This window comes from Cornus florida, unplaced genomic scaffold, assembly GCF_030987335.1.
Source record: "Cornus florida cultivar Cherokee Brave unplaced genomic scaffold, ASM3098733v1 CherokeeBrave_3.0.0_Hap2_Chr06, whole genome shotgun sequence".
Classification (NCBI taxonomy): Eukaryota; Viridiplantae; Streptophyta; class Magnoliopsida; order Cornales; family Cornaceae; genus Cornus; species Cornus florida.
This window is the reverse complement of record NW_026775576.1, coordinates 65,373,338-65,445,426: the sequence shown is the minus strand read 5'-3', so window position 1 is coordinate 65,445,426 and position 72,089 is coordinate 65,373,338. Positions and strand designations below refer to the sequence as shown.

The 72,089-nt window shown below is 35.0% G+C and overlaps 3 protein-coding genes across 4 annotated transcripts in view; 1 reads left to right on the top strand and 2 right to left on the bottom strand.

The window, feature by feature from the left end:
- LOC132314215 (glutamate receptor 2.7-like) overlaps window positions 1-796 on the bottom strand; it is a 2,904-nt gene extending 2,108 nt beyond the window's left edge. Inside the window, exons 1-2 of the mRNA XM_059813107.1 lie at window positions 366-796; window positions 19-208 (exon numbers count right to left, since the gene is read on the bottom strand). Coding sequence (XP_059669090.1) covers window positions 19-208; window positions 366-796 — 621 coding nt within the window. The remainder of the gene's footprint in view (window positions 1-18; window positions 209-365) is intronic.
- A 12,336-nt stretch (window positions 797-13,132) lies between these two features.
- LOC132311775 (glutamate receptor 2.7-like) lies at window positions 13,133-17,055 on the bottom strand. Of its 2 annotated transcripts, none has more exons than XM_059809867.1 (4): window positions 16,747-17,055; window positions 15,173-16,431; window positions 14,552-14,858; window positions 13,133-14,108 (listed from the first exon to the last, which is right to left on the bottom strand). In XM_059809867.1, exons 1-4 carry the CDS (start codon window positions 17,042-17,044, stop codon window positions 13,600-13,602), a joined length of 2,373 nt encoding a protein of 790 aa, XP_059665850.1. In that variant the 5' UTR covers window positions 17,045-17,055; the 3' UTR covers window positions 13,133-13,599. The 2 variants fall into 2 exon arrangements, with proteins under 2 accessions (XP_059665850.1, XP_059665851.1); XM_059809868.1 differs by having other exon boundaries at window positions 13,133-14,036.
- Window positions 17,056-40,622: 23,567 nt separating this feature from the next.
- LOC132311774 (uncharacterized) lies at window positions 40,623-52,236 on the top strand. The gene is made up of 3 exons (XM_059809866.1): window positions 40,623-41,218; window positions 41,510-41,644; window positions 51,533-52,236. The coding sequence occupies exons 1-3, from the start codon at window positions 41,201-41,203 to the stop codon at window positions 51,683-51,685; spliced, it is 306 nt and encodes a 101-aa protein (XP_059665849.1). The 5' UTR covers window positions 40,623-41,200; the 3' UTR covers window positions 51,686-52,236.
- Window positions 52,237-72,089: the final 19,853 nt, after the last annotated feature.

The following is a 72,089-nucleotide window of genomic DNA, read 5'->3' as shown; positions in this document are numbered from 1 at the left end:
TTACCATCTCATCATTGCCTGTGTCAAAGTCATAATGCTATCATAAGCTCGTAGCGCATGAATTCCCGGCTCAGACTTATCTTCCTCAGGATAAGCTGATTGGAATTTTTGGCAAAACTGCTCACTGAAGTCTTTGAAAGAATCACTGTTTTCAGAGTAGTAGGGTTTGATTACAAGTGCACCTTCCATAGCAAAGACAACAGGAGGGCTGATAAAATTCAGAAGGTTTGCAGTGGTGTCTGCAATTATCCACACAGTCTTTTCGCATAAATCCCTTCTTCTTCGCTATTTTGAGCAAAATATTTGTCAGCGGTAGTGATGACTGAAGGAAAATAAACACCCTTGATTTTGTGCTGCTTTCTAACCTAGACAGCTCTTTATTAACAAAATTTTCCTGATCAGGTTCAGATAGATCAGAAAATGGTGGAAGGACAAGATGATAGTCTATATCCGTAGACCCAACCTTTTTAAGGGCCTTGGATAACATGGTTAACTTCCCGGAATCACCACCATGGATGTCTTCTTCATAGACAGCTACAACACTCTGCCATTTGAAGGATTGAACAATATCTGCAATGCAATTTATTTGTTCGTAGCCATTGGTAACCATTTGCACCAAGAAAGGCCATCGAAGCCGCACCAATTCGGATGTAATAGCAGCAGCTGCAAATGAAAGAACTGGGAATTGAGTTCGGGTTCCAATGTCTGCCACTAAAGCCGCTTCCTCCCATGTCTCCATGCCGATAATCACTTGGACTTTCTTCTCCTTAATCAGCTCTTCAGCTGCATCAAACATTCAGAAACCCCAAAAATATTAATATACTAGGAAACTGTATCTAGCTTGAAACCAAAAAATAAATCCCAGTACAACAAATAATAAGTAGATAGGTTCATGTCAATCCACATATTCATGCGGTTATTGTTAGACATGTGTATTTATAACACACGTGTGGCTTATATTGCCACACTACATTTATATTCTAATACACTGTGTCTGACACACGTTGCACGTTATAGGAAGTTACAATAGCGTGGTTGTGGGAAGTGGATGGTGGTTATCATCTGATTAGTTTAAAACAAGGGTTTGCATGATGGATTGCTCTCTCTCGTTTTATTTATACAGTATCCTTATAGAGGTTCCATGCCTAACAAAAGCAGTCTGTGTGTCTCCATCAAATACACGCATAAAGATTTGTATATGCGTGAACATCATTAGGATTTCTAAACTTATTTTGTAGGCATTAACCAATCTGATTTCATGGTCGGAAGTAACGCGATCTCTTTGGACTTGATAGTTTCTTTCATTTGGTATTAGAGCGATACCTTTTGGCTATGTTATCCTTCGGTTTGTATGTCTGTAATATTTGTTCAGCGAGCGACTGTGTTGCCGTTCTTTTTCTGACCTGTAATATTTGTTTAACGGCTATGTCACCGTTGTCTTTTTGGCTAGTAATATTTCCTTTGTGGTCTATTTGTTCTGTATTATTTTTGGTGGGTGTGTTTCTGTTGTAATATTTTTTTGGTACTGTTTTATCGTTTGGTTATGTTGGTTGGAATGAAGTCGTAGAATACTACACCCATAAGGATTGCGATGAATAAAGTGTTCAGACCCAAACGGCTTAACGACTGCTTAAAATATAGGAGAATGTCATCGTGAATTTATACAGTGGGAACAACGTTGGCCTTTTTGATGGTAAAAGTGATTCAGACCCGAGCAGTTTCATGACTGCTTTAAAAAAGGGTAAATCTTATCATAAAACCATAAAGATTTGTTTTATAATGAATTTTTATTTATACAGAATACTTTGGAGTTGTATAGTTTTGAAAATTTCTATACAAATGAAGAATACTCCACAGTTGTACAGTCTCTGCATATTAAAAAATTCATGTCCAATATATTCTCATACATGCAGTTTATTAAAGTATGAGTATTACTACTATTTTAATGTGTATTTTTAACCAGAGAGTAGCCATAACATCTTTGGTTGTTGGTTTTGTGATATAAAATAAAAAATAAAATAAAAAATAAAAAAGTTTTAATATATGATATTTATATCACATAAAGATTATGTATTAAAAGGTTATAGTTCATTCATAAAAAAGTGTTGTATTATGCCCTATAGGAAAATAATCATTGTTTATGAATGAATGTAGATAAAAAAAAAAGGGGATATTGAATTAAACTGACAATGAACACAAATGCCCATAGGACTGTATCATTATCAGTTTAATGCCAGTAAAGAATATTTTATCCTATTATGGTTATATTTTCAAAACTTTAGTGTATTAAAATCTCTGCCCACAGGAAAGTTATAATGACACATTGTTTTGATATGAAATTTTTTAACGTGGGTTAAGAATTTCAATAAAGTTTATCGTATAGTAGAGTAATGTTTGGTATGTATTCTTTTTGCAGTAATTTCATCTGGTTCTGTCAATATTGGTTCATCTCATATCCCATTTTTAACTGGTGATAATTATTCGGATTGGGGTGTGCGGACATTGATTTGGCACTTCGTGTGGATGAACCACCCATTCCCACGAAATCAAGTACGCCAAGTGAAAGGGCTTCTTATGAGAGGTGGGGGCGATCAAATCGCTTAAGTATATGTCTCATTAAAAGTCATGTTGGGAAAAACATAAGGAGTTTAATTCCTGAATGTACTAAAGCAAAATAATACATGATAGTAATTGAACAACAGTTTGTAAGTTCCGATAAAGTATTGGCTAGCACCCTAATGACCAAATTATCATTAATGAAGTATATGTGTGATAAAGGGGTCCGTGAACATATTATGGAAATGAGAGATACAACTGTCCAAATGAACTCATTGGAATTTACCTTTCAGAGACATTCCTTGTCCAATTTATACTCAACTTCCTGCCTGCTGAATATGGGCCATTCAAGATTTCTTATAACACACATAAGGAAAAATGGTCAGTTAATGAATTGCTTACCATGTGTGTTCAAGAGGAGGGGAGATTGAATCAGGAGAAGCTAGAAAGTGCTCATTTAGCGACTCATGGAAAGGGACATGAAAAAGGGTGTGTAATTTAAGAAGAAGGGGAATGCATCAACTAGCAAAGTTGACGATAAGGGTACCATCAAATGCTTCTTCTGCAAAAAGAAATGGCACATGAAAAATCAATATCCAAAGTATAAGGCTTGGTTGCTTAAAAAAGGTAATCTCTTTTCCTTTGTGTGTTATGAATCAAATGTAGTTAATATATTTAATGATGCATGGTGGATTGATTATGGTTCTACAATTCACATTGCCAATACCATGCAGGGTTCAATCAAACTAAGTAGACCGACGAAAAATGAATGTTTCATCTATTCGGGAAATAAGATGAGTTCACATGTGGATGCGGTTGGAACCTACGGACTCACATTACCATCTGGCTCTACATTAGAACTTGAAAGAACTATTTATATTCCAACTTTTTCAAAAAAATTGATTTCTATTTCAAAACTTGTTGGATTTGGTTTTAGTTTTAATTTCTTTAATACTTCTTTAAGTATTGTAAAAGATTCTGTTGTTATTGGTAATGGTATTTTGGTCGATGGTTTATATAAATTAGATTTAAACCCTAATATTAAGCATAACCACTTAGCTTTGTATGGAAATATTGGCATCAAGTGTAAGTCTAAAACAGAGAAATCTTTTTCATTATGGCACAGGAGATTAGGACATATCTCCTTACAAAGAATTAAAAGATTAGTAAATGATGGAGTACTTGATACTCTTGATTTTTTTTTGTTTTTGGTATTTGTATGGATTGCATAAAGGGTAAGCAGACTAACAAAACCAATAAGGGTGCCAGAAGGAGTTCTCAATTTTAGAGATCATACACATTAATATATGTGGACCTTTTCAAATTTCATGTTTCAATCGTCAAAAATATTTGGTCACCTTTATTGACGATTGCACATGTTTTATGTATCTTTACCTTTTAAATGATAAAAGTGAAGCACTTGATGCTTTTAAATCATATAAGGTGGAGGTAGAGAAACAAAGGGAAAAACAAATCAAGATAGTGCGATTGGATAGATGAGGAGAATATTATGGCAGATATACAGAATAAGGACAAAGACCAAATCCATTTGCAAAATTCCTTATGGAGGATGACATTATAGCATAATATTCGATGCCAGGCACACCAGAACAAAATGGTGTAGCAAAAAAGAAGAAATCGAACGCTAATGGACATGGTAAAAAGTATGATTAGTAATTCTTCTCTCCCTTTATCTCTATGGAATGAGGCCTTAAAAACTGCTGTGTATATCTTAAACAGGGTTCCAACCAAATCGGTTCCAAAAACACCCTTTGAGTTATGGAATAGTTGGAAACCAAGTTTAGGACACTTACACATATGGGGTTATCCAGTTAAGGTCAGGGTGTACAATCCTATAGAGAAAAAGGTAGACTTAAAGACAATAAGTGGGTTTTTTATTGGCTATGCAGAAAAGTCCAAGGGGTTTAAGTTTTATTGTCCTTCGCATAAACCTATTATTGTTGAGGCAAGAAATGCTAGGTTTCTTGAAGATGTTGACATTAGTGGGAATGAACACCTCGAAATTTAATTTTTAAGGAAACACGAGATTTGGTTGTTAGACCTGTGACTAAAGAACATTTACCTGTACTTCAAGACATTTCTCAAGATGTTATTATGGAAGAACAAGTAAATCAAGAAGTTCCTACCCACGAGAATCCTGTTATCAATGAACCTGTTCTAAATGAACAGATATAGTTAAAAAGGTCCTCAAGAGTAAGAAAACCTACAATCCCTTCTGATTATGTTGTATATCTACAAGAAATTGACCATGATATTGGAATTGATAAAGACCCAATTACGTTTTCACAAGCCATGAATGGAGAAAATTCAAGGTTATGGTATGATGTCATGTTAGAGGAACTAGACTCTATGGCTAAAAATCAAGTCTGGGATTTGGTTCAATTGCCAGAAGGGGTCAATGCAGTTGGCTGTAAATGGGTTTATAAGACTAAAAGAGACCCAAAAGGTAAGATTGAATGATATAAGGCCAGACTTGTAGCCAAAGGGTATACCCAAAGGGAAGGCATTGATTACTGTGATACATTTTCTCTCGTTTCTACAAAGGATTCTCTTCGTATTATCATGGCATTGGTAGCTCATTTTGATTTAGAGTTATATCAAATGAATGTGAAAACGACATTTCTTAATGGGGACTTGAATGAAGAGGTATACATGAAACAACCTGAAAGTTTTCATTCAGATAAAGAAAATAATATGGTTTGCAAACTCAAGAAATCCATATATGGGTTGAAACAAGCTTCACGTCAGTGGTATTACAAATTTCATGATGTTATCTCTTCTTTTGGGTTTAAAGAGAACATCGTTGATCAATATATATACCTTAAGGTTAGTGGGAATAAGTTCATTCTTTTGATCCTATATGTGGATGATATTTTGCTTGCCAGTAGCGACTTAGGGTTGCTACATGAAGTTAAAGAATTTCTCTCTAGAAATTTTGATATGAAAGAAATGGGTGAGGTAACCTATGTCATTGGCATAGAAATTTATCGGGATAGATCCTAAGGATTGATTGGATTATCCCAAAAGGCCTATATCAATAAAGTTTTAGAGAGATTTCGAATTTTGGGTTGTGCTTCAAGTGTTGCTCCTATTGTCAAGGGTGACAAATTCAGTCAAAATCAGTGCCCAAGAAATGATTTGGAAAGGGAAGAGATGAAAGTCATTCCTTATGCATCTGCAGTAGGATGTCTAATGTATGTGCAAGTATGCACTAGAACAAACATTGCATTTGCAGTAGGAATGTTAGGCAAATACCAAAGTAATCTAGGAATGGATCATTAGCGAGCTGCAAAGAAAGTGATGCGATATCTACAAGGGACAAAGGATTACATGCTGACATACAAAAGATCAGATCTTTTAGAAGTGGTTGGATATTCTAATTCTGATTTTGGAGGATGCATTGACTCTAAAAAGTCAACATCAGGATATGTATTCATCTTTGTAGGAGGAGCTATCTCATGGAAAAGCTTAAAACAGAAATCAATCACTTCCTCTACTATGAAGGCGGAGTACGTAGCATGTCATGAGGCTACAGGACATGCCTCATGGTTACGGAATTTTATCACAGGTCTTAAAATTGTAGATTCCATCTCTAAGCCATTAAGAATCTATTGTGATAATTCCGCTGCGGTTCGTTTTTGTAACAACAATTCAAGTGGGAATTCAAACAGGTGGATTGACATAAAGTTTCTTGTTGTTAAAGAAAAAGCTCAGAATCATCAAGTGTTAGTACATTACATAGGAACAAGGTCAATGGTTGCAGATCCTATGACAAAGGGTTAGCCACCCAAATTGTATAAGGAACATGTAGGACATACGGGGCTTATTGATATATCTTGTGTTTGATTTACAAGACACTTTAAAGTTTGCAATTGCTTTTATGTTCTGATGATTTTTAATATTTATTTGTCATTTTTAAGGAAGTATACATAAAGTTTATAAATGACAAATTATTCTTTTGGATAATAAAGTAAGACCTTTGAATAGGCTTATGGGAGCTTATTCATACAGATAGTCCATTTGGACAATAAAGTTGACTTCCTTGAATACTTTTTCTTGAAATAACTATTTATAAAGTACTACCACATAAAGATGTTTATTTAAAGAAAGACAGTGATATAATGATACATGGAAGGTAACACTCATATGTAGAGTGTGATTTCCGTCATGATTTTATACACTTTAATTCTTTAGATAAAGTTTTAGTTCTCAAACCTATAAGGAAAGTAAGTGTGTCAATATTGGCCAAGTGGGAGAATGTTAGACACATGTAATTATAACACGTGTGTGGCCTATATTGCCACAATACATTTATATTCTAATCCACTGCGTGTGACACAATGTTACACGTTGTAGGAAGTTACAGCAGCGTGGTTGTGGGAAGTTGATGGTGGTTATCATCTAATTAGTTTAAAACAAGGGTTTGCATGATGGATTGCTCTCTCTCTTATTTTATTCATACAGTATCCTTACAGAGGTCCCATGCCTAACAAAAGCAGTCTTTTTTGTCTCCATCAAGTATACGCATAAAAATTTGTATAGGTGTGAACATCATTAGGATTTCTAAACTTGTTTTGCAGGCATTAACCAATCTGATTTCATGGTTGAAGGTAACGCGATCTCTTTGGACTTGATAGTTTCTTTCAGTTATTTCCCTTTCGTGTTGTTAACTGTATACCTAGCTACTTATTTGACTTGAATAGATTTACTCTAATTTTGTTATAGTTGTCTTAAATTATAACTATCGATCAATATGAACAGGAAAAAGCATGCATATATTCAATCATGTCTCATGATCACATCATACATGCATTCATACGTTAATATATACTGTTACAAACATTTCCACACTTATATATGTATGACTTGATTACAAGAGAGAATTTCAAAAAAGGCAAAGAAGATAACTAACTAACCAGCAGAGGCTGATCGGATGGGGTCACTGCCAGAATTTCAGAGATGAAGAGATAACTTGTGAAACTTGGACTTCTTGTTGAAGTTCTGCAGAGCTATATTCATGGCTATTTTTTGTTCTTCGCCGATACGAGAATCAACATCAATGATGGCACCGATATGTAGAGTTACCTTGTCAGCTTCAGCAATGGACCCAAGAGAGAGAATGAGAAGGAAGGAGATGAATACATGGAATAACAAAAAAATGGGTTTAAAATTAGCAATATTAAAGTTGGAGATGAGTAGTTGGAAAGTCATCTTATGGCTTTAAAATACGTAGTGGCACAATCATATTCATATGGTTCTAAAGAAGGTTATTATATATACTTTCGATGGACGCAATTATTTTAAATTATATATTTATGTGTATACATGACCGTGACGGTCCAAGCATAGGACTAATTCTTCATATATAGGTTCAAAAGTCGCTCAACATGCAGAAAAGCCAAATAAAGATCTGTTCAAACTTCATTTGATTTTGGAAAGTGAATCATACGCCTTATATAGTAGTATCGGTCAAGTCCCTGTCTAATCAATCAAGACAAGAATTTCAGTAGAGTATTTTTAGAAGAGGTACTGATGTACATGTTCGTCATTTGTGACTGCAACAATATATATGTGATTTTTTTTTTTTCCAAAGTATATATATATGATTTAACATTCATCATATTTAAAACCATAATTCATGAAAAAAAGAAAAAGAAAGTATAACAAATCGGAAAATACTTGCTTATTATTTATCAATCATCTTGCCTTAAAAAAACAAAAATGTCTTCTAGAATGCGTTTCTCATGCATCCTTGGAACTCAGGGTTAATTCTTGTATATAATTGGACGCGGGTTTGAACACAAGCCGATGACGAGAGAGAGTGGCTTTCAGTGACTGACTACATGTCTTAGCCAAGGAATTATAGTATGATGAAAAATCAACAAAAAGAATCCAAAACTTTGATGTTGAAATCCAGAGAAGTGGTCAATTGGCGCCAAGTACCATCAATGTGATAGTGTGTGTAAAACCTAATTGTTACATGCATCCGCCTTATATAATACTCCGTATAAGTGGGGTGCACCCCATTTATTATAATTCATTGCATCATTTGGAATTGTAAGGGATTTTAGTATAGTTATATTTTTACACCTTTCAAAATAAAAAGTTCATGTTTCAAGTTTTTTTTAGAGACAATGTGAGTTTGTGAATGGTTTTTTTTAGAGAGAATGACATTTATGTTAAATCCAGAGAAGTGGTCAATTGGCGCCAAGTACCATCAATGTGATAGTGTGTAAAACCTAATTGTTACATGCATCCGCCTTATATAATACTCCGTATAAGTGGGGTGCACCCCATTTATTATAATTCATTGCATCATTTGGAATTGTAAGGGATTTTAGTATAGTTATATTTTTACACCTTTCAAAATAAAAAGTTCATGTTTCAAGTTTTTTTTAGAGACAATGTGAGTTTGTGAATGGTTTTTTTTTTTTAGAGACAATGTGAGTTTGTGAATGGTTTTTTTTAGAGAGAATGACATTTATGTTAAATTAATGCAACAATAGTGCTTAGTACGTTTATAACCCTGACATCCCTTTGGGAATTAGGGGTTGATATCGCTAGGTCACTCGCCCTATTGATAACTAAACATGCATGTTTAGTGTAGTGTAATAGGGTTTATATATATAAAAGTAATATCCACTCCATCCTCTACCTTTCAACGAAAAAGGTGAGAATTCGAGTCCCGTAGAGACAAATAGGTGTGTGAATTTCTTCCCAATAAAATAAAAAATAAAAAAACTTAGAAATGGGGTTGTGAATGCAGTTGAGTTTGCATAGGATTGTAGGCGCCGAAACATAGAGGCGGTCAGTTTCTCTCTAATTCTATACTTGTTTAATTAGTTTGTTCTCTCTCCCTCTCAACTCTCACATTCTATATTTCATCTCCATTTTATTACGAAAGTGCTGTGTGCTTTGAACATTTCATTCCATGCAACGACTTTGTGAATTTCAAGTCTTTCTTAACAACTACTCCAAGGGCTCATCAAACCGTTAGACATCCAAGTCCACATCCAAAAATGCAATGGATTTCTCCATGCATCACATGGAACTGCATATGCACTACTCACTCATCATAGTTTTTCTTTGGGTAAAAAAAATAAAAAATAAATAAAAAATCCTTCTAACTTATAGCATTTCTAGAAAACTCACTTCAACTTTCATTTTTCACAAAATTCCCCCTTATACTATTCCAAAAAATATACAGATATTCCTATGCCGGTTACAAACTATTGCAATAGCGACAATTAACATTTTTGGACCTGAAATTTCTATAACATCATTTTCATCAAAATGACCTAAGGATCATTTTTAGTCACATGAATAGACCGCATAATGTAAATAGATCATCCTAATTTTTTAATTTTAATTTTAATTTTTATTGGTTAGAAACATACGGCACATCACTCACACACCCACTTTTTATCTTTTTGGAAACTCAAATCTTTATCATCCACTTTAGGAGGTAGAGGAGATTCTAAGACTTTGAATTTATTTTTATTTTTTTAATTTTTTTTTTCTTACTAAGGGGTCTTTTACAACCAATGTTGTTTTTAATTTTCATTATTAAGGGGTAAAATAGTAATTGAATGTATGGTAGCTACACTTTAATAGTTGGGGATAGGTTACACACTTCCAAATAGTTGAGGAAATTAGTTGACCAAAACCTTGAAAGTTAAGGCTTTTTATTTTATTTTATTATTATTAACCCTTTTTCATTTATCAAATTAAAAAAAAAAAAAAATGATCACTATCAAAGTACAGTGATGTTTCAAGTTGATTGTAGAAGGTAGAGAATTAAGCTAATTAGGGGCATGATAGTAGAACAGCCGGTATGATTCAATAGGGTGCAAAATTAACCCTAGATACAAAATCACGACAACAAGGGTTAACCTTCGTGAAATTGTTATATTGTGACTATATGAATTCAAATTATGGAAACAACTATATTATATTGTGACCATATGAAATTGAAACAAGGAAAAAACTATACAAAAATATACATCTAACCCTCCCCAAATAGAACCTTGTGCATTGATTTTGCCCTTATATTGTACAAATTCAAAATACAATATTGTTCAAGACTCAAATTCAACCCAAATTTACCAGTTAGTCTTCCAAATCCTGCAAAGGGAGATCCTGTTTCAGTCATTATCTTCACAAACATTTTTAACTAAAATTCATAAAATAATAAAAAAGATCATAAAAAATTTTACTAACTAGGATTTAGTTTGCAAAACAAGAATTTCAGACCTTGATTAATTGATTTAGAAAAAAAAAAATTAAAACAAAACCCATACATACAAGTTAGCAGTTGCAGAGTCAAGAGAGAGAGAGAGAAACAATTATATAGGTTTTGAACTTCTGATTCTTGTAGATTTTGTAGTTTGCAATTTCACAGAGAGAGAGAGAGAGAGAGAGAGAGAGAGGGCAAGTTCAGAGTCGAGAACGAGAATAGAGATGGAGGCGATTGGGGAGGCTGAAATGATTTGCCCTAAAAATTTCACTAAATAGGATTTAGTTTGCAAAACAAGAATTACAAAACTTGATTAATTGATTTAGAAAAAAAAAATTTAAAACAAAACCCATACATACAGGTTAGTAGTTGTAGAGAGAGGGCTTGAGAGTTGAGAGACAGCGGGCCAGACACTGAAGCTTGCGAACAAAGAACCCGAACTGGAACAGCGGGTGATGGAAACTGAAGGATATATATGGGTTTTGATATTTTGAACAATCTGAAATGATATGCCGATATGGGTTCTGATTCTTGTAGATTTTGTAGTTTGCAGTTGCAGAGATAGAGAGAGAAAGGGCCAGTTCGGAGTCGAGAACGAGAATAGAGATGGAGGCGATTGGGGAGGCTGAAATGATTTGCCCTAAAAATTTCACTTAATAGGATTTGGTTTGCAAAACAAGAATTACAGAAATTGATTAATTGATTTAGAAAAAAATAATAATAATAAAACAAAACCAATACATACAAGTTAGCAGTTGCAGAGAGAGAGCTTGAGAGTTGAGAGACAGCGAGCCAGAGGCTGAGGCTTGCGAACGGCGAACCCGAACTGGAACAGCGGGCGATGGAAACTGAAGGATATGGGTTTTGATATTTTGAACAATCTAAAATGATATGCCGATATAGGTTCTGATTCTTGTAAATTTTGTAGTTTGCAGTTGTAGAGACAAAGAGAGGGCAAGTTCAGAGTTGAGAACGAGAATAGAGATGGAGATGATTTCGGAGGCTAAAATGATTTGCCCTATATATGTGTGGTCTGTACGTGGTCTGAAATGATTTGCCCTAAAATTTTAAAATAGTAGCAGGAATAGGACCCGCGTACAGCCCTTCACCAAATTCACTTTCTACCACGGTGTCTGAACCGTGGTAGAATAACTTACTATCATGGTTTTTCATTAACCGTGGTAGAAATAGCAGTAGAATTTTAAGAAAGTAGCGAGAATAAGACCCGCGTATAGCCCATCACCAAATTCACTTTCTACCATGGTGTCTGAACCGTGGTAGAATAACTTACTACCACGGTTTTTCATTAACCGTGGTAGAAATAGTAGTAGAATTAATGAAATAAATTCACTTTCTATCACAGTTCTTTTATAACCGTGGTAGAATTACTAACACGGTTTTCCCTTAACTGTGGTAGAAAGAATCTTCTACCACGGTTTTAAAATAATTGTGATAAAATATATATTTTTTACTACAATTATTTTAAAATACCACGATTATTTTAAAATCGTGATAAGAAGTATCTTTTACCAAGATTATTTTAAAATTGTGATAAAAAGGACGTTCTAAAAAACTATTTTTTTTAGTGGATACATCCGCCAAGTACATATTACCTGACAAATTTATATGACCATGGCACCCCACTTAACATTACACGGTGCCAAGACATAATTATCACTAGCAAGGAAATTGGACATAAGAACATTACCGGAATTATCAGAATGATGTAAGAAAATATGGAGGATAATCATTCTCAACATAATTGAGAAACTGCACATTGATACCATAAAAGTTGTGAACTCTCTCTTACGTTTTTTCATTTACAACATAATAATATATAAAACTAAATGTACAAATCAAATCCCTAAATTAAATGGATTCATATCTGAAATCAAATTCTATATGTAACAATCTAAAAACAAGTTTTTATTTTATTTATTTATTTTTATATCAAATTACCCTCAATTGGTCACCCATGAGCAATGACAATTAATTTTTAAGTTTGGTTACATTTTTGTTTTCTTGTGAGTTTAAGATCATTGTAAAGTAAAATTTTAAAATTTTAATTGGTCATCAAAATCTACTTTTCCTTAAAAGAAGTATTAAAAAAGAAACTTGTTGGACCAAGTCTCCAGGAATGCAGATTGAAACACATTAATTAAATAAGTCGGCAAGATTATTTAAATGGAAATAACATAAGACCAATAGTTCGTTCCATGGGTTAATAAATTTCAGCAATTAATTATAGAAAGTGATCATTTATAAATGAAATAAGAACCATTTATACAATTATACAAAAGAAATCGCTATACTAGTGTTTTTTTTTCCTTTCTATTTTCTACTTGACCAATATGAATTAGGTGTTTGAATCATTTAAATCTGATTAGCAGAAGTTGGAGCACTATCTAGAATTATCGTTCGCCCAAATTTCCTTTTCAATAAATATAGTAGAAAGCAAATGGTGGAAGTGGCTGCGTAGATTACATAGAGGCCCAAGAAGTCCTCAATGGTCATGCTATCATTTTCTTCGATAGTTTGGGACCTCAAACACTCCGAGGAGGGACTAAACAACTGTCTCTCTAATTCTTTTATCTTCCCATTTTCTGATAGTTTAAGAATGGCTTTAGAAACATTAGCAGCTAATGTGGAACCTTTTTGAAAGACCTGCACAGAAAGCATGAACAATAATTTAATTACAATCAGTAATCCCAAATGTATTATCGGAATTGTCACTCTCTCTCTCTCTCTCTCTCTCTCTCTCTCTATATATGCATAGCTAAAAAAAATTAAAAAAAATTGTCTGAAGTATTTTTTTTTTTTTTTTGTAGCAAAAAACTTGGAGATATTAGAGAATGAAATGAGTGGAAAGAGTTCCATTCACTACTACTCACGAAGCCTAATCCTCCAAATCTTCTGGTGAATGATCCATCGCCATACGCGTACTGCTTGCAGTGTTTTTTGACAAAAACTTTGGCATGAGGAACTTCAAGAACTGCTGCTTGAATCCTGCCATTCTTGAATGCAGTCTGGAACTCGCTTTCGCTGCCGATGTCGATGATGTTCCCTGGTTCAAAATGCTCAGCCTCCTCCAAGTACTTCCTAACAAATGCAGCACCATCGCACCCCACTGTTGCATTTGTTGTCTTTATCCACTCGATATCTCTCACAGGTGACTGGAGTCTTGAGAAGGTGAGCATTGAAGTGAGGCTGGCAGCGTAGCTTTCTATTAAGATCAACACCACAAAAAGCCACACCACGATCACAGTACGACTATAGTTGCTTTTAATCTTCTCCCCTTCAAAATCAAAAATAAAGGTTTATTCATATATACATAAAAGTAGAAAATTATTGGGATTTCATTTCTTTGCGTATATGCAATTATATTTGTAAGTATTTTACCTCCTAATTGGGCTAATCATGAAGTCTATTTTCTTTGAAATCTCTCCAAATCAGGGCATGCTATTGGATATTTATGTTCTTAGTTATTAAATAATAATAATACTTCTAACCACCTATGTGGCATATTATAGAGTGATCGACATGTGTTCATTTTAATTTAAAATATGTAAAAATATATATATAAAGGAAAGCATTAATTTAGTACAAATAGGTCCTCATAACCTTGCCTCCAAAAAGACTCCTAGTTAGCATTTAAGTGTGTGCGAGAGAATTTACCTAAATTGAAAAAAATTAAAAACTTAGCTTGCCTCCAAATCTAAGCATAAATAAAATACTTACTGTGAGCAAAGAACAGAGTAGAGAAGGTGAACCAAAGTACATTGCCAAGTTGTTCCTTCCATGGGCCGCTAAATTCTGGATTGGAACGTTGCTCCAAGAACCAAACTATGAACATTGTGTAGCAGAAGATTGCCCCCGTCGCCACCCACATTTTCATGGTGAAAGGCTTCAGAAACAACCATGCTTTGGAAGTCCGCTTAACTGGAACCACTATAAGCAAACCTGACTCGATAAAAGGTACTGTAAATTCAACTAGGTCCCAACGCTTAGTTGTTATCGTTATGTCACCAACAGCAGCATCATAAGTCTTCCATCAATTTTTATCGACAAGTAGAAAACCAACATATCAGCAACATATATATATAGTTGGAAGGGCAGGAAAAAATTTTGAATTAAAAAAAAAAAAAAAAAAAAAAAAAAGAGACCATTTCTTTGTTTTATTTTTTTTAATCTTTCATCCAGATACGTTGTAATACATTAATTCAAAATCAAATAACGATTTCTCATCACCCCAACAAAGTCACATTTGGATGGTCAGGTTAGAACAAATAAATGGCTAACTATTTAATTAAATTGACAGATGTTTGAAAATGATCAAGAGATCAGGTGATGTGTGATTACCTTGTTATGAACCGATTCAACCAAATCATTATAGCTTCCATTGAACGGGTGAAATTTAGTAGTAGACGGTAAATCACAAATATGATCGTCCTCCAAAATCCTTTTCACCTCCTCATAAACACTGATACAAAAACCAGTAAATCTCTTCTCATCTTGGCTGAGAAATTCCTTAAAAGGGACTATACCAGGAACTGCAATATTCATTGGTCTTGCATTCCCCCCTTCTCTCAGGATTCGCTTTGGGTCCCCAGGCCTTAACACCTCCGCGAAACCAGCCAAATTTTTCATGGTACTAGGGCTATCTAAGAACCCTAACTCTGATGACCAAAAGCCAAGGTTATTGTTTTCCTGATTGCCAATGTTCACTATACTAAATTTTTGGGAGCTTGAAAGTCTTCCCTCTTGAAATCGCAATTCTCCACTTAAACCTGCGAAGTTGCTTGATAAAATATTTTCCAACATTTTTGAGGAATTCATTTTACCAGCTGATTTCACTATCGCCTGTGTAATAGTCATAATGCTATCATAAGCTCGAAGCGCATGAATTCCAGGCTCAGTGTTATCTTCCTCAGGATAATCTAATTGGAAATTTTGCTGAAACTGCTCATGAAAGTGTTTGAAAGAACTGCTATTTTCAGAATAGTAGGGTTTGATTCCAAGAGTACCTTCCATGGCAGAGACAACAGGACGGCTGACAGAATTCAGAAGGCTTCTGGTGGTGTCTGCAATTATCCACACCGAGTCTTTTCGCATAAAGCTCATCTTCTTCGCTTCACTGAACAAAAGATCTGTCAGCGGTAATGATGAATGTAGAAAAATAAACACCCTAGATCTTGTGGTGTTTTCTAACTTAGACAGCTCCTTATTTATGGACTGCTGAGGATTTGATAGATCAGAAAATGGTGGAAGCACCAGATGATAGTCTATATCCGAGCCAACATTTTTAAGGGCCTTGGATAACAGGGTTAGCTTCCCGGGATCACCACCGTGGATGTCTTCTTCGTAGATGGCTACAACACTTTGCCGATTGAAGGATTGAACAACAGCTGCAACGCAATTCATTTGTTCGGAGCCATCTGTAACCATTTGCACCAAGAAAGGCCATCCAAGCCGCACCAATGCTGGTGTAAATGGAGCGGTTACAAATGAAAGAACCGGGACTTGAGCTTGGGATCCGATGTCTGCCACTAAAGCAGCTTCCTCCCATGTATCCATGCCCATAATCACTTGGACTTGTTTCTCCTTAATCAGCTCTTCAGCTGTAGCAAAAATTCACAAACCCCGTAAACATTAATTTATATAAATACACTCCCTTATTACATTCAATTATATACTAGGAAACTGCTTCTTGAAGCGAAAAAATAAATCTAACTAAGAAATAATATTAATTAGATATATACTTTCATGTGAGTCTACATATTCATGAATTAAGCTACTTACATATATATTATATATACCATTCCAGACACATGTACATAACTACATATATACAAATCTATGCATATGTTCATGTACGATGACTTGATTGGCAGAGAGAATTTCAGAAAAAGCAAAGAAAATAACTAATTACTAACCAGCAAGAGCTGATCGGATGGGGTCGTCACTGCCAGAATTTCTAAAATGAAGAGAGAGCTTGTGAAGTTTGGACTTCTTGTTGAAGTTGTGAAGTGCAATTTTCATGGCCATCTTTTGTTCTTTGCCGAAACGAGAATCAACATCAATGATGGCACCGATTTGTATGATTACTTTGTCAGCTTCAGCAGTGAATCCATGAGAAAGAAAAAGAAGGATGGAGATGAATACATGAAAAAACAAACAGGTGGGTCTAAAAGTAGCAATATTCAAGTTGGAGATGAGGAGTAGGAAAGTCATTATTGGCTTTAAACTCATAATCTGTACCGGATGGATACCGTTGTTCCTAATATATAATATAATTATATACATGTATAAAAGACTGTTAGAAAGAGATGTGAGGTGAAATATCGGCCTATGGTCCCAGCATAAGACTTATTCCACACGGCTTCAAAAGTCGCTCGACATGTGGAAATTAGCCGAATAAAGATTGGGTCTCGCTTCATTTAATTTGGAAAATTAAAATTACCATTATATGGTATATTCAGAAATGGTTTCAGAATATTTTGAAAAAAACAGGGGTATCCCACGAGTATATTCCCTGTCTAACCAATCAAAACAATCATTTCGTATTTTTATTAGAGAATTTTCTTTTCCTCTAAATATTAGAGAAATTAATGCTCATCATTTAATTGTGATCGTCATAAACCCGTTACCAACTCTATCTTTTTTTTTTATTATTATTATTATTATTTTGAACTAATTTTAGTAATATATTTTTGGTAAAATACCACACTCAAATATTTTTTAAAAATAACTATAACTTATGTTTATTTTTACTTTTCTGTCACGATCTCATAAAAAGCGGGACAAATATAACTTTACTCTTAATTTTTTAATTTCATTTATTCTAAAATATCAGATTACTTAAAGTACCATTATACCCCTAATTAATACTCCCATTCATGTCTTTTTCACTCTTACCAACTTTGCTGGAGAATACGGGTGATGGTGGTTTTGAGGAGTTGTGCCGGAGAGTATGGAGCAGGTGAGGAAGAGGAGGAGGGACTTGCTAGAGGACTGGAAGGAAGAAAGAGAAAGGTCACTGACCTTGCGAAAGATGTAGGATAGAAAGACTGTGTTAGAGTGTTTCTCAAGTTCATTATAGTGCTTTTGTTCGAGGTGGAAAAATCTTTAATTGAGGTGGAGTTATGAAGAGATCTTTGTTCGAGGTGGAGCTATGGAGAAGCACGTGAAGATTGAATTTGGAGCCAAGGTGGAGACTGTTGGGTTTGTGGCTCAAAATTCGTGTGCAGAAAATAAGTTTCATTTTTCGTTTTGGAAAGCTAAAATTTGTGTAGGAAATTGTATCCAATTATGTTTTTATTTTAGAGTTTTGATCATTATGGTAATTTCTTGTAGGAAAATTGAGGAATATTTGTCTAACAAGGAATTGATTTTAAAGACTCTATAAATAGAATTGGATATGAGAAGTTTAGAGAGAGAGAGAGAGAAGAGAGAAAAGATGTAAGGAGTTTAAGGGTGAGTGTTGTGAGGAGAATAGAGAGTATATGTAATTCCTGAGTGTATACATGTAACATCAAAAGAGATAATGAGAGGGTGAGTGAGGTTTTGACATGTGGTTATATATTTTCTTCCTTGATTCCTAGAGTTGGATGAACCATGTAAAATATTGTGTTGTGCGTGGATATGTATGATTGTTATCTCCATATATGCTTGTGTTGATGTGATGTGATGTGATGATGCTTCCGCTGTGTGTGATTAATGGGAAATTTAACTTTCAACAAAAACCGACCATTGAGTGGGTTGGAAGGAATTAATTATCCCCAACAAATTGTTGCTGATGGCAACCTGCAGAAGGCGGCGAGCAAGTTGCCGCCATTCTCACGCTGACCCAAAAGCAGCAACCAAACTTGGTTGCTTTTCTGAAACAGGAGCATAGGTCGTTGTTCATCAACCTTCAACAACAGGCAATGCTATCTATAGCGCGACCCTTGGTTGCTTTTACCCCCACTTTTCGCCACCGAGGAATGGATTGTTGTAGAGATTGATATTAGGTGTTGGTCACGATTGCAACCCAGTAGCTGTTATGATCGCTGGACCAATGGTTGAGCAACCGTCGACTAATTCCATCTACTATTGGTTGACAATTTGGTAGAGAGAGGGAGAAAGCTCCAACATGGATTCGATGATCTCAATCCTAATTCACTCCTAAAATTAAGGGCAAACCTATAATGTTGAACCATCTTCTCATCGTTTCAAACACAAGAGGTACTACTATTGCTAACACCAATCTCAACTCCAATGTCTCAATGCGTCCCTCACAAATCTCATTTTCACATAGCAATTGCGTTAATTTACTTATTCATTTTTGTAGGGTTTTCTCTCTCTTAGATATACTAATCTTGAATCAATTCAATTGCTATACTTGTAATTTGATGTGCTTTGATCGCATCAATCGGTACTCTACAATCGTCAATTATTCATTTTGGATAATCTTGAATCATTGATTTCAATAAAGATGTTGCAAAGTTTTTTTTTTTTTTTTGATTGATAATCTTGAATCACTAATTTCAATGATGAACGAACAAGTCGATGATGCCTTTGAAAGCCTTTGGGTCGAGTAAGAGCGCCATGATGTCTTCAAAAATAATCCCTGTTATTAGGCAATTAATAAGAAACACTATTAAGTGATTAATTTGAACCGGTTAATAATTAAACACAAACAAATAAGGTTCATTTGTGAGATTAAACGAATATATATATATATATACACATATTTGGCTTGGGAAAGTTAGGAACAACACGGATTTTAGATTTGATGCCATGGACAGGAGCGAATAAAAAGAGAAAATAAGGAAGCTTTATCTTATTCTCTCTCTCTCTATATAGATGAATTAATTTGGGAAAATGCATGAGTATTTTGGTCTTTTAAATAATTTTTTAGGGTTAAAAGGGGATTTTGCAAAATCAAAGGGGGTAACAATGTATTTTTATATGTAAAAAGTGGTATGACATATCTAAAAAATAACTTTTAAGATGTGAATGAAAAACGAACGGACCGATGTGCAATTGAGGGGGCCAATTTTTATTTTTTATTTTTTCAATATATACTCATAAAATATTATTAATGCCCCTTGAAATTATTACAAAATTTTAGTCTTACCCCCTTATCTAAAGTTTTGGGTCTGCCCCTGTTTGTAATGTGAGTTAGTGATATTATTAATTTTCGAAAGATATTTTAATGTAATATTTAATCAAACTTGAAGGAGTGTTAGTGAAATTTTAAAAATTGCATATATATTTTATGAAATTCGTCTCTCATTTCATAGTATATATCTGATTTTTTTTTTCTTAATTTCTTTTCAATATATATGTATCATTTATCATTGATTTAAAAAAAAAAAAATCTTGCATTATAGAAATATGACTTCTATTCAGGAAAAAAAAAAAAAAAAATATGACTTCTAGAATAGTATGAATAGAATACGTTTCCCATGAATCTCTGGAACTCATATTCTTCTATACCACGCGGGTTTGAACACAAGTCTACGAAGAGAGAGAGAGAGAGAGAGAGAGAGAGAGTGTGTGTGTGTTCATTCAGTGACTGACCTTCACCAATAAATTATAGTAGGATGAAAAATCAACAAAAAGAATCCATAACCTTTAATTAAGTTGAATTAGTGTGTGTACAATTTAGTCTTAAATAATTAATCCAGGAGAACTGGTCAATTGGCGCAAGTACCATCCATGTAATGTGATAGAGAATATAAAATTAATTCCGGGGGCTTTGTGATTTGAACTTTTCATCCAGACGACTTTGTGAATTTCAAGTTTTCTTAACAAGTACTCCACGACTCCCAGTGACAATAGTTTAGAAAATTGTTTCCGCGGGACTATGAACAATAGTGAGATAAAAAAGAAAAAATTAACTAAAAATAATATTTAACTTAATTATAGATTAATAATATTGTTGTTCAATAAATATATAATTGTTTTAAACTAGTTTATATGTCTTCTATCTTTCAAATTTAGAATTGGTAATTTTTATTTATTTATTTATTTTTTTTGAGTGAGGAACGAGATTGGTAAGGTGTTATCAATTATGTAGCATGTACATGGAATACAATACAAAATGACATGTCAAGATGGCAAATTTTAAAAAAATAGAATACGAATACGACTTGAACACCGTTATATATAAATATGAATTCTTACTTATAAATTATATACATATATTGAATAATATTATTATAAAACTGTAATTCATTTAGTATTTTTATACTAAGAGTTTGTATATTAAATAATCAGATATTATTTAATGCTTTGTTTCTGATGACATGTATATAATGTTAGTTTTTCTTATAAAAAAATTGAAGTTATTTGCATGTTAAAAAAAAGAAGAATTTTAAAAGTAGAAGTAGAAAAAGAAAAATGAGAGAACTTTAAAAAGAAAAAGTTAAAAAGTTTCAATTGAGGAAGAAAAAATAAAGAGATAATTTTAGTAACCACAAAATTTAGGGGAACATTGTATAATTTTTTTTTTATATATATGAAAAAAATTTAAAAAATTACCACATATATTATAGAGTGCAGGCTAACTCAAGCCACGTGTCACGCTACGGAAACAATTTCAGTCTGGTGGTCTTGGAAGGGGACGGAAGTACGAAGGCTAGAGATTTCACTCACTTAGAATCTTTCTTGATGATGAACAATCATGGAGGATACCCAATTTCAATAAGGAAGTAATGATGAGATTCGGTCAAGAACAATTCTTTATAATAATTTCTTCCCACTAAAAATTCTTATATTATGCTCCTTCATGTGTTTAGAATGTGTTCATAGCATGTTTAGGATTATCGGGTAAAGTAGTGTTAGAAATATGTGAAAGTATCGTTTTAAGTTTACAAGAAAAAGAAGTGTCTGAAAATATCGAAAAAGTATTCAAAATAATAAAAATTTATTTTTATTTTTGTATACGTATATAAAGTATCATCAAAGATGTGTTTGACAATTATCCGACTAATGTCTGTATCCGCTCATTCGTAAAAGTATCCTTCATAGCTTTCAAGAAAACAAGATAGCACTTTAAACAGCATTAAAACAGAATGAATCAGCCGCATGTCACACACACAACTCCACAAACGCGAACATTAACTCATATTTGTCTTTAGGAGTGTTCTTACTCTTTACTAACTGCTGTGTGGGTCCACAAAATATTTACCATTCGTCCATTCATGTATTGGAATAGTAGTTTTGGGATTGAGATTTATCTAGGTCTTATAAAACTTAACTCATCTACTGAAAAATATTCAGAAAAACAAAGTTGCTGGCATTTACTAAAAGTGCAAGAGAACCATAAATTACACCATTTTCATTCCTGTCCTTTTAAGAATCAATTTAAGCTTCAATTATTATATGGGCTTAAAGGGCTCCAATTCTCAGAAGTCGTCCATGTGTGTTTTTTTTTTTTAAAAAAAAAAAAAAAAATGTGTAAATCAATTTATTAGAAATAAGCTTTCAGACAATGAGTGATTGTAAACAAAATTTGATTCCGATTTCTAGTACTGAATATTGAATAATTGTGTCTTTAACTAATAGCTAATCTCGATTACAACGTTAAGCAGTTGCGTGTATATCACTGAAAAGATGGAACCACAAATTGAAACTCATTTTTTGACACTAGCATTAAATAAATTGGCCAGATTATTTAAATGGAAATTAATAACATTAAGTCCTTCATTTCATCGGTTAAATTTCAGGGTACATATAGAGAGTGATTTATACGAGTAAATGAAATAAGCACTGTTTATATATCGGCACTACAGAGTTATGGAAGATTGGAGAAAGGTAGAGAGAAATGTATAATGAGATCTAGGCAAAAACTAAAAAATAAAATAAAAATTAAAGAACGATAGCAATTGATGGTAAAGAAAATCGTACCCTAATATAATGAAAAATTATAAATTCTCTCTTGTGCGTTGTTTCATTTACAACATGATAATATATTAAAGTATATGTACAAATCATATAGCTAAATTAAGGGATTCATATCCAAAAATTCAAGGAATTCAAAGACCAATTGGCATACATACAGAACAAAAATTCACCTAAAAGTAGAAATAGAAGGGTCAACACTAATAATATTGAGCGGAACAACATAACTACGTCCCTGACATTGAATTGCGTGAGTAGAAGTTCTTTAAATTCAGAGAAAGAATATGAGAATTAAAAATTATATTCGATCATTCATTGATGAGTATTACATCCAATTTATAGAATATAATTAGCTAAAATAGGTAACTAATTACATACCAATTAGTCCTAAATCAAGGAGTAAATAATTCAATCCTATACTTGTACTATAAGAGATAAAATCTCAACACTCCCCCTTAAATTGGTGCATAGATGTCACACATGCCCAACTCGTCTAAAATTTTTGAAAATACTTGATTTAAGACTGCTTTGATGAGAATGTCGGCTAGTTGATTTTCAGATCGAATCTTAAACAACTCTATAATTTTCCCATCCAACTTCTCCTTAATGAAGAATCTATCTATTTCAACATGCTTCGTACGATCATATTGAACTAGATTATGGGTAATATCACATGCTGCTTTATTGTCATAATATATTCGAATAGGTTGCCCAGGTAGATAACCCAAATCCCGCAATAGAAATCTTAACCACAATGTTTCACAAAATGCAAGCACCATACCTTAAAATTCAACTTCTGCACTCGAGCGAGCAACAACATTTTGTTTCTTGCTTCTCCATGTAACAAGATTACCTCATACAAAAGTAAAGTAACCAAAAGTAGATCACCCATCATCTATAGCTCCAGCCCAGTCAGCATCAGTATATGCAGTTATGTTTTGATAATCAGCATTTTTAGTGAACAAAATTCCTTTTCCAGGAGTAGATTTCAATTATCTTAAAATGCGCATAACTGTATCCATATGTTGCTCTCCAGGATCATGCATAAACTGGCTAACAATGCTCAATGCATAAGCCAAATCCAGTCTCGTGTGTGCTAAGTACATCAATCTCCCTACAAGTCTTTGGTATCTTTCTTTATTAGCAGGTACTTGTTGCACTCAATACATAACTTCAGTCTTTCTTCTACTGGTGTCTCAGCTGGTTGACATGCTGTCATATCAGTCTCTTATAATAGATCTAAGACATATTTCTTTGAGATAGAAAGATTCCTTTATTAGATCGAGATACTTTGATTCCAAGAAAATATCTCAAAAGACCTAGATCTTTCATGTAATGACCTAGTCATTTACCTTCCTTTCCTTTTTCCGAAATTTTACAGATAAATTTTTTTCTCGTTTAATTTTCTTTTTAAGTTCAGTTTCTTATCTTATAGTGTCGCCTCGAGTGCTCGGAAATGGTTTCTAAGACTCATTTGTTCGGATTAACAACTTCCTTTGAGGACCGAGTCATTTTCACATTTTTCGTTTTTCGACATTATTCACTTTTCATTCTTTTCCCTATTTCGTCCCTGTCCCTATTTCGTCTTTTCTCCGTTTGTCACTTTTTAGCACAACCTCACTTCTCATGCTCGAAGTTAGTTTTTCACTTCACGTATCTTCATTCGAAGTGATTTCCATGAAATACATATCTTTACTTTTGTAGAAAAGTACTCTGATTGCTCCCGGCGTCCATAGGGGCATGAATGCATAGTTCTTCAGAATCTTTTTCTTTTCTTGGGATGTTTTTCATAAATATCTTTTGAAGATATTTTATTTCAGGGGTATCTAAGAAAATAAAAGATATTTTCATTCTGGGGCAGTTTTGCAGTTAACCCTTTTTGTAGAGGCCATTGTGCAATTAACGAAAGTTATTGCAAAATACTTGTTTTAAGCCTAGATCCTCGTACGGGATTCATTTCCACTTTTCGTCGAATCATGGACTCTTAGAATTTCTTTCTGGTCATTTTTCTCCAATTTCAGGGTTTTTGGACCCAGTTGCCGTCAAACTTGTTTGGGGTATATCTCTCTGCTTGGGACTCAGTTTTCAACGCAGTTTCTTCCGTTGTTCATGTTTTCTTATTTTGAATCTTTTTTATTCACGGAGTTTCACCGTTTGAGCGCGTTTGCTCAAATTTCACTTTTTCAGACCCGGCGGAGCCCTTTTGGGCCACTTTTAGGGTTTTTCTATAAATAGGGGACTTAAGAACAAAAAATTAGATTTCACTCTCTCTCTCCCCTCTCTTGGCCAGCCCTCCATGGCAGCCATGGCTGCCACCCTTCTTTCTTCTTTTTCGGCCACTTCCCTCGAGTGAAATACCATAGTACCTTAGTGTTTAATGCTCGCCTTGGCGACGCGCGTCTTTCCCCCTTATTAGAATCCATTTCTGACCATTTTTCAGTTCGGGTTTCAAGTTCAAGTTTGGATTTTCATGGTACCTCCTTGGTGTTTAATGTTCCTCTCGTTGTCCTCGACATAAGCTAGGAGTATCGTCTGATTCGGAGCATTTTTCTTTCAGTGGGGATTTGAGATTTCATCTCAAATGGAGGTAGGGGGTGTTATAGTTTATTATTCTTGATGTATCGCATGCTTTTGATGCTTATATAACTTGTTTACATGTCTTTGTATCAAATCTAGAAACTTTAATTAATTATTTCTTTGTGTAAGATTTAATTTTCCCAGTTACTCATAACTTGGTTTAAACATGTGACATGATATTAAATTACCCCTTGACATGATCATTGACATATATTAAATTTAGAGCATTTGGACAAGTAACGAAGATTTTATTTAATATTTATCTTGAATAAATATTTAATTCATGTGGCCTTATCTAGCTTGAAATTGACATGTGTTGTCATATTATATTAGGCCCTAGCATGCTCTTCAACATAGGTGAATTTGAGAGTAATCGGAGATGTTTTAAAGTCTAGAGAATATTTAATTAATTGATTAAGTAATTTATTCCAAGTGTACTATTCATTTCATTGGATTTCCGACTTGATATTATTGGTGTGCATGCCATATAGTTTCACATATATTAAATCGAGAATATTTGATTAGGTTTTGAAACCTTTCATTTAATATTTTTCTAGTATTAAAGTTTAATACTCATGGCCGTATCTTGCATGTAATTCACTTGTATCATGTTTTTAAATCAAGTCTTGATATGTTGTATAACATATATTAATTTGAGAACATTTGGATGAGTTTCAAAATCTAGAAATTTTAATTAAAGGAATTAATTAAAATCCATTCAATGATTTTATGCACTTGATTAAGTTTCTAACTTGTATTAATGATTTCCTTGACAAGTTCCTTCACGTGTATCACATTGAGAATAATTGGATAAGCTTTGAGTCTTACATTTAATTATTTTCCTTGTATGGAACTAAATTCACATGGTTGTGTCATGTATGAAATGAACTTGTCCTCCACATGATCATTGACATATCTTGTTCGTAGAACATTTGGACTTGCCTTGTAACCTTGATAATTTAATCCCTTAGGTAGATTAAATTCCCTTTTATGCCTCCCTCGAGATTGTCATGCCTTGATATCATGTATCTAGACTTCCTGTATCTAGGTTTCATTAATATACTTAATGAACATACACATTTGTCTTGGAATGGTTTAATTACACATGTGTTGTTTAGTAAGTAATTGAAGTATGTATCTTATACTCGTGGTATATTTACTTCAATAGATTTCTTGTGCTATATATCTTGGTTCTAGTCTATATACATGCACACTCTGAATTCTTAACATTTCACATGCCATCCTAATTAAGAATTTAGGGAATGACTTGTGTGTTCCAAAATCTTGGTTGTGCATTAAACATGGTTAATGTATTTCTTGTATTTTGATACAATCTTGACTTGCACAACTTACTGATTTTAGGACTTGGGATATCAATTAAGAATTGACAAGGCTAGGACTTGGTTCTAGTACAGGGGATTGTCCCTCTATAACTATAGTATGCACTAAGGGAAGGTACCCATGGGTTAGTAGCCCTAAAGTGATCCCAAGAGTACGATTTTAATCCGGGCGATATCCGAGTTTCAACATTGGTTGATTTCACTCTTTAAATTTCAAGTTGCTATTCCTTGAAGATTTAAAAGTTATCGTGTTATGTGAAATACACCAATCTTGTTTATTGCATAGATATTATGTCTTGTTCTTGATTACATGTATTACTCCTATCGTGTTAGTTAGAATGCTCCAATCATGTTAATTGCATTGATAATGTAATTCTTGTTAATTCATATTTAAGTATCTTTCTTGTCGTGTTAATTGGATTATTCCAATCTTGTTCGATTACATTGATAATATGATTCATGTTAAATTGTAAACTTGTGTTATTTGTATTATCCTAACTTTGTTCCATTTCATAGATATCGTTACTCATGTTGCTTCATGTTGATATGACTTAAGAATGATCCTATATAAGCATCTTGACTTAGATTCTAAGTGGCATGAACCGTTTCAGCACTTATTGCATTCTAGGTTAAAAGTTGATAACTTTGGATACCTATATCTTGTTGCATTACACTATGTGCTTCTATATTGTTTAAATTGCAAGAATGATGTGATTTATACTAGAAATGCTCTAAGGTAACTTAGGATGCTCCCTGAGTCTCATCTTGACATAGACGTTAGGTGGCATGACCCTTTTGAATTGTATCATGTTAATCTAAAAATCTGAAAGAAATCGAGTCGATACATGCTCATTCTCTACGAGTAAACTTGTTTACTCACCCCGAAGCTACTGGGGGTTTTGTTACAGGTGCGAAGGCTTGGTTCGTGGTGTTTATCATTCCACTACAAGAAATATGGGTTTTAGTAACAATCTGTAATGACCCGGTCATTTTCTTTCCTTTCCTTTTCTCAGATTTTCACGGATATTTTTTTTCCGTTGATATTTTCCATTCTGAGTTCGGTTTCTCGCCACTTAATGTCATCTTGAGTGCTCGGGGATGGTTTCCGAGACTCTTTTCCTTAGATTGACGACTTTCTTTGAGAACCGAGTCATTTTCACTTTTCGTCTTTTTCTCGGTTGTCACTTTGTTAGCATAACCTCACTTTTCGAGTTCAGATTTGATTCCGATTCTGCATGTATCCACGATATTTAAATTCCATGCTATGTATATTTTCACTTTTGTAGAAAAGCATGTTAAGTGTTTACTTTTCTTGTAAAGGGTATAGACGCATAACCCTTTTTGTAATTTTCCTAACTTTTGGGGTTTTTGTGTAATTATTGTAAAGTAATTATTTTTCGTCTTAGGAACCATTTTGCAATTTAATTTAGAAGATATTTTAGAAAATGACCTTTTTGCAATTTCCGGAAAGTGTGACAAGTGTCACACTCTCATTAGTCCACTTGTTGGCATTTGTGTGGAAACACTTTGATGCCTTGGATGGTGACATGTGGAGGGTGGAGATTCACCCACTTGTTGGCCTAGGATTGGTGCACTTGCTGGCTTGGATGGTTGACTGTAGGCTTGAAATTTAGCCTAGGATGGAGCGTTGGATTTATGACAAGTGTAGGCACCAAATTAAGTCTTGTAATTATTTTTGGACCACTTTGGGATTATGGTTATAAAGAAGAGTTTTTGTGTAATTGACCATAGATGTGTGTGTTGACATGGTGTAAGAGCACATAGTGAGTGGAGGATTTCTATTTCCTCCACTCACACATTTTCACATTATTTCATTCCTTCCTCACCAAAAACCCTAGCCTTCATGGATGGAGCTTGAAGCCTTAGATCTTGACCTTAATTTTTGAGAGCCTTCCATTGATTTTCAAGCTTGAACTTGGGAATACTTTTTGTTCCCCTCATCTTCCTCTTCATAACCCTTGAAGGGTTTACCATTTTGTGTTGATTTGCCTTGGATTCTAGAGAGACACTTCTCTAGTGAGGCAGGGGATGTTATAGGGTTATATTTTTGTTTCTTGCATACTATTGATGCTTATATAAGTTGTATGCATGTCTTTTATTAATTTGAGAAATTAGTGATTTATTATATCTTGCATATAACTCATTTTAGACTTGGTAAATGGCATGGCCATGAGTTAATCTTTGATATATATTAATTTGGGATGATTTAGATGAGTTTTCAAATCTAGAGATTAAATGGAATTAATTTAATTTAAATTCTAGTAAATTGTATTTTACTTGTGTTTCATTTTAGACTTGAGATATGGTATGACCATGATTTGGTGCTTGATATATATTAATTTGGGATCATTTGAATAACTTTTGAAATTTAGAGATTTAATTAATTTAAATTAATTAAATTCTATATGATGCTATCTTGCTCATTTGACACTTTTGATTTGATCTATGAAATGAGCATGCTATATTGTTTAACATATATTAATTTGAGATTATTCGAATTTGATTTGAAATCTAGAGAATTTGATTATCTTGTTTAATTAAATTCTATCTAATGGCTCCATGGATCTATTGGTATTTTAGAAGTTGTTTCTATATTCAAATCATGGACTTGAACTTGTTATGTATTCACTTTGTTGTGTTTTGAGCATTGGACAACTTTGTCGTTATATTTATATTCATGAGAACATGTTTTCTTTATGAAATATATTGATGCCATGTGTAATGAATTGCACACTTTGTAATTGACATTATATATACCATTTTAGAATTGAAACTCTTAGGCATGGATTGTGTGGTTTCAACCTACTTGTGCATGGAAGGTGGTTTTCGTGCATTATATAAATTACGTATAAGTTGTGAACTTATTTGATTATTTTGGAGTTTTGGGACATTGTTACAAGTGACATGGCTAGAGTTTAACTCTAGTGCGGGAGGTATGAGTTCTCCCCAATTGAGATAGTGTGCACTAGGGTGGTCTTCCCAGCGGGTTAATGCCCGGAATAACCATTTAGTTCTCGGCGGAAATCCGAGACGTGATGTCCAAGTCTTCCACTATTTGATTTCGCATTCAATTCCAAGTTGACAATCATGCTTAATTGTGACTTGTGGTTTTGGCTATTGGCGATTGATGTTGTTAAGTACATCCATACTAAATTGTTATATTTAGTTGTTTTCACATTTTTAGATTTCAAGTTGATAGCTAAGAGAATCTATGTCTTGATGTGTGGTATTAGAAATTCTAATTATACTAAATTGTTATATTTAGTAGTTATTACATTTTAGTTTGAAGATGGTAACCTTGAGAATCTATATCTTGATACTTGTGTAGTATGCCTCTATGTTGGTTAATTGCGTAGATATTGTGATTTGTGTCTTGTTGTTTAAATGTGACTTTGGAATGATCCTATATATTCATTTGGAAGATTGCCTTTAGGTGGCATGATCCACTATAGTTGTTTTAGCATTTTAGATTTCAATTTAGTGACCTTGAGAATATACATCTTGTTGCTTTGTATAGCATGCTCCCATGTTACTTGAATTGCACGAATGATATGATTTGTGTTAGAAATAATCTTAGGTAGCTTAGGATGCTCCCTAGGTCACACTTTGACATAGACGTTAGGTGGCATGAGCCCCTTTAACATGTTTCACCTTAAGGTGATAAAATTGTAAAAAGTTAGGTCGATGCATGCTCATCTCCTTCGAGTAGTTTTATGTTACTCACCCACGTTGTGGGGACATTTTTCAGGTACTTGAATTAAAGTTGAGACTCTCATTATGCTTGGATGGTTTGTGGACTTGGAGGTTTCCATCTATGTGAAGGTTGGCTTGGAATGCCATTTGTAACCTTATTTGTCAAATGTGTATATTTAATTCTAAACTTGTAGTGTGTGCCTAAGCACACTTTTTGATTCTCATTTTATGTATATGACATGAGGCCAAGGGCCAAACTTCTTTTGAAATCACATATATGTCATGGATGTTAAATTTTCCCTTTAATGAGAATATATGAAAATTTTACATTTTAGTATATTATTTTGTATCGGAGTGTGCATTGTGTATAAGATTCATTCATTAGTATTCATTAATCATGTATGAAGTGTGGCCAAGGGCCAAACGGTAATTTCTAATCATTTGTTAATTTTGGATTTCAAAATTTTCATTTCAAGTTCATTTTTGACTTTTTGGCCGTTTGGGGGTCGGATTTTGCATCGGCGGTATTTTTAAGCCATGGATTATTATAACGCATCCTAATAGGTAAGTTACGTCTGTGTACATGGTCATTTCCGGGAAAAACTCCTTCCTTGATGAAATGAGCCTCCTATGGGCTCATTTTGCATTTTCTTTTGCAAAATTAGTGCATAAAGGCATTTTGGAATTTTCGCATGAAAAATGAAATTTTCTTTTGGCATGGTTGGCTAGAAAACATGATTTTGAGGGGGGTTTCTTCTTTGTGTTTTTTTCAAAAAGGCCCAGAAAGTCCTCAAAATTGCATTTCAAGTTAGCATTTCAGGTGTAGCCTACAGCAACACGAGCGCTCCAAGGGGCGTACGAGCACTCCAATTTCAGACAGAACTCTCGGGGCTAATTACGAGCGCTCCAAGCCCTTGGACGAGCGCTTATGGTACTGTTCATGTGTGTGTGTGTTTGTGTCTTGGTTCAACACTGTACCTCTGACTTCAAATTATCATATCTTCTTCGTTTTAACTCTGAATTGGTCCGTTCTTGAGTCTAAATTGATCGTGTCAAAATAAGCTTTCCAATGGTACCAATTAGAACTTCAGATTCTCCTTGTAACTCTAGATAATCAAGTTTTAGTAAGGTAGTGTCTGTTTTTGGTTCGAACCGGGATAGGGTTTCCCTTCCTTCGACTTCAGACTTAATATCTTTGTTGTTCGGACTCCGAATCATGCGATTCTTGAGTCTATTCTAGTTAATTTTTTGTTTTCTTTCCAATGGTATGCATGGTGGCACCCATTTTAGTGTGAAATGACCATTTTGCCCTTGGTTCATTTCTTTTCGGGTTTGGCATTCTTGTTTCATTGTTTGGCTCATTTGAGTTCCATAGCTTCATATGGAGTCATTTTGGTGCCTTAGGGATGACGTACATCTCTACAGGTCACCTTTCTTCTTTTGCTTCCGCATTTTGGATCCGTTTCGAGTCACACATGACACACTGGGTTGAAAAATTCAGGGTCGTTACAGGTGGTATCAGAGTTCCTAGGTTTGAATACCTTGGATGACGGGTTTTGGGTGCATATCATGCTTATGTTGCCATGCTCTATGTGCTTATATGCTTCATGATAACATGTTTGTGTGCTTATGTGCTATATGTGGTATGCTAACTATATAGCTTGCTTGGATTCCATTGTAAAGAGCATGACATATGATGTATGTTAGATTAGATTTGTATATGCATAACTGTATTGCATATTCTGTATAACACGGGATTGGTCATTAAGGCACGAGTTGAGGTTGATGGTGATTGAAGTCACAGTCTCGTGGTAATATAGGTTGTTGTCGACCTGGCATTGGCTTTAAGGTAGGTGGTGAGACACCTTTTGTTTAGGCTCTCATGAGGTGAGTCATTTAGCGTTGCCATAGTGTTGGATTTGTTGGTTTTGGGCCATGATGAGGTTATGGACCTCTTAGGACCCTTGGTTGTTCGGGATAATTCCTCTGGGATTACAATTTTTATGGGCGGGTACATTTGTGGGTGGGTGCATGGCACTGTCATGCTACCGTACTGGCTAGCTACAAACGCAGTTCGGATGGAATCAGTGTCGATTTTGTTTCAATAAGCGTAGTCCTTTTGGTTGGCGATGGTGTGAGTTTTGTTTTGAGCGTTTGGTGTTGAGACGGTGATTGATGATCATTTTGAGGACGATTTTGGAGATTGATTCGGTTGTCTGATTGTATGGCTAAAGTAGCCATTTTGTTTGAGTTCTCTTTATGTGATGATGCTCTTGGGATCGAGTCGATTGATCGATGTTTTGGGTTGGTGAGAGCATTGCATTGTTAGTGTCATTTATAGTGTCACATCTAGATTCGGAGTTGGATTGTTAGAGTCTTACCATTGTGGTAAGGGCTCACGTTTGTTTTGGGACAGGTTATTGTCGCATTGGTTTTTGGAGTCAGTTTATGGATAGGACTGGTCTTTCCTTTTATCTAAACACTCTAGGACACGATGTTGATAGGGTTCATTGTTGCTTTATTTTGTTTTCTGTAGTTTCATTTACTACGATGTTAGTAGTATGATTTATGATGTTATGATGCATAAGTAGGTGGAAGTGTATCCACATTTGTTTCCTTGTTGTGTGGCATTAGCATAACTTCTTTATATGCTTTGAGATGCCATGTTGTTACTGTGCCTTAATGATATGATATTGTACTTACGTGGAGACGTGCTGCATGTATCCTTGATTTTTATCTATGTGAGTAGATTTATTTATTTGGTAGTTGCATTCCTTGTCATATGCATGACTTCCATATTCGGTTCTCCCTTTTGTTCCTTTTTCATGTTTTTTGTATTGACATTTGTGGGAGAATAGGGTTTCTTCTCTTTCTTGGTTCAAGTAAGGGACTTCACAAGGAGTGAGTCTCTTCTCTTCGTTGCCTTGTGCACGGTTTTGGGTTTGGTTGGTCCGTGAGGATCACCATTGTTGTCTTGAGTCTTTAGTGAGGATTTAGTTGATTTTGATCGACTTATTTTCATATAAGGGGTGAAGTCTTTGACCTTGTTGTCTTTCGTTTCAGAGACTCAGTCATGGTGTTGTCCTTCTTAGGACTGGTGGTTCCCTTTCCTTCGTGTCTTCCCTTAGGGAGTTTTGTTGTGGTTGTTGACGTAGTTGTGGTACTCAAAGTGAGTGGATTGGTGCGAGATCATTTTACGAGGACTTGTGTCCATTTCATTGAGGATTTGTTTGATTCATAAGGTGAGCTCGATGCTCTTTTGAGAATGTCTTTTGGAGATTTGTTTCAGCTTTGGAAACCTAGATGTGGTTGGCTCTTAGGAGGAGTTTTGGAGGATCGCTGTTGGATATGGCTTAGTTGTGGAGTTTTCCCGTTCTAGTTAGGACTAGGCGTGGTTTTGAGGAATCGTAGTTCCAGTAGTTGTTTATGGATCGATGGAAATTGAGGAATTTTGATTTAGCTTGGTAATGCCAAGCACAGTTTTAAGAGATTTGTTTTGTGACCTTAGTTGTCAGTATTTCGATGTGTGTGCCACTTAGTGGACTTGAATTTCGAGGATTAATTATCCATGATAGGGATGTGGATCTGATGTTTGATTACGGTGTGATCTTGTAATTGATTTATTTCAGGGAGATATGAAGGACTTCAATGAAATGTCTTATGTGAGGTTTGTTTTGATTCCTGGTGGTGTTGATTTGTTTGTCAGGCTTTGGATTCTTGGTTGATGTTGTTAATAAGAGTACTTTGAGACATTGGAGATGTTGGTTTTGTTGTATTGAGGATTGAGACCTTAAGCTGGAAGGTACCTATAATATTGTTGTCAATATTTTGAGAATGGCCGGGATGTCGACGTCTTTGGATCATGTCTCAACTCTTGCGGAATGCCCGGTTATCGGATTGCTTTTGGTAATGATGATTTACGATATTGATGTCATTGGTATCGAGAGGTTTCATGGGTAGACCTAGTGGGGGGCAGGTAATGAACTAGTACCTTATACTGTCATCCTACCGTACAAAGTTGTGTGTTGTAGGCGAGTGCTAGTTGTCGTCGATGCTACCTTACTGACGAGTAAGTGTGGGCGGGCACTAGGCACTGTCATTGCTATCACACATTTGAGTATGTCATGGGCGGGTTCTGGTCACTATTCGTATTGCCAAGTTGTCTCTGTTTGGTAGCCGGATTTGATACGTGGTTATTTTGGAGTTCTTTTGGTGGTTGTTTTTGGATCGGCATGATAGTTCGTCAAGAGGGATACTTACGGTTGTGGTCTTCCGTTCCTTTATTTGACATTGGGTTCTGTATGTGAGTTTCAACTTGTGGCGTGGCCGTATGGTCACTTTTCTTTTGAGGGGTTGTCCTATCATGAGCACGTGGGTGCGAATGACGTTGATTTGCACTTTGTCTTTCAGTTCTGGGATTGCTTTTGTAGCATGTTATGTGGGATACTTGGAAATGTACTCCGTAGTTATCCTGGTTCAGCCTTTTGTTTTGTTGGAGCTGGATTTTGGGGACGAAATCCCTTTTTAGGTGGGAAGGTTGTAATGACCCGATCATTTTCTTTCCTTTCATTTTCTCAGATTTTCACGGATATTTTTTTTCCGTTGATCTTTTCCATTCTGAGTTCGGTTTCTCGCCACTTAATGTCATCTTGAGTGCTCGGGGATGGTTTCCGAAACTCTTTTCCTTGGATTGATCACTCTCTTTGAGAACTGAGTCATTTTCACTTTTGTGACACTATTCACTTTTCGTCTTTTTCTCGGTTGTCACTTTGTTAGCATAACCTCACTTTTCGAGTTCGGATTTGATTCCGATTTTGCATGCATCCACGATATTTAAATACCATGCTATGTGTATTTTCACTTTTGTAGAAAAGCATGCTAAGTGTTTACTTTTCTTGTAAAGGGTATAGACGCATAACCCTTTTTGTAATTTTCCTAACTTTTGGAATTTTTGTGTAATTATTGTAAAGTAATTATTTTTCGTCTTAGGGACTATTTTGCAATTTAATTTAGAAGATATTTTGGAAAATGACCTTTTTGCAATTTTCGAAAAGTGTGACAAGTGTCGCACTCTCATTGGTCCACTTGTTGGCATTTATGTGGAAACACTTTGATGCCTTGGATGGTGACATATGGAGGGTGGAGATTCACCCACTTGTTGGCCTAGGATTGGTGAACTTATTAGCTTGGATGGTTGACAGGTGTAGGCTTGAGATTTAGCCTAGGATGGAGCATTGGATTTGTGACAAGTGTATAGACACCAAATTAAGTTTTGTAATTATTTTTGGACCACTTTGGGATTATGGTTTTAAAGAAAGGTTTTTGTGTAATTGACCATAGATGTGTGTGTTGACATGGTATAAGAGCACATAGTGAGTGGAGGATTTCTATTTCCTCCACTCACACATTTTCATATTATTTCATTCCTTCCTCACCAAAAATCCTAGCCTCCATGGATAGAGCTTGAAGCCTTAGGTCTTGACCTTAATTTTTGAGAGCCTTCCATTGATTTCCAAGCTTGAACTTGGGAATACTTTTTGTTCCCTTCATCTTCCTCTTTATAACCCTTGAAGGGTTTACCATTTTGTGTTGATTTGCCTTGGATTCTAGAGAGACATTTCTCTAGTGAGGTAGGGGATGTTATAGGATTATATTTTTATTTCTTGCATGCTATTGATGCTTATATAAGTTGTATGCATGTCGTTTATTAATTTGAGAAATTAGTGATTTATCATATCTTGCATATAACTTATTTTAGACTTGGTAAATGACATGGCCATGAGTTGATCTTTGATATATATTAATTTGGGATGATTTAGATGAGTTTTCAAATTTAGAGATTAAATGGATTTAATTTGATTTAAATTCTAGTAAATTGTATTTTACTTGTATTTCATTTTAGACTTGAGATATGGTATGACCATGATTTGGTGTTTGATATATATTAATTTGGGATCATTTGAATAACTTTTGAAATTTAGAGATTTGATTAATTTAAATTAATTAAATTCTATATGATGCTATCTTGCTCATTTGACACTTTTGATTTGATATATGAAATGAGCATGCTATATTGTTTAATATATATTAATTTGAACTTATTCGAATTTGATTTGAAATCTAGAGAATTTGATTATTTTGTTTAATTAAATTCTATCTAATGGCTCCATGAATCTATTGGTATTTTAGAAGTTGTTTCTATATTCAAATCATGGACTTGAACTTGTTATGTATCCACTTTGTTGTGTTTTGAGCATTGGACAACTTTGTTATTATATTTATATTCATGAGAACATGTTTTCTTTTTGGAATATATTGATGCCATGTGTAATGAATTGTGCACTTTGTAATTGACATTATATATGCCATTTTAGAATTGAAAGTCTAAGGCATGGATTGTGTGGTTTCAACCTACTTGTGCATGGAAAATGATTTTCATGCATTTTATAAATTACGTATAAGTTGTGAACTTATTTGATTATTTTGGAGTCTTGGGACATTGTTATTAGTGACATGGCTAGAGTTTGGCTCTAGTGCGGGAGGTATGAGTTCTCCCCAATTGAGATAGTGTGCATTAGGGTGGTCTTCCCAGCGGGTTAATGCCCGGAATAACCATTTAGTTCTCGGCGAAAATTCGAGACGTGATGTCCAAGTCTTTCACTTTTTGATTTCACATTCAATTCCAAGTTGACAATCATGTTTAATTGTGACTTGTGGTTTTGGCTATTGGCGATTGATGTTGTTAAGTACATCCATAATAAATTGTTATATTTAGTTGTTTTCACATTTTTAGATTTCAAGTTGATAACTTAGAGAATCTATATCTTGATGTATGGTATTAGAAATTCTAATTGTACTAAATTGTTATATTTAGTTGTTATTGCATGTTAGATTTCAAGATGGTAACCTTGAGAATCTATATCTTGATACTTGTGTAGCAAGCTTCTATGTTGGTTAATTGTGTAGATGTTGTGATTTGTGCCTTGTTGTTCAAATGTGACTTTGGAATGATCCTATAGATTCATTTGGAATATAGACTTTAGGTGGCATGATCCACTATAGTTGTTTTAGCATTTTAGATTTCAAGTAAGTGACCTTGAGAATATACATCTTGTTGCTTTGTATAACATGTTCCCATGTTACTTGAATTGCACGAATGATGTGATTTGTGCTAGAAATGATCTTAGGTAGCTTAGGATGCTCCATAGTTCACACTTTGACATAGACGTTAGGTGGCATTAGCCCCTTTAACATGTTTTACCTTAAGGTGATAAAATTGTAAAAAGTTAGGTCGATGCATGCTCATCTCCTACGAGTAGCTTTATGTTACTCACCCACGTTGTGGGGACATTTTTCAGGTACAGGAATTAAAGTTGAGACTCTCATTATGCTTGGATGGTTTGTGGACTTGGAGGTTTCCATCTTTGTGAAGTTTGGCTTGAAATGCCATTTGTAACCTTATTTGTCAAATATGTATACTTAATTCTAAACTTGTAGTGTGTACCTAAGCACACTTTTTGATTCTCATTTTATGTATATGACATGAGGCCAATGACCAAACTTCTTTTGAAATCACATATATGCCATGGATGTTAAATTTTCCCTTTAATGAGAATATATGAAAATTTTGCATTTTAGTATGTTATTTTGCACCGGAGTATGCATTGTGTATGAGATTCATCCATTAGCATTCATTAATCATGTATGAAGTGTGGCCAAGGGCCAAACGGTAATTTCTAATCATTTGTTAATTTTGGATTTCAAAATTTCCATTTCAAGTTCATTTTTGGCTTTTTGGCCGTTGGGGGGTCGGATTTTGCATTGGCGGTATTTTTAAGCCATGGATCATTGTAGCGTATCCTAATAGGTAAGTTACGTTTGCGTGCATGGTCATTTCCAGGAAAAACTCATTCCTTGATGAAATGAGCCTATTATGGGCACATTTTGCATTTTCTTTTGCAAAATTAGTGCATAAGGGCATTTTGGGGTTTTCACATGATAAGTAAAGTTTTCTTTTGGCATGGTTGGCTAGAAAACTTGATTTTGAGTGGGGTTTCTTTTTTGTGTTTTTTTCAAAAAGGCTCAGAAAGTCTTCAAAATTGCATTTCAAGTTAGCATTTCAGGTGTAGCCTACAGTAGCACGAGCGCTCCAAGGGGCGTACAAGCGCTCCAAGCCCTTGGACGAGCGCTCGTGGTACTGTTCATGTGTGTGTGTGTTTGTGTCTTGGTTCAGCACTGCACCTCCGACTTCAAATTATCATATCTTCTTTGTTTTAACTTTGGTCCGTTCTTGAGTCTAAATTGATCGCGTCGAAATAAGCTTTCCAATGGTAACAATTAGAGCTTTAGATTCTTCTTGTAGCTCTAGATATTCAAGTTTTAGTAGGGTAGTGTCTATTTTTTGTTCGAACCGGGATAAGGTTTCCCTTCCTTCGACTTTAGAACTTGATATCTTTGTCGTTCGGACTCCGAATCATGCAATTCTTGAGTCTATTCTAGTTAATTTTTCGTTGGCTTTCCAATGGTGTGCACGGTGGTACCCATTTTAGTGTGAAATGACCATTTTGCTTTTGGTTCATTTCTTTTCGGGTTTGGTATTCTTGTTTCATTGCTTGGCTCATTTGAGTTCCATAGCTTCATATGGAGTCATTTTGGTGCCTTAGGGATGACGTACATCTCTTGAGGTCACCTTTCTTCTTTTGTTTCCGCATTTTGGATCCATTTTGGGTCATCACAGGACACACTGGGTTGGAAAATCCAGGGTCGTTACACAGTCCTTTAGGGACTGTTTAAAAAACTGTCCCTAAAACCTTATTTTTTGGCACAGTCTCAAGACTGTCCCTAAAACCTTAACTAGCCCGTCCCTAAAACCTTATTTTTTGGCACAGTCTAAAGACTGTCCCTAAAACCTTAACTAGCCCGTCCCCAATTCCACAAAAAAATAGGGCGGCAACATTTGGCGCTTCAGTTTTTTGTTTGGCGCTACAAAAATATAATATATAAAATAATTTTATTTTACAAATACTGAAGAAGGGCATAAACTACGTCGTTTAATTATATATATCATTACCTCCATATACTTAGTCTTCAGTTCTGAACCCTCAAGCCTTCACGCCTCTTCCACCATCTTCCATCCTCTTCCACCCTTTTCCATCGTTACAGAAGACGGAGGCTCTTCCACCCTCTTCCACCGTCGCAGAAGATAGAGGTTCTTAATCAAACATTCTTTGGGTTTCAATCTTCACCGGATCACAAGATTTAATCTTCACCAAATCTGGAGTCGACTTGTGGTCTGAGTGTGAATCGTTGTGGGAAATACAGGTTTGCAGAAACGATTCTTTGTTGTTTTGAAGAGAATCTTAGGGCTTGGAGGAGGCTATCAGAATCAGGAAGTACTATATATTCTATTATGTGTTCCTTCAGTCTTTAGTGTTCTTTCGTTGATATCATGTATAATAATGTATCTATGTTTGTGGTTCTGATATCGTAATTGGTCTTGATTTTTAGGGTTTTTGATTTTGTTGATATCATTTTTTTGTCCTTATTTTATTGAAACAATTTTCAATATGTCCACTTCCCTACCTAAGAGGCTATGACTATAATAAAAAGAAAATTCTTCTTTTCTGTATTAAATAGAGTTTTAGATTAGAAAAGTTTATCTTAAAACAGAGCTATTTCTGGGATATATGAATGATGAAAAATATGTTTCGGAAGAGAAAACTATAGCCATCTTATTGAAATATGGAACATCGATTGAATTTTTTTTGGGCATTTAGGGAAGGGAGTTTAGATGGTGGATTCTGAGCACTTTCCATGATCTTTTAAACCGGGGTTGAAAGGACTACTTTCAATTCATACTATTTTTGACACCTGAATCAGATTTATCATAGCCTCAATTGTCTTCTCCGCGGTCTTTTGAAATTCTCTTTAGAGCTTTACGTTGGGTCAGCAGCTGTGATGATAAATGTCTCACATGCTATGTGGGATACATTATGATTAAGTTAGTTGTACAGAGGATACCTTATTAATAAATTGAAGTATGTCTTTATCTTGATTTTTTGGCAAACTAACTACTTGATTACAAAATAAGTTCAAAAAACTGAAATACATCATCATGCCTTTAAATATTGTGTTTCACCAAAGTTAGTTTGGTTGAGCAATCCCGGATCTTCTAGTAAAATGTATTGAGGGGTTGATACTTAGCTGAGCAGCAATGTATATCGTAATTGGTCTTGATATATTACTATTTAAGTTATGCTTTTGATTGTTGTTTATAATATGTGATGGCTTAAGTGCACAATTTTAATCAATTAAGTCCAAGTGGATTTTTTAATGTTATATTGTAATCTTTACCGAGTTTTTTGAACTGAAAATCTGTAGAACTCTGTTCCCTTTATTCTTTTGTTTGATATTTTACTGATTACTTCAATCTTGATGTGGGTAATTTACGGTTCTTCGGTGTGGGGAGTTGTAATTTAGTTTGATATTTTACTGATTACTTCAATTGTACAACCTGTGTGATACATACAATTCAATTTGATCACCACAAAAGTTTCTGAATATAATGAACTGAAGGCAAAAACCATCCACTCCATGAATCAATAGCAAAATAAATTACTTACCGGTTGATAATGAAGCTCTCACTTGAGCTGCTTTAATGAACTTTGACTTATCTGTTTGCATACCGAAAATGATACTTCGAAAATGACAATTTTGAAAGAAAACTCTAAAACAAACCACACACAATGCAGACTTATAAAAAGTGGCTAGAATACTAAAAGTATTATTGTAATTGTCAACTCATAAAAACTTCTTTTATAACAATTTGATTTCAACACACACTGCCCATTTATTGTGTGATACGTGGATGTCACCAAAATTTCAGGTTCAATTTCGTAACTACTTGTTTTTTACTATTTAATATAATTCATTCACTAGCTATTTAGGTTTCCTAACTTGTAATATTGTTTGAATTACTACTTAGGAAATAAGTGGAAAAAATAAAGAAAATCGTTCCAAGAATGAGGTTCCACGTTATTCTGGATCAATGTCTTTCGTCAGACGTTATGATGCTTATTTGCGTAATATATGAAACAATAATTATAAATTTTTTATTTTATATTCTACGTTCTAAACCATATATTTGTCTAATAGTCACTATTACTTTGTACTGCAGGTCAAACTCAAAGAAAGGCAGAGCCAAGAAGATGAGGACGATGAAAAGGATGAGGATCCTGCTATTCGTTTGTACAAGGACACACATTTTAAGGAACAAGGTGGATGGGCATACGAGAAAGCTAAGAGGAATTTTGTAAGTTAACTATAAGCTAGCATGTTGGATTATGAAATTTGGATCTTATAATATTTTTGCGGTTTATAGGGGGTCACATGCCTTTAAGTGACCATTTTTGTGGTTTATAGGGGGTCACATGCCTTTAAGTGACCATTCTGAATTTTTTGTGCACAAATAGAGGTGGGGAATTGTTGCGGATGAAGTGTGGTTTTCTTGTTTTTTACTATTTAATATATATTCCACTTTTCCTAGAAAAATCACTGAACTCAGAAACAATCAAGTGCAACTTGAAAATTTAGATGCGAATACAATCACGTTGTCTTGAACTAATAAAGCAACAACCTATTTGATACTGAACATGTCCTTGACCATAGTGTTATACCCTTCTCAGTGAAACAGAAAATAATCATATTCATTGTTTAGAAAGAAAAAGACATTGAACTTAGACTTATGTTAGCCAATGGCATTGTCTGCGCAACTTACCAGCCAGCCACAGTGGGTCAATGAGATGACTCAAAAGGATTCAAGGTCCCAATCTAATCTTCAACTTTTTAAAGGGTTAGATTGCATATTGCTCCTTTAAGATTAGCTTGATGACTAGGTTTCTGAAGACTTTATCACCACTAACTTGTTTTATAATATGTGATGCAGAATTGTTTAAATTTCCACCATATTAAATTCATTTTCTTAACCCTTTCTCTGGTTTTTAGTACAAAATCTTCAAACATGAACTTGCAAAACATATTGGTCGCAGGACACACTAGGTTGCTTTGTTTTGAACAACTTGAATATTGAAATTGGAATGGTAAATAACTATGGTGTCCCTTTTTACATATTAGGCAGTTCTTAGAAAATATTTGATGTGAAACCACATTTTCAAAATTAACTTCACAAGACACTAAGTGATTATGATTACCACGATGTGCATAGCTTTAATATAGATATGTTGATCATTTGCTGTAAAGTATTTGAATAGACTGGTCTCATGACCTAGTCATTGTCCATCTTCTTTAAGGTTCTTAATTATGGCATATACTAATATGGCCTACCACCAATCTATTGACTTGGAAATAGGCTGTGATACCCCTCGATTCTAGAGCCACGGGTGATCAAGTCCGAGCACAGATCCAAGGGATACCAAACAATTAATACATAAACGAACACAGATTACAAAATAGATTTATGAAATAAATATTAAAGCTGGAAACAAAACTAAATTTAAAATCCTCCAAATGATAAAGATTAATAAAAATCCAAATCTCCAAAATAGATACAACTCGGGAATCCATCTAGTGGACCCCTAAAATCCAAATTGAAATAATCAGCTGAAGACAAAATCCTAATCTAGAATATAAAATGAAATCCTACATTATCGGAGGAGTGAGTGTCTGTATCTGCTCTGCACGTCAAAGCCCTAGCCCTGGAACTGACAACACCTGAAAAAAATAAAGGAGTGGGTCAGGCCCACATGCAAGTCCTATTCTACTACGATCCAATCAGAAACCCGATACGCAGATACATCCTAGATAGCTCAACAATATCTAGAGTAGTCCATATATATAATTACACACTAAAGGACGCTCACTAGTCCAAGTGGTACGTCTCAGCCTTAGTAGAGATACCATGCAAATCGCACATACTATGGTCATGTGTATCTAGACCTACCAGGGAACAGAAACCACCGTCCAGTTATCCATCCTAGGCGATATACGCACCCTAACCATGGTCCTGAGACTCAAGCTCATACCATGGCACCATAACATAAATATATAAAGTCCGTTCAAGGTGTGTCATTCAAAAGGTTTATTGACCTGACACCAACTTATAAGTAGGACAGTTAATCCATGTTATTTCAAGATAGGTAGGACTTAGTATTTGAACTAATCCATCCCCAATATGCCACCGTCCCATGCCGATGCATATACATACCTCCACATAATAAAATTGATTAAACAGTATTAAGCAATTCATCAACTATACTCCACACTATGCATCAATATAAATTAATACATATATATCAGTATTAGGCATTAAATATAGGGCCTAAAAATAACATTCCAATAATGTAAACTGCTAAAATAATCTAAGCATTTACATTCTCCAACTTGTCCATAAATTGATGCAGTTAAATAGCAAACATATAAATTTTTAATCAAACAAAGCATAGGTAATTTTAGGTAAGTCACTATACTTATAACTCCATCTAAATATGATTCACAACTTTAAATCATAAATAAAAACAATCTACAATTTACAGTAATAAATTTCTTAACCATAACAGTGCACAACCTACAGGTTTTTCCCCAAGTTCACCCCACTCCATTCCTTAATCAAATTATGAATTGACGTTTCCCTATTGTTTTTATAGGTTTACAACATTCCTACACATGATTTAAAATAGTTTAAACCAAGTAAAAATACCCTGCACCGACCCAACAGACCCTAAAAATACATAACTGTATGTTTCAGAGGAAGAGAAGGCTCAGAAAAATTTAGAGCCTTCTCCAAAATATGGGAGCCTGCTCCCCACCCTTGGGAGCCGGCTTTAAGGCCTTGGGAGCCGACTCTTGCATTGTGGGAGGCGGCTCCCTCCTTTGGGAGCCGTCTCTCTCACCCCTAAGAGCTGTCTCCCCGTCTGTGCTTCGTTTTCCTCGACTCCGGCGTGTTCCACGACCTCTGTATTTGTTTTAATACTTGCTCTAAGGTTTAATTAGTGTCCTACAACAGTTATAAAGCATTGACATGCATCAAAGACATCAATTAAACAAAGCTTAAACTTAAACAAATCATGCATCAATTAACCGAACTGAAAGAACTTGTAATACAGTTTAATTCCAACAAAGCTATTTCAGTTTACTCAGGCCTCTGTAAATCTTTTACTACGTGTTCTATTATTCAATCAATATCCCAGACTAATTTTTAAGACATCAATATTCATCAAGGTTCTCAATTAAACATACTTTAAATACAACGACAGTATGAACCAGTTAACAGAGATTACAGAATTTCGCAAATCAATTTAATTCAATGGAACTAAAAATATTTCAAACATGCAATAAAGACTTGTTTTAGCATCCATTAAAGCCCTGGAGTCTACCTAGGTATGCACAGAACATGAGTTAAAGGGAAAGAGCTAGAACAAGACTTACCTCCGATTTCAGTTCAGAAACCTTTAAACCTCCGTCTCTAGCAACTCCGGCGACCTTAGTTGTTTTTACTGACCTTCGTTGCTCCTAATTCAATCCACGAGCATGCATCAACACCTCCTCCTTGGTTCAGCCCTTAACTCTAAGCCAACCTTAACCTTTCTTTCTCTGTTCTCCCAACTCTCTGTAGGACTCTGTTACGTGAATAGGGTTAACCAAAGCCCTTGGCAGACCTATACTTATATATTTATAGGTTTTAATTGAAACCCTAATTTAAATCCTACACCAACCCTAAGTCGGCTACGTTCAAACATAAAACCCTAAAATCCATCCACTACCTAAGTCGGGTTGCGTTTTTTTTATACGTGCATGTACAAGAGAAATACAATTTAACAGTTAATGCAAGAAAATAAATGTAAACAATCAATTAAAGAAAACAAATACACAATTAATTGAATTAAAATAAAATAAATCAAATAAGCAGATAAATGAAATTTAAACACCCAACTAACACATTTAAATCAAATAATTTAACAATTAATACAAATACACACTTAATCAATTTAAAAATGCAAAAATAAACAATGAATTAAATACCAAACCTATCCTTTTGAATTTAGGGGTATTACATTCTCCCCCCTAACAAAAGGAATTCCGTTCTCAGAATTCGCTTTTACCTTCTTGCAAAATATATGGAAACTGCGAGCGACTGCTAACCCCCTATTCCAAGTGGACTCAGCCTCATTGTGATGATTCCCCTGAACACGCACAAAAAAAAAAATAACCTTATTACAAAGGATTTAATCCCTACGGTCGACAATACGACTCTGTGACTCCAAATAAGTCGCATCCGGCTGCAACTCAATCTTCCCAACATCGATATGTTGATACCGACTCTCATCTCACAGATATTTTCGCAACATGAAAAACATGAAACACATTGTGGACGCGATTCAAATTATCCGGAAGTGCTAACCGATAAGCGAAAGCTCCAACTCGATCCATAATCATGAATGGACTGACAACTCGCGGTGACAACTTCCCTTTCTTCCCAAAGCGCATAACACCTTTCAGAGGAGACACTTTGAGTAGAACCTGATCCCCAACCTGAAACTCTAACACATGAGTATGACGAGTTGCATAACTCTTTTGCCAACTCTGAGCCATGAGCATACGATCCCCAATAAGAACACCCTTTTCAGAAGTATCCTTAATAAATACGGGACCCAAGAACCTGCTCTCTCCAACCTCATACAATGTACTTACAAGCATATATCTATTTGCCTGTCAAAACCAATCACTTCATTGTGATATTCCTCTATTATCGCAACATACACATCCCAATAGTCTAAAAAAACCATATAGGTACATATCACAACAATACAATCACAAAACATAATAAAGATAGCCAAAACCATTAGTTCACTTTATTAAGAACTTTTCCAAACCATAGCTGTCAAACAAATAATCATAAATTATTCTTTAATATACTACTAGTGTACGCGTTTAAATCCGTACTACACCTTTATTAAAAATCTCCACTGCCACTAGTAATTAAAATTACTCTTAAAATAACCATCCTCCTTGCGGTTTGGTACCCCCCCGCTGGGATGGCCCGATATATCCGCTTATAGGACACTGCCTGGAAGTATGACCGTACCCTCCACAAATATAGCAAGTACCCCTAAAAGTACCAAACGGACTCCTTTGCTGGTTAGACTATGGCTGATCACGCCCGACCTGTGGTCCCCCATTCTGTTGTCCTTGAGCTAACCCAGAACATTGGTTGGATGTATGCCCAAAGTCTCCGCAGGCAAAACAATGACTATGAGACTCATTCTGCACCTCTGGTACTGCTTCGAGTGTTTGTTGAACATGTAGCTGACTCTGAAGTGCCGCTACTACGCCTGCAGCTACAGCCTGAGCAATGATGTAAACTAACTGAGGAGAATACTCTGGATCCCTGCCCTGATTGTAGGCCTGACGCTGAGACTCTTGAGTATGCTCAACGTCCTCATGCTCTAACTACAACTGACCATCTTCCTCTTGAAACCTAGGCACTTGCTGTTCTTCCCCCATTTCCCGACGCCGTAGCCGTTCTTGCTGCCTATGTGCCAGTCTCCTCTGTCGTCTGTTCATATTCTGTCATCTTCCAGCATTAACCATACTGTTAACATAGAAAGACAGACATCCGTATGATCGTAAACGGACCGTAAAGGAATTCAACGAATCCTAAACTTAAAGCTCTAAACAAAAGAGAACGCTATGCGGAAGTCTTAATACGATAAAATCCTAGAGACACTTGAACCTGGAGTGCTCTGATACCAACTGTGATACCCCTCGATTCTAGAGCCACGGGTGATCAAGTCCGAGCACAGATCCGAGGGATACCAAACAATTAATACATAAACGAACGCAGATTACAAAATAGATTTACGAAATAAATATTAAAGCTGGAAACAAAACTAAATTTAAAATCCTCCAAATGATAAAGATTAATAAAAATTCAAATCTCCAAAATAGATACAACTCGGGAATCCATCTAGTGGACCCCTAAAATCCAAACTGAAATAATCAGCTGAAGACAAAATCCTAATCTAGAATATAAAATGAAATCCTACATTATCGGAGGAGTGAGTGTCTGTATCTGCTCTGCACGTCCAAGCCCTAGCCCTGGAACTGACAACACCTGAAAAAAATAAAGGAGTGGGTCAGGCCCACATGCAAGTCCTATTCTACTACGATCCAATCAGAAACCCTATACGCAGATACATCCTAGATAGCTCAACAATATCTAGAGTAGTCCATATATATATATATAATTACACACTATAAGACGCTCACTAGTCCAAGTGGTACGTCTCAGCCTGAGTAGAGATACCATGCAAATCGCACATACTGTGGTCATTTGTATCTAGACCTACCAGGGAACAGAAACCACCGTCCAGTTATCCATCCTAGGCGATATACGCACCCTAACCATGGTCCTGAGACTCAAGCTCATACCATGGCACCATAACATAAATATATAAAGTTCGTTCAAGGTGTGTCATTCAAAAGGTTTATTGACCTGACACCAACTTATAAATAGGACTTAACATTTTGCAGTTAATCCATTTTATTTCAAGATAGGTAGGACTTAGTGTTTGAACTAATCCATCCCCAATTTGCCACCGTCCCATACCGGTGCATATACATACATATAAGTAGGACTTAACACTTTGCAGTTAATCCATCTTATTTCAAAATAAGTAGGACTTAGTGTTTGAACTAATCCATCCCCAATTTGCCACTGTCCCATACCGGTGCATATACATACATATAAGTAGGACTTAACATTTTGCAGTTAATCCATCTTATTTCAAAATAGGTAGGACTTAGTGTTTGAACTAATCCATCCCCAATATGCCACCGTCCCATATCGGTCCATATACATACCTCCACATAATAAAATTGATTAAACAGTATTAAGCAATTCATCAATTATACTCCACACTATGCATCAATATAAATTAATACATATATATCAGTATTAGGCATTAAATATAGGGCCTAAAAATAACATTCCAATAATGTAAACTGTTAAAATAATCTAAGCATTTACATTCTCCAACTTGTCCATAAATTGATGCAGTTAAATAGCAAACATATGTCAATTTTTAATCCAAACAAAGCATAGGTAATTTCAGGTAAGTCACTATACTTATAACTCCATCTAAATATGATTCACAACTTTAAATCATAAATAAAAACAATCTCCAATTTACAGTAATAAATTTCTTAACCATAACAGTGCCCAACCTACAGGTTTTTCCCCAAGTTCACCCTACTCCATTCCTTAATCAAATTATGAATTGATGTTTCCCTATTGTTTTTATAGGTTTACAACATTCCTACACATGATTTAAAATAGTTTAAATCAAGTAGAAATACCCTGCACCGACCAAACAGACCCTAAAAATACATAACTGTATGTTTCAGAGGAAGAGAAGGCTCAGAAAAATTTAGAGCATTCTCCAAAATATGGGAGCCGGCTCCCCACCCTTGGGAGCCGGCTCTAAGGCCTTGGGAGCCGACTCTTGCATTGTGGGAGGTGGCTCCCTCCTTTGGGAGCCGTCTCTCTCACCCCTAAGAGCTGTCTCCCCGTCTCTGCTTCGTTTTCCTCGACTCCGGCGTGTTCCACGACCTCTGTATTTGTTTTAATATTTGCTCTAAGGTTTAATTAGTGTCCTACAACAGTTATAAAGCATTGACATGCATCAAAGACATCAATTAAACAAAGCTTAAACTTAAACGAAGCATGCATCAATTAACCGAACTGAAAGAACTTGTAAACAGTTTAATTCCAACAAAGCTATTTCAGTTTACTCTGGCCTCTGTAAATCTTTTACTACGTGTTCTATTATTCAATCAATATCCCGGACTAATTTTTAAGACATCAATATTCATCAAGGTTCTCAATTAAACATACTTTAAATACAACAACGGTATGAACCAGTTAACAGAGATTACAGAATTTCGCATATCAATTTAATTCAATGGAACTAAAAATATTTCAAACATGCAATAAAGACTTGTTTTAGCATCCATTAAAGGCCTGGAGTCTACCTAGGCATGCACAGAACACGAGTTAAAGGGAAAGAGCTAGAACAAGACTTGCCTCCGATTTCAGTTCAGAAACCTTTAAACCTCCGTCTCTAGCAACTCCGGTGACCTTAGTTATTTTTACTGGCCTTCGTTGCTTCTAATTCAATCCACGAGCATGCATCAACACCTCCTCCTTGGTTCAGCCCTTAACTCTAAGCCAACCTTAACCTTTCTTTCTCTGTTCTCCCAATTCTCTGTAGGACTCTGTTACGTGAATAGGGTTAACCAAAGCCCTTGGCAGACCTATACTTATATATATATAGGTTTTAATTGAGACCCTAATTTAAATCCTACACCAACCCTAAGTCGGTTACGTTCAAACATAAAACCCTAAAATCCATCCACTACCTAAGTCGGTTAGCGTTTTTTTTATACGTGCATGTACAAGAGAAATACAATTTAACAGTTAATGTAAGAAAATAAATGTAAACAATCAATTAAAGAAAACAAATACACAATTAATTGAATTAAAATAAAATAAATCAAATAAGCAAATAAATGAAATTTAAACACCCAACTAACACATTTAAATCAAATAATTTAACAATTAATGCAAATACACACTTAATCAATTTAAAAATGCAAAAATAAACAATTAATTAAATACCAAACCTATCCTTTTGAATTTAGGGGTATTACATAGGCAAACTATGAGATGATGATACAGTCTACGTATAGTAAAAATGGCGAGAATATTAGATGATTTAGAATGGTTTTTACCACCGGGAAAATAAAAAATAAAGGGAAAGAAACAAATTTAAAAGAAGAGTGCTGAACATATTTAAAATGTTCTTTTTGAATGCTCACTTAATCAGAAGTTGTATATCAATCAACTAATCTTAATCTGACTAGTTTTTTCACCTTAACTGTTATCCTGTAATTTAATAACATGAAAAGGCTGTGCTTTGTTTCGAATTAAGCGGTTTGTTTAGATTCATCCTCGTGAGAAGAGCATTTGGGAAAGATTACTCAAGAATTGTTGCAGATGAGGAGATTCCAAACGGGTTTTATTGAATTTTTTGGATTTGGAATCTGGGTTTGTCTGGAAAACAAGATTTGGTGATTGAGAGGAGGAGGGAGTTGATTGCGTTTTCTGGGGAATTGGGAAGAGAGGAATGGGATTTCTGGTGGATTTTAGAGATGGGTCTCTTGAGTTTTATAATGTGGTGTGCAGGATTTGGATTTGGTTTGTCTGCTGGACTTGTCATTGGTTATTATCTCTTCATCTATTTCCAACCTACAGATGTTAAGGTCTTTCTCTTTCTCTCTCTATATATGTATATACAAATGTATTTATATATATGTTCATGCAAACATGCACACATATAAATTTATATCATGTTTTCTATTGATTTCCTTGATATGTTTGTTTCTCTCTCTTTTATTTGATTCAAAATGGTGGTGCATATTCCTTATCAGATATATATATACATTTTCCTTTAGATGATTATGATTTTGAATTGAATTTGTAGTTGATGTGAGTAGTGCATAGAATCATGGGAATAGATCTTTAAAATAATTAGGTAGATTTTAGTGGATGGAAAATTAGAACTAACGTTTTTTGGTTTGTTTCTTGGGAGAAAAAAAAATACATTGGCTTATTTTCTAGGGATGTTGATGCTTTTCTTTTATCTTATATCTGGCATTTCCCAATAACCAAATAGAGTGTTATTAGTTTGCTGATACTTTTTCTTCTTATTAGTTGAATGTGATTAGCATTGTCTGGAAATGGTTTTTTTTTTTTTTTTTTTTTTTTTTTTTTAATTGTGTAAAATTTGTTACAAGAGAAAGAAATTAAAGATGGGATTTTAGGTGACCTCAAATTAATGTCTAGATACAGAGATTGATTTCTTTCCAATAGTCAGTCTCAACTTAACGGGACATGCATTTTGCAGTGTAAAGTTAGACATGAGACGTTGATATGTACAATTTGTATAAAAATATAACAACATTACTTGTTTGTTTACTTTAATCACATGTTTCCCAGGAGATTAGATCCATAGCTATTAAGCATTTTTTTTTTCTCTCTATTGAGATTAGTATTCTAGCTTGCACATGATTTATTCCTATGCCATATTCTTTTAATTTGATAGAGAACTTAAATATTTTGCAGGATGCAATGAAAGAAAATACTGCACAAAATTCTCAAAATTCTGATGGTACGAGTCCAAGTACAAAACCAACTAGGCATAAGGAAGGGATATTGCCGTGGATTTGGACATGGTTTCGTGGCTCCAAAGCGTCAACGTGCCTCCTCATCATGTGATGAGGCTTCTAGGAAAAAGGCCGAAATTGCTGAAGAAAGAAATGTACAAATGACGGAAAAGATGGAAAAATTTGAGAAGATGCTTGAGCAGTACCAACAACAGCCACCACCATGGTTCCTCCAATATCAGCAGCAGCCGCCACCATGGTTCCTTCAATTTCAGCAGCAGCAGCAGTCACCACCATGGTTCTACCAACAACAGTCTCCATCAGATTCCCAACTGCAGCAAACCGCACCAAACTGGCATCAACAGCCACCGCTACCTCCAGCAGACTCTCATTTTCAGCAGCCGCCACCAACAATAAAATGGCAATATCAGCAGCCGCCACCAACATGGTGGCACCAACAAGCACTACCACAACCACCAACAGAATGAATAATGGATCTTGAAGAGGATGGAATAAATTTTTATGCTACCACATGGTTTTAGTTTTTGTTTAGAAAACTGGAGATTTTATATTTTATGGATCTTGAATATATATATTGTGGATTAATTTTGTTTTATGGCTAGTAATATCTTTTTGAATATTATTGTGGATCTATTTTGTTTATGTTTTGCATGTATCCAGAATGGTTAAATTCACAAATCAAGCATACAATATATAATAATAATAATAATAATAATTTACAAATAATGTATTAGGGACGGTTTAATACAATAATTATAATTTAAAAATAATGTATTAGGACGGTCTGTCCGTCCTTAATACTGTATATGGACCATCCCTAATACAATAGGTATTGGGGACAGTCTTACAAACTGTCCCTAATTTGTACCTTATTAGGGACAGTCTAGACCGTCCCTAAATTTTTTTAGGGATGGTGTTATTTGGGACAGTTTGGACTGTCCTTAAAGGTCAAAAGTATTTGTCACGGTCAACTTTGACCGTCCTTAAAGCTCTTTTGGCACGCTACTTTTAATGACGGACCAATTTGACTTATAGGGATGGATTCGGGGCTTTTAGGGACAGTTTCGACTATCCCTAAAACCCCAACTTCTTGTAGTGTTCATTGGGGTGACTTATAGCGCTAAATTTCCATTTCATGCAAATGTTAGCATGAAATGCCATTTTGTAGCCCTATATATTCAAACTTGTATTCTTTGATTCCATGTATGTAATGTGTACATAAGTACACTTTTTGTAATGTATTTGACGTATATGACATGAGGCCAAGGGCCAAGTATGCTTATATTTGCACTTGTATTCATTTGGTGCCACATGTTGTTTAAAAATGTATTTTTATCAACTATGAAAGTTTGGCATGTAAAATCTTGTAAATGAAATGTAATGAGGCCATGGGCCATTGTAACACTCTTCAATATGTAAAGTACACTTGTTGGCATGCTTGTATAGCTTAAAACCATGTTTTTAGACCACATTCATGTTGGGGTTTGAGGCTTGGGTGAAGCCTCAACATTTTTTGTTCATAGCAGGTCCTTCAGCACTATTTCGAGCCATTTCGATCTACCATTTCTTCATTTCGGTCGACCGATGGCCTTTGGAATTCAATTGAGCATCAAAAACATTTGTTCCAGTAGCCATTTTCACTGTTTTGGCCTATTTCGGTCGACCGATGGCTTATTTCAGTCGACCGATGGCTCAATTCGGCCTACTGAACCAACCTTGCCTCAAAAACAAGTGTTCTGAAAAATTTATGTGAGTTTTGGTCGACCGAAATAACCCACATTTAGCTGCCCTCTAGATTTTGTTTCAGCATTGATATTCCAACTTCAAATGGCCATATCTTCTTCATTTCTAACCCAAATGGGGTCATTCTTGAGCCTAAATTCATGGATTTTGAGTCAGATTTCCAATGGTACTAATTCTATTCTCATATACAAATCATAGTGGGAGTTATTCAAGTTTTAGTGAAGTAGTGTCAGGATTTGGTTCGAACCGGGAAAGGGCTTCTTGTGGGATTTTTGTCTAAAGTTCTTAGAACCTCTTGGAATGTTGTGAAATGATTAGCTTAGGTTGTGTGGACCTTATTTGAATTACTTAGAGTCAAATCTCTCATCTCATTTGTAAATTGACCATTTTGCCATTGATTAACGGGTTTTGCTCGTTTTTCTTCATCCTGTCATTTTTTCTTCGATCGGACTCCGAATCATGTGATTCTTAAGTCCATTTTGATTACTTTTTCATCGTCTTTCTAGTGGTGTGCTCGGTAGCATCTGAATTCATACATTTAGAAATGACTACTTTGCCCCTGGGTGCTTAATTGTTATTTTTTCGATCTTTTGCCTTCACATTTTGTTCCTTTGAGTTCCGTGACCTCATGGAAGGTCATCTTAGGGTCTTAGAGGTGTTTTGTGCCTTAGGAGACCATTGTCTTATTTCTTACTTCTGCATTTGGATCCGTTATCGGGTTAATCTTCGGTTCATCACTGTTGCTCCGGGTTGAATAAAACCTGGGTCATTACATTTCATTTCGAATTCTCTGGACAAGTACTTCTTGAGAGCCTTCATTTCTTCAGAATCATTCCTGTAACCACCATGTCATCTACATATATAATGAGTGAAGTGATCTTACCATGTTGTTTCTTCAGAAATAACGTGTGGTCTGAATTGCTCCGATGGTAGCCAAAGGCTATCATAGACTTTGTTAATCTTCCAAACCATGCTTTTGGAGATTGTTTCAACTCATATAATGATTTCTTTAACCTGTAGACCTTCCGACTATACTTTTCGGGTATCATGCATCCTAGTGGGAGATCCATGTAGACTTCTTCAGATAATTCACCATGTAGAAAGGCATTCTTCGCATCGAATTGTTGCAATGGCCAATCCAAGTTCGCAACTAGAGATAACAAGATACGAACTGTGTTTATTTTGGCTATAGGTGAGAACGTCTCTGTGTAATCGATTCCATAGGTTTGGGTGTAACCTTTTGCCACTAATCTTGCTTTAAAGCGTTCAACTGTGCCATCTGCTTTATACTTCACAGTGTAAATCCATCGACATCCAACTGGTTTCTTTCCTGGTGGAGGATCAATAAATTTCCAAGTTTCATTTTTTTGCAAGGATTTCATCTCCTCGTTCATAGCTGCTTTCCACCTAGGGTCAGCTAAAGCTTCCTGCACACTGTTAGGAATAGATACAGTAGATAATTGATTTACAAACGACAAATTTGATTCTGGCAAATGATAGTTCGACACACAATTGCTCATGGGATACTTAACTTTACTAGAAAGTTCGGGTTCATATATGGGTTTAGGAATACCTCTAGTGTGACACGGTGGTAATTATTTTATGAACTTTACTAAATCAGGAACATCCTCAGCAGACGATTAGTTTGATATATCAGTTGCGAGGGACTTGAACTCAGACGACGATGGGGTTGGCGCCATACTTTCCATTTCTAGGCGTTCATCACCACTTTGATCCAAACTTATACCACTCGAATCCAATTTGCCTGATTCCTGATTGGTTGGTCCAACTTGTGAGTCATTATCATTAGACTCGCCATCCTAAAAAATGTGAAAATCATAATCTAGAGTTTGAATTTCGTTCTAGTACTCCCCCTGAAGTTCAGACGCAGAGGAAAAATACATTGAGTCTTCATGGAAGACAACATCCATTGTGATAGACATTCATCGAGTGGGAGGGTGATAACAGCGATACCCCTTTTGATGAGTAGCATATTCGAGAAAAACACATCGCAATGCTCGAGGAATTAGCTTGTTGCGTTGATACTTATAGAGGTGTACAAATGCTACACAACCAAAGACATGAGGAGGTAGATTTAAGACGGTTGGGGCAACAACTGCGTCAGTAAGAGCCTGCAATGGTGTCCGGAAGGCAATAGAGCTGGAAGGTACTCGATTGATGAGATATGCTGTAGAGGTAAGTGCTTCTCCCCAATATAATAATGGCATATGCGCTTCTATCAATGAAACACAAACAACCTCCAACAAGTGTCGATTTTTTCGCTCTGCAACCCCGTTCTACTGGGGTGTATTGGAACAAGTGGTTTGGTGAATTATTTTATGTGCTTCCAAATACTGCTGAAGGTCAAAACTCTGATATTCTCCACCATTGTCACTACGGAGAAGCTGAACATATGCATTGTATTGAGTTTCAACCATTTTATGAAACTTCTGAAACAATAAGTTCACTTCACCTTTGGACTTCATCAAGCACAACCAGGTCATCTTGGTACAATCATTAATAAAAGTAACAAATCAACAGGATCTACCTAAAGTAGTGACTTTGGACGGACTCCAAACATCATAATGTATAAGCATAAAAGGAAATGGACTTTTATGCAAACATAATGGATACGAAACACTGTGGCTCTTTGCTAGTTCACAAACATCACAGTGGAAAGTAGAAACATCACATTTTGCAAACAAACTAGGAAATAATTTTTTTAGATAACCAAAGGAAGCATGCCCCAGACGTCGATACCACAGCCAGATTTTAGATTTTTTTCACTCCCCCTTAAAACCATCCATTGTCAATGTTTGTCGTAACTTGTCGGAACTTTTGGATATCAAGTCCAAGTAATACAATTTCCTTCACCTAATACCACAACCAATTGTTTGCTTTGTTTAGATGTCCTTAAACACACAAAAATCAGGCCAAAAAATGACAGCACAAGATAAAGCTGTGATTTTTTGGAAAACTGACCAAAGACTAGAATCTAAAGATGGAACAACTAAAACAAAATCTAAATACAGATTATTAGTGAATGTCAAAGATCATTCCCTAATAACTGGGGTTGAAGTCCCATTTGCAGTTGAAACAAATTTATGTAAGGATGAATCAAGAGGCGAGACCTGTCTAGAATCAAATGTCATATGATATGTGGCACCAGAATCAATTATCTATGCACTATTAGCAACATGTGTAGAAATATTGAAATTCTTACCACCAGTATCTGTCGTTTTAACAACTGCTGCAGTGGAGGTCTTTGTTGAATTCTTCTTCCAACGGTGATGATCCACCATTCCGGATATCCTACGAGTTTGAAACAGCGACTTTTAGTATGACCAGTCTGGTTGCAATGAGTGCATTTGTAGGTAGACTTGGCTGCTCCAGATAATTCAATATTTTTTTCACTTATTTATTTATTTATTTTTTTGAACTGGTTTATCATAGAACTAGTTTTCAAAGGAGGTTACAAAACTGGTTTAGTTTTGAACTAATCCAGAACTGGAATAGTATAACACTTGTGGCCAAACAAAGAGTTTTGATATTTATTTATTTATTTGCATATAATATATATATATATATATATATATATATGATATATCAAAAAAAAAAAAATCAGGAGGATTTGTGGATCGCAGGACTCGGCTAGGAAAAGATGAACCGGCAGTAGAGCTCGGCCATAAGCTCTGGTCGAGGAAGGCAACCAGTGATGTGGCGGTAGTGGGTCATCAAGAGATCGGCGTTGCGAGTCCAAATCCAGTTCAGATTGGCGACTTCAGAGAGCAGATCCGGTTCGGTTAGCCGTCTCCCTTGTCGCCGTCACCGGTTATGGCTAGCTTGGACTCGCGGTTCGGCAAGGAGATTCGGCATGCGGCGCAATGCAGCGATTTAGTGCTGGCAAGCCGCGGTTTGGTTTGGCAGCGTCGTCGTCGTCATTTGGAGAGTCGTCGGGAAGCAGCGGTTCGGTGGTTTGTGATGTGTCTGTTGTATGGGTATGTGTATGTGTATGTGTATGGGTATGTGTATGTGTATGGGTCTATGATATGAATGTATGTGTATGTGTATGGGTCTGTGTATGAGTCAATGAATTTTAAAAAAAAAAAAATTCAAAGAGATTCAAAGATACGGTTTAAGGATGGCTCTAATCCCATCTTTAAATTCAGAGAAAGAATATGAAAATTATAAACTTTATTCGATTATTTATTGATGAGTATTACATCCAATTTATAGAATAGAATTAGCTAAAATAGGTAACTAATTACCTACCAATTAGCCCTAAATCAAGGAATAAATAACACAATTTCATGAGCAAATTTCCATTTTCTATTATTTTTTTAAAATAAATTTAAATTCAGAAGAAAAATTTTTTTGGATTACATATAGATATTGTATTTGCAGAATTTTATTAAATTAATTTAGTATGGGTATAACTATAGAAATTGAATTCTTTAAGGTTTGAGAAAACAAGAGTACTTTAATGTTACTTTAAAAAGTATAATAACATGTTGGTAGTTTTTTCTCAAAGAATATTAAACAAATAAGGCACATTTAACGCATTATAAGAAAATAAACTCACTAAAAGATCTATGAACCTTAAAAAAGATCTTTTCTGATTAGTCCTATAATCAATAAATAAAGAGATGATGACTTTTCTCCAAAAAAAAAAAAAAAAAATGTTCTCAATTTTTAAGAGTAATTACTTTTATAATTGAAGACTTAAAAACAAAAAGTCGGAGATGGGTTTATTACCTTGTTAGCGACAAAATTAACTATATCATCGTAGCTGCGATTGACTTCCACAAACTTGTGGTGCAGATTATCCTAGACACTCTTCAACTATTTGGTTTCCCAACTCTTTTTATTAACTGGATTGCACAATGTATAACTACACCAGCTTTTTCAATCTCACTGAATGGGGAGCTGTTTGGTTACTTCAAAGGTAGGAGGGGTATTAGGCAAGGAGATCCACTTTCCCCCATGTTGTTTGTTATTGTAATGGAAGTCTTGACATTATGTATTAACAAACACATTGGAAACAATTCAAGATTCAGGTATCACTGGAGATGCAAAAAATTGTCAATCACTCACCTCTTCTTTGCCGATGACATTTTGATGTTCTCACATGCTAGCTTGGACTCAGTTCAGGTGTTAATGGAAGCTCTATCCTTTTTTCTGCACTATTTCTGTTATGCAGCTGAATAGGGAGAAATTCAAGGTTTTCTTCTCAAGGGTTGACAATGGTGTGAAAACAACAATTTTATCACTTCTTCAGTTTGAAGTAGGTTCACTTCCTGTCATGTATCTTGGGCTGCCACTCTCCTCATCTTCCATTAAACCAAGAGATTGCCAAACACTCTTTGAAAGGATCACAACAAGAATTGGAAGCTGGACATCAAGATTTTTATCATATGCAGGAAGGGCTGTTTTGGTTAAATCAGTTCTTTATTCCATCCAATCATTTTGGTCTCAAGTTTTTATACTTCCCAAAAAAGTACTTGAGCAAATTAACCAGCTTCTTAGAAGCTTTTTCTGGTCTGGGGTTGACTTAAAGCATAAGGGGGCAAAAGTGGCTTGGCAAGCTGTGTGTAGACCAAAGTGTAATGGTGGGCTCGGTTTTCCAGATTTGGAGCTGTCTAATAAGGTTGCTAGTCTGAAACACATTTGGAAAATTTGTACAAGAAATGAGAGCCTGTAGGTTGCATGGTCAATGGAATACCTTGTAAAATCAAAGAGCTTTTGGACACTAAAAGCTTCATGTTTGAGTTCAGGGTTTTGGAGGAAACTACTGGGATTGAGGACAATGGCAAGAGGTCTACTAAGGCATAGGGTGGGGACAGGAAAGGATACTAGCTTATGGTTGGACTACTGGCTACCAAATGGTCCTCTTGTACAGCAATTGGGGCTCTTTGGTTTGGAAATTCTTCAACTTGATAACAGCATTTTAGTTGATAAGCTAATTTCTAACAACCAATGGGCCAATCCGACCACTATACAGCTTCATCAATTCTTCCAATCCAGAAATTTCATATCCCAATTACATGAACTGTCCTCACCCTCTTCCAATCCAGATTCAGTCGAATGGTTACCTTGTCCAAACAGAGATTTCTCAATGGCTCACACATTGAATTACTTCAGTCCTTTATCACCAATCTTCACTTGGCACAAGTGGTGTGGTTTAAGCATCACATCCCTAAGCATAGCCTAATCCTTTGGCTGGCTGTAAGAGAAAGACTCTACACACTTGATGCCAAACCTATCCTGAACAAGCACTACACAAATAGGTGCTACCTCTGTAAGGCAAATTGGGAGTCTATTGATCACATTTTCTTCAAGTGTGACTACTCCTCTAATATATGGAAGTTTGTGCAAAAAGTGGCTGGGTTCTACATCAGACCTAACAGCTGGAATGACATGATCTAATGGTGCTCCACACACTGGTTATCAGTAGATTGCTTAGTCCATAAGCTGTTGTGGGCAGCTGCAGTGTATTTTATTTGGTTGGAAAGAAATGCTAGAGCTTTTAGCAACCAAGCAACACCCTATCACAACATCATTGCACAAGTCAAAAATTATGTGAGAGCCAGACTAGCAACACTCAAGTTAAAATCCAGCTCTGACATTACGATGATCAACTCACCCTGTCAGTTACAATATCTATTTCAGCAGGGATGTTCCATACCATGTGGACAAACCTTGCTACCCTGAGCTATGTTGATGAGAAAGCTCTATTGGAATGCTGCCGTGATGCTATGTAGACAATATTTGCTACTGTTTGCTGATGCTACTATGAAGGTTGCAGTTTGAATGAATGGTATAACTTTGGAATATTTTGTATGTAGCAGTTTCAAAATTTGTTTTGGTTGTAGCTTTTTTGTTGTTGGTCTTCCCCATTTGGGGCTCAATGTAAATTCTTCGTTTTTATATACAAGCTTACCTTTAACAAAAAACAAAAAAAAAAAAAAACTTGTGCAGATAAAAAGTGGGACTCAGAGTCTTCACCACCTCATCAAGTACATCGATGCAAAAACCACCATATATCTTCCCATCTGGGTTTTTAGTGGATTGTTCTACCTTTACAAAGTGCTTAGACAAGGTCCTCCCTGGAACTGCAATTATCATTGGTTTTTCAACAGTAGGTATTGCCCATCCTTCAGCTTTAACATCACTAATGTTGGTTGCTTTGTTATTAGCTTTTGCGATAGAGCTTCGGGAGAGAATGAGAATGAGAATGAGAATGAATATGAATGAAGCATGGAATAACAAAGAAAGAGGTACCCAAGCTGTAGTGATCAGTTTGAAACAGCGAGGCATCTTTTGAGTTATAATTACATTGTATATGCATTCCTCACCATCCAAATATGATATAAATAAAAGATAGAGTAAGTTTGGAAAAATTATTATGTCTTAAAATTATTCGTTCTGGTCAACAACCTATAAACAAAAAGTTGATTTGACAATAATGACACAAAAACTTATATAGCCCAATTATCGCGGAATCATATAATAATAATTTTTATTTTTATTTTTATTTTTATTTTTATTTTTTATTTTTTTTTAATTTTTGCAAGACAACTTTACTTGATTTTAATCTCCAATTTGACCAAGAAAATGAAAGATTACTTTTGCTAACATGGTGCTCCCCCACAAAATTGCCAATAATAATAACACAATGCATCTTTCGAAAGTCAGTCTAGGAGACGGTGGGCTCGCACCCTTAACAATGTCATCAATTATTTTACTTTATTTTTGCTTTCAATAAAAAATTATAACTTGATTCCATAATTCATATAGGATAATACTCAGGTCCTTGTAACGATGTACATGCATTGCCAGTGAATGGGAACAAATAATTAGAGATGATGTCATCTCTAATTTGGTAATGAAATAAGTCATCATACCCATTTTTAATTAGTCCTTAGGAAACACTGACAGGTTGCTAAGGTGCGACGTAGTAAGTGTCGGACATGTGTTCAATACAAACATGCTTCAACACACTTGTATCTTATTATTTTAGAGCATCTTTAATAGTGTTTATACTTATCTTAACATATTGTTGGAGATAAATAAAAAAATAAAAAAATTAGCTTTGTTTCTATATTTTACACAAGATTTTTTAACATACGTTTGAAGATGTTCTATAGAACAGGCGCAAGAATAGAGAAGCTAAGGATACGTGTCTGACATTGTAGAAATTTTCTTTTGAAAAAAAATAAAAGAAAAACAGAGAAGAAAAAGGTGACCCACAAATATATATATAGTATACACAAAGAAAAAAAATTAACTGTATTTACTGACCATGTCCTTCTGTGCCGCCTGATCTGAAATTTTCAGTAGATGACTCTTCTAAATCAGTTAATGCATATATTACAAGGTTTTAACAAAGGAATGACCATAAGTGAGAAGATCAGAGAAAAAAAATAAGAAGAGTATAGTTGATGGGAAAGGAAGGGTTGAAGAGAGAGAGAGAGAGAGAGAGGATAAGAATAAAAGTTAAACTTTATCTTCTTTTATCCTCGTTTGGTCACATGATAAAACTTAACTTTTTTGAATATAAATTTATTTATTTATATATTAATAGAATTTAGGCCAGACCCAAATATTTAATGGGCCTAATTTAAATGGGTTAAGAATGGAGGAGAAATTGAAAAAAAAAAAAAATTACTAGTGTTATATATATATATATATATATATATATATATATATTAATAATAATAATTGTCATATAATTAAATAATGACAATATTTAGGTCCTCATTTTTTTTTTTGGACAACACTTAGATGTCACCAATGAGGATGTATATCATCTTCGACGCTGATGTGGACTAATAAAATTGGACATGTCTTCTTTCATAATTACCAAATAAAAGATCTGCATTTTTGTACCATTATTTTTTATTTGGTAAGTGAATATGTACTCACCATATTTGATTTGGTAATTAAAGATGACATGTTTACTGTAAGTCCTTCATTTATTATTAGTTAAAAGTAACGGTGAGGGCGGTATACATCCTTATTGGTGAGGACTAAGTATTGTCCATTAAATAAAAATTGATCGACAAGGTTTTTTTTGGGTGACGGTATGTTATTATTAACAACGATCATACCGCCCGAATCATGTAATAATTTATCTTTTTAAGAGCTTGTTTGGGATTGTTTTTCTACTATTTAAAAGCAATTAATTTTATTTTGAAAAATTGCGTTTAGATTTGTTTGATAACTATTAGAAACGCTTTAAATGGTTCATTAGACAATTTTGTCCATTTTATTTTTTATAATGACAATTACATCAATTCCTTACTAAAGTTGTTATTATTAAAAATCGTAACATCATATTAAATGATATTATTGTAAAATTAGCAAGAGAAGTGGTTTAAAAAATTTTGTTACCAAATAAATTAAAAAATAATTTAATTAAAAAATACTTATTATAATGTGTCATGAAATACCTAACATATATTTTTTTTTTTGCTGATTGCAATTTTTTGACAGCTTTATTGATAAAAATGTTTATTTTTTTAATTTTTTTCAACATTAACCCCAAACAGGCTCAGGGACAGCTTTAATTTGCTCAAGGGCAGAGATTAGGGTGGGTTGACTTTTCATAATGCCCTTAAAAAGTAGTTAATTCATAAATAAACTTCTTGTATCGTCCTAAAATTCATCAAAAATTTTAATTGCTACCCCAATTTTTTTTTTAAAGCACATAACATATTAGGCTCAAAATGAAGACTTTGAAAATAAAACTAAGTTAAGTCTCGTGCCCTTTCAAACTTATAAAAAAATTTCATTTAGACCATTTTAACATCATATTAAATATAGTAACATCATATCATATTAGGAATAATTTCACTTATCTCCCTTAAAATTAGGCCTAATTACAAATACTATTCCTAATATTTTGATAATTAGATCAACATTCCTCAAAGTTAGTTCCTAAATAACACTTTGCCCCTTCCGGGGACAGTCGTCAGCACCCATCTTTGATGATGTCAGCCATTTTTTAGCATGAAATATCACATTTGACATTTCCATCTTTACATTTGAATTAAAAATTACTCATATACCCTCAAAATAATCTCTGTATACACCTCACTCTAAAAACCTATTTAGAAGCACGGCTCTCTGTACATAATATATATATGTATATATATACACAGCTATATAAACTGGTCTATCCTATACATAGACACACACACATATATATATATAGGTCTATATACATAGCTGCAAATCATCGCCGCTGCCGGAATTGATGGAGCATCTCGCCGCTGGAATCAATGGAGCATCTCGCCGCCAGAATTTATGGAAACCCCTCATTGCTGATAGAGCAGCTCTCCTCCTCAGCTCCAACGTCCGCGGCTGCACCCTAATCCAAAAACCCCGATAGATCAAGACCTATTTCTTCATCAATCTAAACTCCGCAATCAGCCCAATCGACAACATTAATATTGTCTTCTACGAAAACATCATCCCTGCAACGACGACCGAGACGAACTGAACGAGTAGCAAAAGAGCGTCGTCCACTTTACCATCGTCAAATCACCGTCTTTTCATAAGTCTCGCAGCTCTTAGTTGATCAGCGACTCGAACCGCTTCACTTGTCGAGCTCGCTACAGTTTCTGAATTCGGATTCGCATTCGAGTGGGAGTTTCACCGGTGAATATTACAGTGATTACGTCAATGTCGGCAAAGTCGAGGCGCGATATGTCATGTTCGGACCGGTGAACTTTAAGCCGGAGATGGTAGCTTTACTCTGCCCTGCCCAACCCACACACGTATGTATCTATATATTGATATACTGTATATACACAATTTTGACCCAGTTGAAACGCACTCTCTCAAAATTTGTTGGATTCACTAAGTTTTATTCTTCCTTAGTCTCCTTATTTTGGGTTGTCCGTTGGCTTCACTAGTGGATGGTAGTGTCCTGTTGGTCATCGGAAAGGAAGAGTCCGCCAGTGGTGATGATTATGATGGTGGTGGTTATGGCCGCGGTGCCAGCACCTATGGAAGTTGTCTGTGTATGTATACATGGTAGGAGGCGGTGGTGTGTATATGTAGTGTATATTAATACTCCTGTAACTTTATTTTTGGGCAATATAGTCATTTTACATAAAAGATTCTATATTATGTTATATTAATATAATATTAGAGGGTATTTTAGTTATTTAATATTAATTTCTACCGGAAACCAACACCGGCCGCATTGGAGAGAGGTGAGTGATATTTTTAAAACGTTAGGGGTAATGTTTGTAATTAAGCCTAATCTCGAGGGAGGTAAGTAAAATTATCCCTTATTAACAAAGATCATACCGTCCAAATCATGTAATAATTTATCTTTTTAATAACCTGTTTGGGATTGCTTTTCTACTGATTAAAAGCAATTTTATTTTGAAAAATTATGTTTAGATTTGTTTGATAACCATTACAAGCGCTTTAAATGATTACCAAATTTAATTCAGTAGAGCGTTTGAATAAAATTAGAATTTGTAACTTATAAAACTACGTTATGAGGTAATTCTTTTTTTTTATAACGACAATTACACCTTAATAAAGTTGTTATTATTAAATATAGTAACATCATATTAAATGATATTATTGTAAAATTAGCCAGAAAAGTAGTTTTAAAAATTTTGTTACCAAATAAATTAAAAAATAATTTAATTAAAAAATACTTATTATAACATGTCACCAAATACCTAACATATGTTTTTTTTGTTGCTCGCAATTTTTTAACAGCTTTATTGACAAATTATTATTATAATTTTTATTTTTTTATTTTTATTTTTATTTTTATTTCAACATTAACCCCAAACGGGCTCAGGGACAGCTTTTGCTCAAGGGCAGAGATTAGGGTGGGTTGACTTTTCATAATGCCCTTAAAAAGCAGTTAATTCATAAATAAACTTCATGTATCGTCCTAAAATTCATCAAAAATTTTAATTGCTACCCCAGTTTTTTTTTAAGGCATATTAGGCTCAAAATGGAGACTTTGAAAATAAAACTAACTCAAGGCTCATGCCCTTTCAAACTTATAAAAAAATTTCATTTAGACCATTTTAACAATACTCTTAAAATGTCGTGAAAGAAAATTTAAGTTCATCCTTATGGTAGCCGTCCTTAACTAAAAATATATACTAATATTTTTATTTGTCACTTGCTAAATATAAATGAGGTGTTCAAAAATTCTACTAGTTTATGGAAAATTCGAGACCTGGAGAGAAATCTCATGAGATCTATATAAAAACAAAAACACAACTAAAGAACTTGTGTCGATTTATCTGGTTAAGAAAACCGTACCCTGATACCATGAAAAGTTTGAATTCTCTTGTGCATTGTTTCATTTACACCATGAAAATATATAGAACTAAATGTGTAAACCAAATCCCTAAATTTAAATGGATTCAGATCCCAAAATTCAAGGGATTGAGAGACCAATTGACATACACACACAAAAAAAATTCAACCATGGATGTCACCTAAAAATAGAAATAGATATGAATAATAATATCTAGTTGAACAACATAACTGTGTTTAATTAACTCATTTCAATATAATTTGGCGCATGACCTGAGGTTGGAGCCCTGCTAGGATCTCTTGAATCTGGATTATTCAAGAATCTCGCGGGTCCAAGCATCTTGTTCCAAATACTTATACAAGTTGGTGTGATGTTGCCATCTTGGACTTGATGGCGGTGTCGCAGATTGTTGAGACAGTGAATGATGAATAGTAGTAAACAAATGGTGGACGTAGCAACGTAGAAGATGGATAGACCCCGGAAATTCTGGAGGCTCAAGCGATATGCGTTGTTTGTTATTGGCAGTTTCGAAGTTTGAACAATCCGAAGGGGGAGTGAAGTACTTATCTTCTAATCTTTTCAGAGTGCCATCCTCCATCAGAACCTTTTGGAAGATCTGCACTTATTGTATTGGGTTTGATGATGAGAGTGAACATCCAGATTGAAACAGAATAGGAAGAGGAAGAGTTTTTTTTTTTTTTTTTTTTTTTTTTTTTTTTTTTTGGGGGTGTGGGGGTGATGGTGGTTTTTGAGTGCGATTACTATGGTGGTGGAGCTCCTCCACCAATTGTTGTGGCAGGGATGTGGTGGCCGAGAGCCCCTTAGAAAATAGTATAATAGGAAGAGAAGGGTAAATTAGGATTTTAAAATTTATTTTATGTCAAATTTGACCAAAAAGTAGTCAGAAGAACTTATTTGCACCCTTTTTGAATTTTATGGATTGAAATGGACATTTTAAAAAAGGATGGACTATTTGTGTATAAAACCTATATCACAGGGGGGTTTTCTGCACTTAACCATTCAAAGAACACTTAGTGCCTTGATACCATGAAAAGTTTTGAATTCTCTCTTGCGCATTGTTTCATTTATAACAATACAATATAAGAACTAAATATGAATTACGCTATGTAGAATGGTTGTGGAATTCAATTTTAAAATCATCTAAAGGAGGTGAATAGGTCTCAATTTTTTATTTTACCCTCAACTAACAATTGAATCAAAAACATTTATCAAGTAAATAAAAATAGAGTTAGAGAACTAGGAGTGTAAAAACCCAATAAGGAGAAAATCAACCCAATGTAGGAGAGAAATCACGAAGACTGCTAGCAAAAAAATCCACTAGCCACTACAACATATTAGGCTTTTACCAGCGCTTTTTCAAAAAGCGCTGGTGTTGTGTACTAATTACCAGCGCTTCTATATAAGCGCTTGTTTATACCAGCACTTGACACAAAAGCGCTAGTATAGGTATGCTGGTAAGTGCGAAATTTAATGCGGGAAAACTTGCCGCTCTAATATTATTTCACTTTTTTATTTCCTTAATTTACCATTTATTTCTTATCTTTACCGATCTCATTCATCTGAGCCCTAGGTTTCTTTCAGCCTCCCCAATCGCCTACATCTCTATTCTCGGTCTCAACTCTGAACTTGCCCCCCCCGCCCCCCCTCCTCTACAACTCCCCAATCACCTCCATCTCTATGTTCGTCCTTAACATCTCTATTCTGCATTGCGAGTGAAGCTCTTCCACTTCTCCGACAAGTCACTGGCGAAATCGCCAGTTAGGTACACCTCTTGGTCTTGTCCTTCACCCTTATCATCATCATCATCAAATTTATAGACACATATATGTGTTCATATACATCTAAAATGTGAGTTTTTGGTAGAAAATGGTAAATTTTTATTGGCTAATATTTCATAATTTCAGCTGGGTCTTTGGTATTGTGTCTTCTAGGTTTTGGGTTTTAAAGGGAATTTTTTTTTTTTTTTTTTTTTTGAAGAAAATCCAAACTCATATATTTCCATTTCGCTGTTCTAGATCGGGTTCGCCATTCGCAAGCTTCAACTGCTGGCCTGCTGTCTCTCAACTCTCAAGCTTGCCTCCCTCTCTCTTTGCAACTGCTAACTTGTATGTATGGGTTTTATTTTAATTTTTTTTTCTAAATCAACTAATCAAGCTCTGTAATTTTTTCTCTTAAATGGTATGCATCAGTTCCTTTTTGATGCAAGATTTTTAATGGTTTTCTATTACCTATATCAAAACACATACCGGCACATCATTTCAGATTGTTCAAAAAATCAAAACCCATATCTTTCAGTTTCCATCGCCCGCTGTTCCAGTTCGGGTTTGCTGTTCGCAAGCTTCAGCCGCTGGCCCGCTGTTTCTCAATCTATACATATATACAGAGAAAGAGAATGCAGAGATTGAAACCTTATCCTCTCCACCCAACTACACCTGTAATATCCCTAATTTTAAAAAGGATATTCCTGGTATTTAATGGTATTTAATTTATTATTTAAGCGCATTTTATTTGATTATGTGTCATTATTTTTTTTTATTAGGTGCTTAATTGTTTTCTTTTGTGGTGATTTAATTTATTTAAATGATATTTATTTTTAGTTATTTGATTGGAATTACTTGTTAGTGTTTTAATTATTTAATTGGCATTAATGATTTAAGTGTAATTGGTTTAGTTATTTGATTGGAATTACTTGTTAGTATTTTAATTATTTAATTGGCATTAATGGTTTAAGTGTAATTGGTTTAATTATTCTATGTGTCTCTTATTTTATGTGTGTCTTATTTGGTTTAATTGGGTTTACTATTTATTATTTTGTTCAATTAGATTATTTGTTAAGTATTTAATGGTGAATAGGGTAATTAGGTAAATACATCTAACTAGGGTTTTAATTACAGTATAAATTAGGGTTTTATATTATAGCCGTCGTAGGTTTCTACGTTAATTGGATGGGCCGGTTAGGATTGTGAGTTGGACTTAAGTGAACCTAGGGTTTAGGAAAACTCTATAAGTATAAGGTAGACGTCTGTGTAGGATTTTTTTAAAACAAAGCATACGTTTTGTGGAAGTGGAGAAGGAAAAATGCAGTTTTTCACATTCTGCCAAGGTTTGATCAAAGCTCCGATCCCGCTTCGTCCGTGGTCCGATCGAGCTGAATTTTGGATGAGAGGTTCACGACTCAGTGACGCACAATCTGAACGGTAGAGATCAGAGTTTGACCTCAGGAACAGTGATTCGTACTCGTGAACAGTAACTGGATCGCACAGGTTTTTTCCATTCTGCCCAGATTTCATCAAACATCCGATCCCGCTTCGTCCGTGGTCCGATCGAGCTGAATTTTGGAGGAGAGGTTCAGACTCAGTGACGCACAATCTGAACGGTGGAGATCAGAGTTTGACCTCGGGAACAGTGATTCGTACTCGTGAACAGTAACTGGGTCGCACAGGTTTTTTTTTCCATTCTGCCCAGATTTCATCAAACATCCGATCCCACTTCGTCCGTGGTCCGATCGAGCTGAAATTTGGAGGATAGGTTCATGACTCAGTGTCGCACAATCTGAACGGTGGAGATCAGATTTTGAGTTCAGGAATAGTGTTTCGTACCCTTGAACAGTAACCGGGTTTTGGAACTCGCCGGGATTTTTTAAGAAGACGACGTTGAAACTTTGAACAAAAGTTTCTGAGGCAAGATTCTATCCTTACTCTTTCCCTTAGGCTTCATACTCTTTGCACTCTTAAATGATTCCAGGATTAATGAAGATTAAACCAAACTAAAATGATATCTGTTTTGCAATGAAACTGGTAGGTACAGTAGTGTTGTATGCTTGTTCAACCTAGACTAAGCATGTTTGTGGATGCATTGTGGTTCTGTGGTTCACGTTTTTCCTTACCACTGCTAGTATAAATTATTAGAAGGATGGGTCTAGATGATAGCTATCTTAACTTCTGTAATAGCAACTGTTGGAACTTAAATACTAGGAGGATTTGAGTTTAACACTAAATCGGTCTTGTGGAACACTATAATTTGAGCATGTCTACATACATATTGTGAATATTGTTTTGATGCTTACATTATCACAGTTAGTATCAACTGTGGAGGTTAGGATTTTGTGATACATACCCTACATATCTGTATGTCATTTGTAAAGTGTTAAATGAAAGTTTTAATTAATTCTGTCTTTATATCAGACTAAAGGGAACAACTTAAATTGGGCATGTATATGTTGTTGTTGTGACCCTGTTTATCAATGCTTATTTTATCACTGCTAACATTGAATGTTGGATGTTGGAATTTAGTTGATATATACTTGATTTATTGGTATTATTGACTACTGGAGGATTGGAAAGTAGGCACCGGTATGGGACGGTGGCATACTAAGGATGGGTTTGGTTTTTAAAACAATACCATTACCTACCTACTTGGAATAAGGATGGGATTAACTAAAAGTTAAGTCCCGTGGATTTGTATTGTCATGGCAACTACTTGTTGAGCGGCAATACCAGGGATTTTGGATGGATTTTATATATGCACTGTTATGGTGCCTCGGTATGAGCTTGAGCCTCAGGACCGATGGCTAGGGAGCGTATATGCATCGGGATGTGTAGCTGGCTACGATGGTTGGAGGTGTACCCTGTTTAGGTATAGGTACATATGCCCACTTCGTGTGCGTTTTAGCATGTTACCTCTATTCAGGTTGAGACCGGCCTATAGTCCAGTGAGAGTCCTTTAGTGTGACTATATATATATTTACGGACTATCAGCTATTGTTGAATTGTTTAGGATGTACATGCGTATCGGGCCTCTGTTTGGATTGTAGTAGTATAGAACTTGCGCGTGGGCCTGACCCACTTCTATTTTTTCAGGTACACGACAGTTCCAGGCTTAGACGTGTTCGTGCTGAGCAGAGGTCTCTATTCACTCTTCCGACGATGTAGGGCTCTCTCTATAGTTTTATTTCTGGGCGTTTATTACAGTTGTTCTATCTTCCGTTTGGATGTTTAATAGGGGTCCACTAGAGATGGATTCCCAAGTTGTAAACTGATGGAGTTTTGGAGTTTGGGTTTGATGGATTTTAATAATTATAATATTTTGCGGATTCTATTTTTAGTTCCTTCCAGCTTTAATTTCATTTCTTAATTTATTTTGTATTCCGTGTTCATTATAAAATATTAATTGTTTGATATTCCCTCGGGTTTGGGCCTGGGCCTGATCAACCCGTGTCTCGGATCCGAGGGGTATCACAACACCCAACACGATGATCTTCAAGACCAGGCAAGTTTATCTGAACACACACACACTCTCTCTCTATATATATATGTATATGTGTGTATGCGCATTTGAATTGGTCAATATTTTGAAACCCATTTAGCTTTCTCTCAAATTTGTTTGTATCCATGATGGTCTTTGAAGAAAGCCATATCGTCTTTCTATATCCAAGAAATGTTCTTTATTTTGTCTGTAAATTCAGGTTTTAGTTGAGGTAAGAGTTAAATCAAGAGCAGATATACTCAACAGACCATCTACACTAAATGCTCTCACTAATCCCATGGTGTGTCCTCTGTCCTCCAATTTTCTCCATTTCTATTTTGTGGGTTTTTCCTGTAATGTCCTTTAGTTCATAGCCATATCTATATTTTGTAAAACTTTGTTTTCCATTCCAGATTGGTCGGTTGAAAAGACTGTATGAATCATGGGAAGAAAACATAGATATTGGGTTTATCATTATGAAGGTAATATATTTTTGTGCATCTTTTTCCCCAACCGTTTGCAAGCTTCAGCCGCTATCTCTCAACAGCCACTGTTCCTAATTGTTTTTTTTTTTTTGTTTTTCATTTGAACAATACATGACTCATTCATGCGATTTTGATGTTAGAGTTGGGTAGAGTAGTTCAATTTTTGAAGGGGATGCCTACTAATAGGTTAAGGATTTCAATTTTTGAAGAGGATGCTTACTAGGAAAGCGTTTCGAAGAGTGGATTTTGGAGGAAAGTCAGAGGAAAGAGAGAAGTATGTGGTGGAAGTGATGATGGTAGGCAGCGTTCCGAGTTAGGGTTTGTGAATGGGAAGGACATGAGGTTCTTGATTCATCTTTTCATTCTCTGACATACAATGTTGTTTTGATTCTAATTAATATTTTTTTTTCTTCATTTTTGGGGCTTTGATTGCTGTTGTCGACTGTTGTTGAAATTCGTAGACCAACATTGTGTGTCAGAGAATGAAAAGATGAACAAGTTTAACGCTCATGAAGAATCTGAAGAACCGACTGTGTCAGCTTTTGACTTCTTGTATCTTCTAATGGATTTCAAGTATGTTATTCCTTGCTCTAGCAGTTCAGCCATGAAGTTAGGAGTAGGCGATCTTCATATGCTCTCTCTTTGGTACTCTCTCTATTAAATCTACAGGGTAATTCAATTTCTATCTTAATTGTCGA

Bases quoted from the DNA above. Each gene is read 5' to 3' on its own strand.
- LOC132311775 (XM_059809867.1), bottom strand. From the start codon at position 17,044: ATGACTTTCCTACTCCTCATCTCCAACTTGAATATTGCTACTTTTAGA. The intron at 14,859-15,172 runs GTAATCACACAT...AATTGATGGAAG, and splicing joins TTGAATCGGTTCATAACAAG to ACTTATGATGCTGCTGTTGG. The intron at 14,109-14,551 runs GTAAGTATTTTA...TTGATTTTGAAG, and splicing joins TACTCTGTTCTTTGCTCACA to GGGAGAAGATTAAAAGCAAC.
- LOC132311774 (XM_059809866.1), top strand. The intron at 41,645-51,532 runs GTAAGTTAACTA...AATATTTTGCAG, and splicing joins AGAAAGCTAAGAGGAATTTT to GATGCAATGAAAGAAAATAC.